General features: G+C 43.6%; 2 protein-coding genes and 1 pseudogene across 4 annotated transcripts; 1 reads left to right on the top strand and 2 right to left on the bottom strand.

The window, feature by feature from the left end:
• Positions 1-4,570: 4,570 nt before the first annotated feature.
• Positions 4,571-59,429, bottom strand: LOC136847897 (gastrula zinc finger protein XlCGF57.1-like). 3 transcript variants are annotated; one of them, XM_067119939.1, is made up of 3 exons: positions 59,377-59,429; positions 25,548-25,684; positions 4,571-8,450 (listed from the first exon to the last, which is right to left on the bottom strand). In XM_067119939.1, exon 3 carries the CDS (start codon positions 8,391-8,393, stop codon positions 7,254-7,256), a length of 1,140 nt encoding a protein of 379 aa, XP_066976040.1. In that variant the 5' UTR covers positions 8,394-8,450; positions 25,548-25,684; positions 59,377-59,429; the 3' UTR covers positions 4,571-7,253. The 3 variants fall into 3 exon arrangements, with proteins under 3 accessions (XP_066976040.1, XP_066976038.1, XP_066976039.1); XM_067119937.1 differs by lacking the exon at positions 59,377-59,429 and adding an exon at positions 27,092-27,313; XM_067119938.1 differs by lacking the exon at positions 59,377-59,429 and adding an exon at positions 25,929-27,077.
• Positions 30,230-32,182, top strand: LOC136847634 (trichohyalin-like). The gene has a single exon (XM_067119348.1). The coding sequence runs from the start codon at positions 30,230-30,232 to the stop codon at positions 32,180-32,182; it is 1,953 nt and encodes a 650-aa protein (XP_066975449.1).
• Positions 43,434-44,311, bottom strand: LOC136847633 (gastrula zinc finger protein XlCGF57.1-like; annotated as a pseudogene).
• Positions 59,430-64,902: the final 5,473 nt, after the last annotated feature.

Genomic DNA, 64,902 nt, shown 5'->3' with positions numbered 1-64,902 from the left:
TGCTTTCTTCCTGCAGTGTCCTACTGCCTTGTTTTTCAGTTGTGTGAGTGAGGGGGCGATTTTGATGCCAATGTTGCTGTGTAGCAACCCACTTTTTGCTAAAGAATCTGCTTCTTCGTTTCCTTGGATTCCCACGTGGCTCGGAATCCAGTTTAGTGTTATTTGCCTGTTTCTGTTTTGATGGAGGGCTTGCGATTGCCCATATGCTTGATAGAAGTCTGGTGTTTTCTTTTGCCTTTTCTTTTGTCGTAGTCTGTATTGCTCCTTTTGAGTCAGTATGAATTGTTGCGTTTCCCTGCCTGTGCTGAGAGTCTTCCAGAGCTTTTGCAATGGCAATTAGTTCAGTTTGTAGAGTGGAGGCATTGTCAGAGAGCCTCCAGCATCCTTTGAGGGTTGCTGAGTGGACCCCAGCTGCTGCTGCTGGGATGCCGAGATCTACTGATCCATCCGTGAAATATTCATTTGTGGCTGCAGTTTTCCTGATTGCCTCTTGGGCTGCTAGCCTGAGCTGTTGAGCAGTGCATGCTTCTTTGCTTGCAGGGAAGATCATAAAGTTTATTTTGAATAGTTCAGGCTCCCAGGGTGCTTGTTCTTTGTACTCTGTGATTAGCATGTCTTCCTTGATTGCGGCAGCGTGATTTTGCATTTCTACTCTCCTTAAAGCTGCTAGGAAGTCACCAGCATATGTCTTGGGGGGGTCTAGTTCCTCGTGAAGCTCAATGTTTTTCTTGATTTCTCTTTTGAGTGGGCAGTTCCTGTTACCTTTCAAGGTTTTTAGCAGTATGGATATGTTTCTCTGATCTATTCTATAAGTTAGAGACTGTAAATTTGTCTCGTTTCTCAAGACACACAAGTTAGTCCACATGGGTGCACCTGTGATGAGTCCTCGGGCGTTGTTCTGCATTACCTTGAAGCTTTTTTGTTCTGTGTTTGTGAGGCGAGTAAGGACAGGTGCCGCATACTCAACCGTTAACCTTATTGTCTGTACGTAGAAAGTTCTGAGGGCATGGTATACTGCTCCTTGTTTTAGAGAGGCGATTCTTCTCATGGCATTGTGATTGCATTTGATTTTTTGCTTGAGTATTTCTATTTCTTTACGTGGAGAGTTGTTTGTTGATATTTACTCCTAGGTCCACAAAGTTTTCTACCCATTCAGTGGGTTCACCCATGAGTTGTATTTCGTTTGGGTTTAGATCACGTTTAATCGCCATTGCTTTGGTTTTTGCTGTATCGATTTTTAGACCTAGATCTGTACAGATATTTTCAACTTGTGTTACTGCATTTTGCATATTTTGGTAGGATCTGTATCTGTCTATGCTCACTAAGCACACATCGTCTGCATATACGAAAATTTCAACTCCCTCTGGGAGGGTGATTGTGGCTACATTTTCCATCAGTACATTGAAGAGGAAGGGGCTAAGTATTCCCCCCTGCAGGGTTCCATTTTCTAAACTGAGAAAATCTGAGCTTGCTCCTTGGAAGGTGACTCTGGCTTGTCTGTTTTGCATGTATCCTTTGGCCCATGCTAACAGGTTACCCTTAACTCTTTTGTCCACCAAGGTTGCGAGGATGACGGCTGCGCTGGCTAGTTCACAGGCTCTTTCTAAACCGAGAAAAACTACAATTGATTTTCTGTTGTTAATTGTTGACGTTACATCTGCTAGGCATTCTTGTGTGCCTGTTCCTTCTTTGTAACTTCCATAGGAGTCTGTTTAGTACCATTCTCTCTGTGGTCTTCTCTGTGCAGCTGATGAGAGAGATGGGCCTTCAGGAGTTTGGTTCCTTGGGTTTGGGAACTGGCTGTGTGTTTTGTTGATTCCACTGTGTGGGTCTGACTTGCTCAGTGTATGTTCTGTTGATTATGTGAAGATGTACTTCCTAGGCTGCTGTGCCCATATTTTTCAGCATGCTGTATGTGATCATGTCTGATCCTGGGGCTTGTCCTTTCCTTTTTGGAGGGCCTTGTTGAGCTCATTCATTGTGAATGGGGTGTCAGTGTCGTCTGGCTCATTGCGCGCTGTGTTGATAACTAGCCCTCTCCCTGGATCTAGTGTCACCTGCCTTTCCCTTGTGGCTGGTGTCAGATGTGCCGTTTTGGTCCTGTCTGCAAAATGTTGCGCAGGTCTGTTCACTTCTGCCTGTGGGTTGGGATGATGTGCTTGTGGTGGTCTGATCTTTCCTGATACCTTGTTGAACCACCACCATATTTTCGCAGTTGGGGTTAGACGGGTCGTCTGAGCGCACCACATCAGCCAGGTTTCCTGCTTTACTTCTCTGGCTGTTTGGGTTGCATGGTTCATTACATCTCTTAAGACAGCTTGTAGTTCAATCCAGTTTAATCCAGTCCATTGTTGATGACAGTTTGGAGACTGATCATCCTCTTGCATCAAACTTACTATTCCAACATTCACCCAGTTACCTGCATTCAGCACAAGTACATTTTTAACCTCATTATTTAGTTTAGGAATATGTTCTGCGCTATAATTCGTATCACACAGCATATACATTCCATAGCTGCTACGGGATCTTGTGGAACTCTGTCACTACCTGCGCCAAAAAGTGCTTGAAGTTCCTGACCAACCATTTCTCTCTCTCTCTCTAAATCTTCAGCTGAAGAAAATGAGAAGACCCTCACAGACAGAGTCAACAGACCACAATAAACCCAAGAGGACTCCAAAGGGAAATCGGCCGGCAGAAATAAGTTTTAGGAAAAGGTGAGAATAAAATAAACATGAGGGAATAGAAAATAAAACCAATTACCTGAAATTCAGGAGACATCAGTAGAGAGCAGGAATGAATTACTCCTTGCCTGAATATCCGGTGATCACAAGATTCCACAACTGCACTAGGCAAACTATTCCACATTTCAGTTGTAGCTAAAATAAAACTCCTAGAAAACTGAGTCACAGGCAGTAAGCAACACCTGCTTTGTCCGGTACAAACTTCAAAGAGTCAGCTATGTGTGGCAAGCCTTGTAGAGTATTGGTGTTCAGGCGTCGTTCAAAAAAACAATCCTTTTGTCTCACCAAAGCAAAGGGAACCAATTTTTAAAGAGGATTTGCTTTTCGTTACTGTTTCAACTTCTTGGGCCAAAAGGTGAACACTGAACACCCTATGAAAATCAATTCCTGCAAGATTAACTGCACAAAATAATCTTTCAGAGACCTGAATGTAAAACAGTATTACGATAAGTCTGTTTTACATTATTATTATTATTATTATTATTATTATTAAAAAAATGAACCCTATTCATATGGAACAAGCCCACAAAAGAGGCCACTGACTTGAAATTCGAGAAGCTTCCAAAGAATATTAGTGTTCGTTTGAGAGAAGTAACAGAAGGTAACTGGAAATACAGACAGAAAAGACTGGTTATTAGAAATGAAAAATATAAATTAACAAATCAGTGAATAGATATAATACAAGTTGAATCGTATTAGGGCAGTAATGCATTGCATCTTCGCCTGAACTTTTGAGCATCCATTTGCACAACACCCTCAGGAAGGCTGACCCTCAGTCCAACGGTGTGAGGAATAAAGGGCCTCTGGAACTCAGAAGTTCGACAGCAAAGCACATTTACTGCATACTGGTGCTGCTATTCTGCAAATCCAGTAGCTCTTGGCAGGAGAAGAAGATCAGGGATCAGTTGTGAATGTGAAAGATCTCTGTTAAAACACAACTTATGAAAACTGACAAACAAGACCATCCATCGGTGGTCTGTCGCCCAGAGACGATGTTGTTGACTCTGAGAGCCGACAGAAAGTACTTTGAATATCACTGGCCATTACAAAAGACTTTTGTAGATATTCATGAGATCAATCATATTCCTAAAAGTAGTTTTCCTGCTGAATCTTAATTTGATTTAAGAGAATTTTATGTTAATTTCTCCCGGAAATAATCCATTACAATGGTCCCACTTAACTAACAATAATAGAGGAGCCACAGTGGGAACCTGGGGCTTTTAAATTAGGGTGAGTTTCAAGGATGAAAAATGACCTCACATAGGACTCTGGCTTCTAACCAGACCATCAGGGGTGGATTCCCTCAAACCTTACAGGTCATGATGGGAAATAGGTCATCACTGAGAACTAATCAGGACAAAAGAAATGTTACGACTGACCACAAATAATGACAAAAGAATCAGTCCAGCTACAAAAAACTGGTAAGAGAGAATTTCCAAAGCAGCCCCAATATGTTCCAAGACTAACAAAAGACACTTCAAGTACTATATGTACCTAGGGACCACTAAAGTACCTTCAGAAACTCCCGGGAAAACCAGGGAAACCCCAGCACCACAGGAGGAGTGACAGGTGCAAGCGATTGGTCGATGACTGTGTAGGGGATGACCATCAGACATATACCAGTCCCATTATGAGCAGAGGGCCCACCTTAGTTGTCCACAAGTGTCATGGCAGAGTTGGTGCCACAAGGAGACAAGAGTGAAGGAGGACGGAGTATTACCTCCCGATAGTCTTTGTGTTCTTCCTCTGTTTGACCGTCACAAAGAACTTTGGTTCGCGTACAATATTATTCAGATATTATTCAAGTTTTAATGAGGTCAAATGAAAGATTTTATTCTTATATAAACTATTTTTATACATTCATACATATTTTTCAAGTTTATACATTGAAATAAACTAAAAAAGAGGTTTAATCTAACCAGAATGATACAGTACTTTAGTCGTTTACAAAACAAGTCCGGGCTCCACACTTCTGACTGGTTAGCTTACAACAGAAAACAGTCACTCTACTGTGTCCAGGATCTACTAAAGCTTTATCTCATTCTTTGTAGAATAATAAAACCAAGAACACATCAAAAATAATCAAAATAAAACTGCACCTAATTTTCATTGATATTTAATGAAGAAATCAATCTTTTTACTTCCACTAAGACTAACATTTCATGGAAATATTCAAGCTTACAACTACATATACAAAAGCATACGCATAATGTCTAACAACAAAAGGAAGGAAAATTCATGTCAGCCAATGACAAAACTAATTCTTAATTTAGAAATCATACAAAAAGAGCAATGATAATGATTTTTCATCTCCCACTTTCACAGGAGGTTCTACGCACAATACTCAATTCTAGCTAGGTTCTGATAAAATGTTCCTCTGCTTGGAATACTCAGAAATAAAATATATGAAAAAAGGAGTAAACAAACGCTCTCAGTAGCACAGTCTACAATACAGAATCAGAAAAACTTCCATGTAAAAATTAATTGGATCCTAAAAATGTAAATAAAGATTTTACGTTTCATAGTCCCTTATGTTGCCGTTGCTTTTTTTTATAGATTTTGCAGATAAGTTCACAATAATTATTTCTATACCCAGTGCAACTTAGTTTGGGATGCAAAACTTAATAAATCTGTTAGTATAACTGAACATCACCTTTGATGAATAGCTTTGCTTGTGCATTTTGACACTTGAAAACACTATTTTGGCATTTACAACCAGACTGTGATTTGGAGATTAACAATGACTGTGATTTGGAGATTACAAGGCAAAAATATAACATGCAGTTTAAAAGAACAATGTCTGTCCTCCTTGACTTCTCGCGTATGTTATGAATCTACAAGAGAAAAATTGCTTGAACATCATGTGGAAGAATGACTGACATCTTTCTTCCAAGTTAACACATTCATTCTAAGACAGACCTGATGACAAAAAACTCTTGGGAACCAAGTGCATATAGTGTATATGACTTCTTTCTAGTATGAGTTTTCACACACCTTTTCAGACACCTTGATTCACAATATCTCCTTTAGCACTCATGAGACGTGAATGGCTTCCCTCCAATATGGGTTCACGTAAGGTTTTTGAGAGCAGAGGAATTCTAAAAATCTTTTTGGCATTCAGTACATTAAACTGCCCTCTAAATATTACGAATTTTCATGAGTAATCTCAAAGCACCTGAAATTGTCCAACATTTTTGACATTAGGACTGGAGAATGTCCTCTCTCTACAATGATTTCCAGTGTGTACTCTGAGAATTTCAGAATTAGAAAAACTACCTGGACAAAGATCAAGTATACAGTTTCTGTCTAGTGTGAATTCTCGTGTGTTTTGAGATTACTTGAATGAGAAAATCTTCTTCGACGTATAGACCACGTATATGGTTTCTCTTCTGTATGAGTTCTCATGTGTGTTTTGAGAGTATAGGGAAAAATTAGATAGGAAAGCATAAAGAGAAAGAGAGAGAATAGAGAGAGAGACAGAGAGAAAAAAAGAATAAAGAAGAGAGAGAGAGAAGAGAGAGAGAGAACAACAATTAAGCCTTGGTTGTTATGTATTGCGGGACTAAAAGTGTTGAGTAAGCAAACTGCGAGAAACTGCCTTGCACGAACTCAAAACAGTGAGCGAGTATATCACTCCTAGGGCCATAAAACCGATCATAAAATCTGGAAACTGTGCCCTCACGATTTAAATGAATAAGGATCACTCAGCACCTCGTCAGAAGCTTAACATTCCAGCCATATCAATAACCCCGCCTTCAACAGGAGGCGTTTACATGGAAATTCCATAGAAAAGGGGCTGGACAAAGTGATGTAGTTCAACACCTTTCCAATCAAACATCTAGGGAGAAGTCCGTTACACCTCCTCCTGAGGTCATTTCCAATCAAATCCTCTAAGGAGAGATTTTAACAACACCCACCACCGTCCTTAACCAATCAAGCTGTTCGAGGGGAGGCCTTACGGATAAAATCTTCCAATGGGGAACTGAAAAGGAGGAGTTGGAAGACAACAAGAACAAGGGGTTCCAGAGAAGCCAGAAGCCAGAAGAGGAGCATTCGAGTCTCAGTCAACCCATAAGAGAAAAACGCAGCTTCCCCTTGCTTTCGTGGTCCCAAACAGACTTAACTGAACTGTCTAGCAAGAGTGATTTCAAGATAGTAACTGTAACCGGAAATTGTACTTGAGTTTGTAGTTAACTTTCATCATTAAAGTAATAAGCTACCAATTCGCCTCCATTACGCCTTTCTGAGAGATATAATTACCTTAATCTAATTCCCTTCGAAATAACAGACTCGTAAGTGGCTGACTACGGAAGAGACGCTGTGGACGACTGCTTCGTCAACTTAGAAGAAATACGCAGGTAAGAAGGGAAACTAATATGTCAGGCACGACAGGACAAGAAAAACTACTATGGCATATAGAACAAGTGAATGGTCTCTCCTGTATGAGTTCTCATGTGTTTTGAGAGTACTTTGACGAGAAAATCTTCTTTGACATATAAAGCAAGTACACGGTTACTCACCTGTATGAGTTCTCATGTGTCTTCTGAGGTGACTTTTAAGAGAAAAACTTCTTTGACATAAAGAGCAAGTATAAGGTTTCTCTCCTGTATGAGTTCTCATGTGTGTTTTGAGAGTACTTTGCTGAGAAAATCTTCTTTGACATATAGAGCAACTATAAGGTTTCTCTCCTGTATGAGCTATCATGTGTGTTTTGAGATGACTATGACAAGAAAATCTTCTCTGACATATAGAGCAAGTATAAGGTTTCTCTCCTGTATGAGTTCTTATGTGTATTTTGAGAGTACTTTGATAAGAAAATCTTCTTTGACATATGGAACAAGTAAAAAGTTTCTCTCCTTTATGAGCTGCCATGTGTATTCTGAGATGACTTTGATGAGAAAAACTTCTTTGACATAAAGAGCAAGAATAAGGTTTCTCTCCTGTATGAGTTCTCATGTGTGTTTTGAGAGTACTTTGCTGAGAATATCTTCTTTGACATATAGAGCAAGTATAAGGTTTCTCTCCAGTATGAGTTCTCATGTGTATTTTGAGAGGACGTGAATGAGAAAATCTTCTTTGACATATAGAGCAAGTATAAGGTTTCTCTCCTGTATGAGTTGTCACGTGTGTTCTGAGACTACTTTGATCAGAAAAACTTCTTTGACATATAGAACAAGTATAAGGTTTCTCTCCTGTATGAGTTCTCATGTGTACTTTGAGATTACTTTGACGAGAAAAACTCCTTTGACATATAGAGCAAGTATATGGTTTCTCACCTGTGTGAGTTCTCATGTGGTATTTCAGGAGGGACATCTTTGAAAATGTCCTTTGGCATTCAGCACAAGTTATTTGCTTCCCTGCTGTGTTGCTTCTCTTTGAAAATTCTTTTGTTTTAACCAAATGTCTATTTTCTTCTGCAATACATAACTTCTTTCCACTTTCACCATCACAGCTTGGAGAGCTGTCCTCGTACTTAATAGATTGGGATGAACAGTTCACATCAAATATACCATGGTCAAATAATTTTGGTTCTGCCTTGACTTCTGAGAAGGGATCTGCAAATAAAGGGTCTTCATCTGTGTTTTCAGGAAGATCCTCCTCCAAATTCTCCATCTCTTCTTTGATTAATGACATTTCCACAGGATGTTCCATTTACAACACTCAAATCCTAGTTATGATCTCTTGAAATTTTCCTCTGTTTGGAATACTCTGAAATAAAATAAAAAATCTGAGAAAAACTTGTTCTGAATAGCACCATTCATAACAAAATCAGAATTTGAAATTCAAAATAATTTCATGTTTTACAGTATGTGCTCATTTCAACTCTAAAATAAGCATCCTTTGGGAAAACATAAGCATCCTTTGGGAAAACAAATATCACATTGCAATGACCATCTGGACACAATTTGTCTCAAAAGAAATAAAATGGCACCCTTGGATTCTGTTTGGAATCAATTTTATTCGGGCCAGCAGCTTTTGCCTTTACCACAAATTCCCAAGTTACTCTAATTTTGACAAACAAACGAACAGCATCTTTCCTTCATGAGTTGGGGATATTATAAATCTTGACAAACAAATGAACAGCATCTTTCCTTCATAAGTTGGGAATATTATATATCTATCTACAGAAGAATGACCTTTTGCTTATACAAATTGCATGTGCATTTTGAGGTGGTTCTAATGAAAAGGCTACTTGGACACCCAGTGCATATACATAAATCATTTCTATCTAGTATGAGTTTCCATGTGCCTTTTAAGAACATAGGATAGAGAAAAACTCCTTTGGCTAGGTGAATGGCTGCTTCTCTCCAGTATGGGTTCTCATTTGTACTTTGAGAGCAGAGGAATGATAAAATCACAGTTTTTGAAAGTAAATTGTATATTTCCTAACTATACACACCTGAGGTTCTTTACATCAGGAATTACTTTCAGTGTAGGCTGGAAACGGCCGTTAAACTCTTGAGCAAGGTGGTTAGGCAGTAACTACCGCCAAGTAGGCGGGAATACCCACCTGCCCGCATGTAAACAATCCAGTTTGCCTTTTGGTCCAGGTTCAGATTGAGAGGTGGCATGAGGCGGGCATAATATGCAATGTAAAGGACCTCAGGTTTGTATAGTTAGGAAAAATACAATTTACTTTCAAAAATTGTGATTTGTTCCGACACATTATACAAACCATCGGTCTTTTACATTAGGAAGACTCACTGCTTGGAGGGAGGAATCTGAGTGAGTCTCCTGAACTGACTGGAGTTCTGCACACCTGGGTTACTCCTCCTGGTCGAAAGAGCGAGGAGGAGTACCCGAGCCTCTGACATATTGATTGGAGTGTAGGAACTGCAAGATCAAATGTCAGATACCTGACTTTTTCGCATGTGTGAGGAAACTTGACTCATACGCAATAGGCTGGAAGAATCTTCAAGTCAGAGGCAGTAAGGAAAAGCCGAGATAGGGTTCCCTTATTGCCAGTCTCTCCTTCCTCCCCTTGCTAGAGGAAGAAGCAGAATTGCTTCTATGATTCTAGGAGAAAAATAGAACGGGTGCTCGATGTGTCCAGCACATATTGGTTCGAGTCCTATTCTCATCCCGAAGGAGGAGAAGTAGAAGGATGGGGAAGGGGGAGGAAGAGAGGTCAATCACTCTCACAATCCTTCTTACTTCCAGAACCAACACCTTAGGCGAGATGCTACTCGTCCTCTTGAAGGAGCCGGGTACGAAAGCACTTGTTGAGCAGCCACCACAGAGCCAAGGAAAAAAGGTTCCAAGGGCCTGTGGGCAAGACCATAGGAAGACAAGAGTGTGGTCTATGACACCACATCTTGCTTCCAGACTGACAGAAACTTCCGGAATGTGAGGGATGGACCCAGCCATCGGCTTCATGAGCTCTTGGGTGGCAGGTACTAGTATTGTTGTCGTCAGCTGCCAAGTACGTCCTTCGATTGCTTCACAAAGTCAGGAGGAAGATGTGTCCTTAGGCACTTCTTCCTTGGGAGAGAGTACTAGCGAAAATGTTGCTGACATCCAGGTTAGGAGTGTCGAGCCTTTTCGGAAAGTACCACAGCTCCCTAAAGGACAAAGTAACGAATGATGGGGATCATCGATGCAAAGTCCAAGGAGGAGGGGGACAAAGACAACTCAAACCCGACAATAGCTGTCGAAGGATTCCGAGTCCACCTACGACATCCAACGAGTCGAGGTATTGATCCCTTTCACCTATTCTTCCATCTACGCCAAGGCCGGAGCAACATGAGAGATGGTCCTACGAGGGCACATCTCTATCCAACGACTCTCGTAAGGGCGCATGCAGCATGGGACAGGGACCCTAAACGAGAGTCACATGCCACCCAGGGAACAGTTCCCTAGGACAGCAAGAGATATCCAGCTATACCCACTGCCGCCCGGCAAGAACGCCTATGTTTGCAAAGGAAGCTGGAAGGTCTCCCAGTCCCAAACACACAGGGATGTACTGCCCAAAGAACTGCTTCTTGTGTAGCTGCTACAGGAGGCTGGGTCAAGCAGAACTCTTCTCGATGCCTCGGCTATCAGGTCCAGCGTGAGGCGAAGTCTTCCGGCATTTGTCTGTAACTCGGGGTGAGCAATGCTTGAGAACCCCTGACAAAACAGACAAATACAGAGGGAAAAAAATAGATATCAAGTTTCCCAGAAAGACAGCATGCCTCGCCGTAGCGGCCCCTGGGTCTGGTATGAAGGAGCAAGAGTAAACTACCGACTTGTGCAGGGAGGCAACAGAAAGATGGTAGGGATTTCTCAGTCGAGCAATCTCTTCATGAATCTTCGAGTGAGCAGCACGTTCCGTCCCGATCACTCAAACCCGAGGCCAAGCTTGCCTGCCAATACATCCCCACCAGGAATGCATCTGGCTAACTGAGATGTCGAGTGCGCTATAGAACACTCGAGTACCTGCAAATGTCGACAGGTGGAACAGGAGGAAAAAATGATTCCCTCTTGTCTGTCGACAAATGCCACTACTGTGGCTTGTTGTTCAACAAACCACTGAGTGTCACAAAACTCATCCTGAAATCTTGGAAGGCCAGAAGGCTGCCTTGAGCCCAGGATGGTGATGAGAAGGTACTAATCGTCTCCGTCCCACACCTTCAGGACAAAGTCTTACAGGTGTGTGCCTATTCGTCGATCAGTGAATCCGTAAGTAGACACACGATGTGAGGGGAATATGCAAGCATATTCGAAGGTTCCTTCAATCAAGCATTAACCTAACTCCTTCCTCATACTTCGAAGAGGAAAGAAGGACGGAGGAATGGAAGCAGACTTCCATTCTCTACCATGGGGAACCTTCTTCAAGATGACAGGATACTGAGACAATTAGCTCTAGCCGGGCTGGCATTTCCTGAATCGTGAGCACGGGAAAGGAAGCAGGATGAAAAAAATTCCCGAGACTTAAGGGAAATAAGATACTTCTCCTGAAGGAAACCATTCCCAGGTCTCGGCAATATCACTGCCAGCTCCAGAGACTTGATAAGTATCATTTCATCCAGGAATCTGCAGTAGAACTTCTTCCCAGTCAATACTTCTTTCTCTCTTCCCTTCTTCCCTCCACAATAAGCTGTAGGTCCCGTTGCTAAGTAACCAAATGGTTCTTAGCCACGTAAAATAAGTCTAATCCTTCGGGCCAGCCCTAGGAGAGCTGTTAATCAACTCAATGGTCTGGTAAAACTAAGGTATACTTAACTTTTCTTCCCTTATGGGAAAGAGGGTGGAAAGAGACGTAGTAAAGTGCATTTTCCTAGAGGGGTAGGAGAGGCTATGTTCCGCAATCTTCTTAGTTGGGAATGGGTTTATATCCGAAGCTAAATAGTGAGAGCTGCGGTGGGATCATCAACTGCCCAATAATGTTCGGACCTGAGAGTTATCAGATTGATAGCTCAAAGGCGGAACTATTCTTTAGGGCTAGACCAAGGATTCCAGAGGGGTCTGGTTCTGGAGACAGAACTCTCGGCATTCTATCTGGTTTGCCCATAATATGATTAGGGTGGGGATGATTGTATTCTTGTAATAATCTCGGTCCTAGCAAGCAGGTTTGGCTTACACTTGGGCCACTCTAATCGTATTGTGCCATCCCCTGTGGGGTAGGGTAGGGGTCGGACATTTGGGAGTCGGCTCTCACTTGTGCCATTAGTGGAAGAATAAACCCCATGAAAGGCTAATGATATCTTTTTAAAGTTTCAGGTTTATTATTTTTTTTTTCTTTCTATTCGATCTTTATGAATCGTAACGATAAAGAATCGAGTACCTCTGGGCCCTCTGATGATACTGTTTTGGCACAGATGACGACCTCTGCACCCACCTTGGATATTGAAAATTCTCAAAATGTTGATGACCCCTGTGAGAAAAAGGAACCATTCTCCTTTGAACCAGATGTTTCTGTGCCTTTGTCCCTATCAAAAAAAGGAACAAAAAATATAGTTCAAACTTTTCAACTGTAGGCCCTTTGGAGCCTAAAAGAATAAATACAAGAAAATATAGACCAGACTCAACCTTGGGTCACTTTGATTCCATTTTTGGAGAATCAAACTGGTCAAGGTTTTTGAATTTACAAGCCGACCAAGACATATCCCTACTAAAATTGGAAAATTACTTGTTGAACCGAAGACATATCCCTACTAAAATTGGAAAATTACTTGTTGAACCGATGCCCATCGCAAGAGATGAGCATAAGACAAATTAAAAAAGGGGTTGCAACAACAACCAGAATCCAGACAGAAAATTATCAAAATATTAACAACACAGAGAACATAAATATAAGTGTCACAAGGCATGATACCATGAACAGTGTACAAGGCACAGTGATATTACCAAATCTAGAAGAAGAAATACAAAACAAATCAATGTTTCTAGATTCACTACAGAAAAGATACAGCAGTGTTGAAGACTGCGAACTATATGAGGTCCCAAGCAGGAGAGAAAAATAAATCTATCAAAATAGCAAAAATAAATTTCAGTGGCCAAACCTTGCCCTTGAAAATTAAAATACTTGGACTAAACAGGGAACTAAGACCTTATGTTCCCAAACCCATGCAATGCAAGAACTGTTGCAAATATGGCCATACAGTCATCAAATGCAGAAGTTTTCCCAGATGTGCCTATTGCAGTTCACAAGAACATAAAACACGCTGGGACTGTGGCCAACCAAAATGCATAAATTGTGGCCTAGAACATCATGCCTGATCTTAAACATGTGCCTTCTATATTTACAATACCGAACTTGAATTACTACAAGACGAACTGGAATGTCGTTAGGGAAGCAAAGTTAGAATTAAAGTGAGAGGATTGAATGACCCTGCTAAGAAATTTAGGTATGCAGATACTTCAAAATCAAACAATACCCAAACTGAAGTGAACAGCAATAAAAATCAAGAAATATCACTAAAAAAAATACATGATCAAAAGAGCTCTTCTATGGAAATTTCATACAACAATGACACTATCACAGTTGACAATAGATTTACCTCCTTGCCAGAAATGGATACGAATACTGACATAGAGAAAGATGAGAAGAATTAAAATCACAAGAATGTAACAAATTGGATGACACAACTCGGAAAAGGCAACTAGATAAGACCCAACCTAATTCCACCAAACAAAGCTGTAAAAAGATAAATAATCCACTGATCTCACCAAAAGCTAAAGTTCAGAAACAGAACACTAAACCAAACATTCCACTGTCTCCCATTGTAACAATAATACCTCTGGGAGCAGAATCACATAATTCAGGTGAAATGGAAAACCAACACACAGATAACTACGATGAAAGCAAAGAAATTCACCCGTCACCAATTACAGGCACCGCAAGAAAAACCAAGAAGGAACAACAAACTAATGAACATGACGACACATGTGGTTGTAGTAAATGCTTTGTAGCAATGTGCCACAAAAATAAAACTATAACCAAAGAAAACCTAGCCAACACCATAAGAAATTTCATGAAGTATAGGAATAAGGAAAAAACAAACATCAAATCTCATGAAGAAGGTTGCATGTGTATTGAACATTTAGAATATTACAAAGAAAATCGTATCAGTGTTGTAGATAATATTCTAAAAAAAATCAAAATGGAAAAATTAAATCAAGATAGTAAAAATGTAACAGCCAACGAAAGTCAAAATGAAACAGCAACAAAAAATGAATCAAGACCTACAAAAATACAAATTAACTTATAACAAATTAAAAAAAATAATCAACTTAAATAATTCAGAGTAATTTGACCACTCTCATATTACACCATTCAATCGTTATACAATTCAATGGAACATAAATGGATTATTAACAAGAATGCACTTAGGAGAAGTCCAACAACTCATAAGTGAATACAAACCAATGATTATATGTATACAACACGTTGGAAAATTTGTTCCAAATACAGGTAAATATTTACTAGCCACAACATCAAAGGAAAATGAAAATAATTTAGGAACAGCAATATATGTCCATAATAAAGTGATATACAACAAAGTAGATATAGATTATGCTGAATTACAAATTTCAGCAATAACAGTGAAAATAGAAAATAATTTATTTGATATTATGAACTTATACAACCAGCCTAATAAAAGATACGATTTAAACATATTACAGAAAATAATAAAAGATTTTAAGAATCCCATATTAATTGTAGGAGATTTCAATGCACATAACCCAACATGGGACTATAACAACATTACACCGGATAAAGATGGAGAAAAAATAGAAAACTTGATGAACACATAATCTCTGTTGTCTGAATGACAACGAAGTAAATACATACTGCTCAAAAACCCATGGAACATTTTCCTCTAGATGTCACCCTTTGTTCAACAAATATAGTTGACAAACTAGACTGGAATACTTGTGATGACTCCTACTCAAGTGATCATTTTCCCATAATAACATCCTTATTAAATAATAAACCAAAACCATACTCTTCACATTATAACATGCAAAAAGCAGATTGGGACATTTTTAACTTGCACACCAGAAATATACTGCCAAATGATTATTTGAGAAATCCCAATGAGACAAACGAATTCTTTGTATCTTTCATTAAAAAGGCAGCAGACAAAGCTATTCCTCATTCAAAACCCCATAATAAAAAACATAATAAAGTTCCCTCGTGGTCAGATGATCTCTCTGAATTAGTACGAGAAAAACACTTTAGCAAGAAGGTTAGATACTCTAAACAGATGATTCAATAAAATAAATAAATCAAAGCCATTCTTGGAAGAAAATATATTAAAAATGACAATTGTACTATTAGAAATAGATACATTAAAAACTTTATATAATAAAATATCAGCTAAATTCAGAAAAGAAGTCATAAAAGGTAAAATAATATCTTGGAGGTCCTATGTATTGGAAATAACAAGCAAAACATCCATTCAAAAAGTATGGGAAAAATTCCAAAAAATAAATGGAACAAACATTAGACTACCCAGACAAGCTATATTAGACAATGGCAAATATGTTTTAGATCCCTTCGAAATTAGTAACATACTTGGGGAAAGTTTTGCCAAAATAAGTAGTGACCAAAATTTGGACAAACATTTCAGAAAAATAAAGAATAAAGCAGAATCAATAATACTTAATTTTGAAACAAAGGAAGATATATAATATGAAATTCAATATGGAAGAGCTGGAATATGCTCTCTTGAACAGCAATAAATCTGCTCCTGGAGGTGATGATATTTGCTTTGAAATGATTTGCCACCTAGCACCTTTGGCAAAATATAACAATTTTTAAAGTAAATTGTGTTTTTCCTAACTATACAAACCTGAGGTCCTTTACATTAGGAATTACTTTCAGGCGTAGGTTGGAAACAGCCGTTAAACTCTTGAGCAAGGTGGTTAGGCAGTAACTACCGCCAAGTAGGCGGGGATACCCGCCTGCCCGGATGTAAACATTCCAGTTTGCCTTTCGGTCCAGGTTCAGATTGAGGGGTGGCATGAGGTGGGCATAAAGTGTAAAGGACCTCAGGTTTGTATAGTTAGGAAAAATACAATTTACTTTAAAAATTGTTATTTGTTCCGACACAATATACAAACCCTCAGTCCTTTACATTAGGAAGACTCACTGGTCAAAAGAGCGAGGAGGAGTACCGTGCCTCTGATATATTGATCGGAGTGTAGGAACTGCAAGATCAAATGTCAGATACTGGACCTTTTCGCATGAGTGAGGAAACGTAACTCCTACGAAATAGGCTGGAAGGATCTAGAGTCGGAGGCAGTAAGGAAAAGCCGAGATAGGGTTCACTTATTGCCAGTCTCTCCTTCCTCCCCTTGCTAGAGGAAGGAGCGGAATTGCTTCTATGATTCTATAAGAAAAATAGAACGGGTGCTCAATGTGTAGTCTTACCGCATCAGTGCCAGTTCCAGCAGCTATTGGTTCGAGTCCTATTCTCATCCCTAAGGAGGAGAAGTTGGAGAACGGGGAAGGAGGAGGAAGAGAGGCCAGTCACTCTTGGAATCTTCTCACTTCCAGAACCAACGCCTTGGGCGAGATGCTACTCGTCCTCTTGAAGGAGTTGGGTAAGACAACACAACTTGTTGAGCAGCCACCACAGAGCCAAGGAAAAAGGGTTCCAAGGGCCTGTGGGCAAGACCGAAGGAAGAAGACAAAGAGACCACGTCTTGCTTCCAGACCGACAGAAACTTCCGGAATGCGAGGGATGGACCACGCCATCGACTTCGTGAGCTCTCAGGTGAAAGGTACCGGTATCGTCGTCGTCAGCTGCCAAGTACCTCTTTTCATCGCTTCACGAAGTCAGGAGGAAGATGTGTCCTTAGACACTTCTTCCTTGGGAGAGACAGTACTAGCGAAAACGTTGACAACATCCACGTTAGGAATGTCGAGCCTTTCAGAAAGTACCACAGCTCCCAATAGGGCAAAGTAATGAATAATCTGGATCATCGTCACAAAGTCCAAGGAGGAGGGGAACAAGAAGGACTCGAACCCAACAGTAGATGCCAATGGATTCGGAGTCAACCTACGACATCCCAGAAGGAGTCGAGGTATGATCCCCATCCCTGTTCTTCCATCTTCTATGCCAAGGCCAGGGTAAGATGAGAGATGGTCCTAAGAGAGCATATCTCTATCCGACGACTCTCGTAAGGCACGTGCAGAACACGGACAGGAACCATAAACAAGAGTCATATGCCAACCAGGAAACAGTTCCCTAGGAGAGCACGACTGAAGAAGCTTCTCGTCTGTAGCTAACTCTCGACTGAGGAGACGAAGGCTACTTCAGATAGAAGACTAGGTCGCAAGGGCCTACGTTCTTCACAAATGAAAGGGAGAGAAGCAACCCTCGGCGGAGAAGATGAGGAAGTCCAGACTTGACGAGCAACTCTGACCCGAGAAGAACTTCCGACAACGACACCACCAGCGAAGACGGATCCAGTCCCTGGGACAGTGTTGCAGAGGACTTCAAGGGATATCCAGCTATATCCGTTGCAGCTCGGCGAGAAAGCCTGTGCTTGCAAGGAAAGCTGGAAAGTCTCCCAGTCCTGAACACACAGGGATGTACTGCCTCAAGAACCGCTTCTTGTGTAGCTGCACAGGAGGATGGGTCAAGCAGAATTCTTCTCGATGCCTCGGCAATCACGTCGGATGAAGGCGAAGGCTTAAGTATTTGTCTGTAACTCGGGGTGAGCAATGTTTGTGAACCCCTAGCGAAATGGACAAATACGGAGGGAAAAAAACGTCGATATCGGGTTTTCACCAAAAAGACAGCATGCCTCAACGGAGCAGCCCCTGGTCTGGTATGAAGGAGGGAGGAAAAACTACCGACTTGTGTGCAGGGAGGCAACAGAAGGATGGTAGGGATTTCTCAGTCCAGCAGTCTCTGCATGAATCTTCGTGAAGAAAGAGTGAGCAGCATGTTCCGTCCCGATCACTCAAACCCGAGGCCAGGCTTGCCTACCAATACATCCCCACCAGGAATGCATCTGGTTAATTCAGCTGTCGAGTGTGCAATAGAACAACACTCAAGTACCTGCAAATGTCGAGGTGAAACAGGAGGAAAAAACGATTGCCTCTTGTTTGTCGACAAATGCCACTACTGTGGTTTTGTTGTTCAACGAAACCAGTGAGTGCCACAAAACCCATCCTGAATTCTCGGACAGCCAAAAGGCTACCCTGAGCCCAGGACGGTGATGAGAAGGTACTAATCGTCTCGGTCACACAACTTCAAGACAAGGTCTTACCAGTGTGCGCCTATTCCTCAATCTGTGAATCTGTAAGTAGACACAAGATGTGAGGGGAATATGCAAGCATATTCGAAGGTTCCTTCAATCAAGCATTAGCCTAACTCTTTCCTCATACATTGAAGAGGAAAGAACAGAGGAAAGGAAGCAGACTTCCATTCTCCACCATGGGGAAGCTTTTGCAAGATGACAGGGTACCGAGGCAATTAGCTCTAGCCGGCTGGCATTTCCCGAATCGGGAGCACGGGAGAGGTGGTGGGATGGAAGTTCGATGGAAAGAATTGCAGAGACCTAAGGGAAATAGATACTTCTCCTCAAGGAATCCATTCCCAGGTCTCGGCAATGTTGCTGCCAGTTCCAGAGACTCGATAAGTATCATTTCGTCCAGGCATCAGCAGTTGCAATCTTCTTCTGAAGCCTAGGATTTATTAGCTAAGGAGTTGAGGGGGGCTGGCTTGAACTCAAGGCCAAGTTGAGATGACTAAGACCCAAAGTTCTTGGCCATTGTCCAAAGGACAAGTCAGTCCCCTGGTGCGAACCTTGATTACCAAGGAATCTGGCAAATCTCTGAAAGAGAAAGGCAGAACCAAGTAATGGTCCGTTCCCAAGGGTCGAGCCAACTCGGGACTTACGAAACCAGAGATCCGAATTGGGACAAAGTCCTTCTGCTTAGCACCAGAATTGTCCAAAAAACTGTAGTCGGCAAGACCCTCCGAGGCAAGAAGAATTCATATTCTGTCGAGGCAGGGGTGGAAGCTTGGTGTCTCGACCTGAATTAACTCCGAAGAATAGAATTCATCAGGTCGAGAACGCTCTCGGAAGCCAGGACCGCGGCAGTCCACGACACTCTCGGTCCCTCGGGAACTGCAAGGGTTGCGAGTGATGAAGGTTATTCATTGGGGGAGCTGCGTTCCTGTCCAAGGGATCCTCGCACCGATTCGTCGGCGCGAAGTTCTCCGAGAACACAGGGGCGATCGTAACTTGAAGAGGAAGACCCTCGCTGTTTCCGATGCGTGAAACTCATGTACCTCTCCCCTTGGAGGGAGACCTTGACAGATCCCATGAAACCCTCCTCGGCTACCTGGTTATAATACGAGAGAATCGGGGGACCGATACCCAAAGCACGCCAGGCAGCCGAACTCCGAATGAAAATTTCATCGGAGCTCTCTCTGTCCGTCTCGCGCCTCTCAGAACAACCGAAAGGAGAAGAGAACAGGTGAGGAGAAAAGAGTATCCCTACCTGTCCTGCCAGATAAGCAGGAGAGGCGGACCGTGAGCAATAATCAACCGAAGGAGATTACTGCTACACGGGGAAAGAGAACTTGTGCCGTGGCAAAGCGCTTTCCTGGGAAGAGCAAAAAGTTCGCTCGAACATAACCGAGGACCCGAATCGGAAAAAACCGAGTAGGGCTGAGCCGATCACGCGAACGCGATCCAGCTGGTTGGTATGCGGCGGACTAGGAGGTAGGCGGGGCGAGCCGAGTCGAGCCAGTCTGGCGAGCTGAGCCGAGCCAGTCTGGCAAGCCGAGCCGAGCCGAGCCAGTCTGGCAAGCCAAGTCAAGCCGAGCCAGTCTCGTAAGTGCGACCGGGGGCTGAGCCGAGCCAATTGCGTGAACACAATCGTAACTGGGCAGGCCGGACTCGTCTGCTGTGAACAATTGCTAGTTTCCCGAACTCTAAACTCCTTTGAGGCCGAGGCCCCTCGAGAAGAAGGTTCAAAGGGGAATTCTGTGCCTGCTATCTTGCATGCTCGAACCCTAAAGTTCGAGACACAAGAATGAAGCCCACCCGAGCAACCGAAGCAGCTGGCGGGCAGTATCGAGACACCGCGTCTCGGCACCCAGACACCCGGGCGTCTCGGCACCCAGACACCTGGGTGTCCCGGCAACCAGACACCTGGGTGTCTCGGCACTTTCTCTCGTAGTGTGCCTCTCATAAGGAGAGCGCTCGTGATTCATAGAATTCGAGCTACCCACGAGACTTCCAAAAATCAGGAGCGGCTGCATTGTTTCCTAATAGATCGAAAGAGCCAAGCACAGAACCAGTCTTAGATGCAGACTTCCAAGACTGGCAACAAGGGCGTGGCCTCAAGAGGCCGCGCTCTCGCGGCCCCCGAAACGCAAGATCCCACAGGAGAATGCGAATCAGTTCCCGCCCGAGGGCGGGAAGAGCCAACGAGAGAAACTTGTCTCCCGGAAGAGAGTCAGTCCCTTAGAAGTCCCGCAGGACTTCCAAAGTGAATCTCTTCCCTGCTTCTTCTGATGTTCGAACCTACAGGATCGAGACACCAGGCTGGGAACCCAACCGAGCGCTGGCAAACACTCGGGGAGCGCTTGCAGTGCTGGCAGGAAGAGGAGCCGAGACACCTGGGTGCCTCGGCCCTTTCTCTCGCACTGCTCCCGAACTGGGCCCAGGAAAATCTCTCCAGACCAGATCGGGATACTTGATATTCCACAGAATCTCAAGCACTCGGAGCGGCTCGCGAACAAGCGCCCGAAGCAGCCCCCATCTTAGAGGCGGAACCTCTAAGACTCAGGAACGGGATCGCAAACTGAGGTCTGCGCGTCCGCGGCTTCCGGAACACAAAACCCAGGGCTATGCGAAGACGTATCCCGTGCGAGTGGGCCCAAGCTGACACGAGGGAGAAGACTCTCGTGAACACCTGGGGAGCAGTCGAGAGCCCGAAACAAAGTGCCCTGAATTGGAAGACCGACTCCCGAGGACAAAGCGGAGGTACTTGCGAGAGGACGGATGAATGGGTATTTGGAAATACGCATCCTTCAGGTCCACCGTAAGCATGAAGTCGTTCTCCCTGATGGAGGCCAGCACGGTTTGCGCTGTTTCCATCATGAACCAAGTCTGGCGAACGAGCTAAAACGGTTCAGGGAGAGAGGTCTATGACTGGTCTCCATCCCCTGAGGCTTTCTCTGGCAGAAAGACATGGCTGTAAAAGCCTGGAGACTGGTCCGACACGACTTCTACAGCACCCTTTGCTCAGCATGGCTTGCACTTCTTGCTGTAGTGCGGTGTCCTTCGAAGATCCTGGAACATAAGTCTGGAGATGGACCGAGAGTAGGTGAGGGGAGGCCGAGACTCGAGCGTGAGTAGATATCCCTCCCCGAAGGGCGTCCACTATCCAGGTCTCGGCTCCATGTCGCTGCCAAGTTGCCCAATGGCTCGACAGGCACCCCCCCACCTTCGGCAGTTTTCGGGGGGGAACGCCGCCCCTAGCGTTTCCCCTTCTTCTTCTTACCCTTGCCCCCTTTACCGGTTTGGAAAATGGGCTGAAAAGGCCGGGAGGGACCCCCCCCCCCCTTCTCAAGGATGAAGAAGGCTGGGTGTTTCCTCGGGACCCCTTCGAAGACTGGTACTTCTTAGGGGCCGAGGAAGTGCCAGCCTGGCCCAAAGACCTGGCTGCAGTGGAATGCGAAGACCCGGAGGTCTTGGCCACTGCCTGGTGGACAAGCCGGTCGCTGTCATCGGCACGGCACTTGTCCAGCGCGGCATCCACCAGCTCTCTGGGGAAGAGAGAGGAGGAACCCAGCAACGGTCCATTCCGCAGGGCGATAGCTGACTCGGGACCTACAGACCTGGCAAAGCGAGAGAGAACGGCATCCCTTCGCTTTAGCAGCAGGTTCGCCCACAGGATCGCAGTCTGGTGGGCAAGGTAGGAGATAGCCCTACCCCCAGACTAGCACAGTCTCCCAAAGGCAGAGTCCTCCCCAGCTACAATAGCACCTGAGGAACCAGCTACCTTCGATACTGTGTAGGACCACAGATCGAGCCAGGAGACTGCTTGGAAGGCCGCCATGGCGGTGGCTTCCAGGGTTGCAGCTTCTTGCTGAGAGAGGGAGATACTCTCCGCAGTCAATTGCTGCAACGACAGACCCGGATCCAGACGAGTCAGGTCCGGGTCAACCTGCTTAGTCAGTAACGCCCCTTCAACTGGAGTGTAGAGGCGCTTCTGTCGAGGCAGAGGAGGAGGAAGGAGCTTGTCCGAGCAGCTCGAACGAAGTGAATTGTCTTACCCAGACACAAGACCGTTCACCTGGTCGAGTACCCCCTCGGCAAGCGTGGATCACGGCAGCCCCACAGAAGCCTCAGGTTCCTTCTTGCGTCCCCAGAGGGATTCGAGGTGCGACGGACGATCCACAGACGAGGCCATGGTCCCTTCCCCAAGGTCATTGTGCTGACGAATCAGCGCGATAACCTCCGCAAAAGTCCTCTGTATTTCGGGGGAGTCTGCATCCTGGGGCAGAGGACCCTCGAGTCCCTCCAGAGTGCGGTCCTCCCGAACTACTCTCCCCACAGGAGGGAGAACCTTGGCAGACCACCGTGAACCTTACTGAACCACGCGGGCGTAAGACCTGGTCTAGCCGAGGACCGAGCCAGGTTTGTACCCCACGCGGTAGAACCCTGAGGAGAACACTCCCCAAAGTTCTTCCTCTCCGACTCACGCCCCCTGGAAGAAACCGAAGGGGCAGAGGGGATAGGCAGGCAAGGAAGATCGGGCGCTCCCACTGGCTTTACTGGCAGAACCAGCAGAGGCAGTAGGCCGAGAGCGGTCACCAACCCGCGGTGATGATGAGCTCTCGGGTCAAGGAGACTGCTTTAGCCCAGGCAAAGCAATCTCCTGAGGAGAGCGGAGCGGCTCGCGGGAGCCGAGCCGCGCACTCGCCTCCCCCGAGCCAGGCTGGCCGCATGGACGTGGCCAGGGACTGGGAGGAGTCGAGCGTGCGGCTGGCTGGGGCAAGCTTGCGCTGTCCTCTGGACGCACCCCAGTCTTCTTCGAGGCCGTAGCCTCTCGGGAAGACTGAGCAGGGGACCTCTTCTCCACCTCTCCTTGCGTTTGGCCCCGCAGGGCCGAAGCGCTATCCCGGGAACCTGACTTGGCACTTAAAGGAGTGCCAGCAGGAAGAGCCGGAGCACCTGCATGCCCAGGCTCTTTCTCTCGCCCCATGCCCTGGTCTGTACGGCGAGAAGTTTCTCCCGTATCAGACTGGGGTACCCAGGTCTCCTTGGGGACCCAGGTACTCGGAGCAACTCGTGAACGAGTGTCCGACGCGGACTCACTGGCCTTCGAAGCAGGAATTTTCTTAGGCACAGCGGGGTGGAGTGCAGGCCTTGGTCTGCACGCCCTTGGCTCCCGATGCCACTGACCTGGAGGCCAGGGCAGCAGTTCCCTGATCCGAGGATCGGGAAGAGCCGACAAGAGATCGCACTGCCTTCCCTATGGAAGGAGGCAGACCCTTAGATGCCTCGGTGCAAGACTTCTTGGGGGGGGAGAGACAGGCTTCTTCTTCTTTGGCTCCGAAGCCTCGGAAGGAGAAGCAGAAGAGGCAGTAGACGAAGACGACGATGATGACGAAGACGAAGATAAAGACGATGACACCTTTCTAGACCTCTTCTTCTTCTTCACCATCTGCTTCAGGAACGCTGTCAGATCCCAAAGCCAGGAGGGTGTGAACGAAGACTCAGAAACAGCAGGAGGGGCTGCAGCAGGAGGTACATTCCGGGCAGAGACCGCAGAGCTCGAGCCAGAATTTGCCTGGGTGGAAGCAACCATGTGTCGGCCAGCAACAAAAGTGGGCGGGGCCGGGAATGCAGGCGCCGCCCCTCCCGCGTGGATAGTCATGTCAGGCCGCGCCAGGGTCAATGGGATGGGGACAGGAACAGACGAAGGGCCGGGCTGGAACATAAGGCGAGGAACAGTGGTTGTAGACAAGCCAGGGTCAGCAACGGGGGCAGCGACAGTCACTTTCAGGTATGATGACGTCACCATGTAGGCGGGGCCAGCTCACGTGAACGGGGCCAGGAAGCCAGGCGGCAGCAGTACAGCATGTTGCAACGCAGGGGAAGCCGAAACCTGGGTGTCGAGGTGTGAGGCTACCGACACCGGGAGCTGCGCAAACCTGGACATGGTGATGGTCGTAGTAGTGGCTGTCGTTGCCGAGTGAGTGGTAACTGGAGCGGAGGACAGCGGAGCCAATCCCTCCAATGATGTGCCAGGTAGGCCCAGGTGTAGCCAAGTTGAGGTTGGGTTCGAAGCCTGGCTATCCAGCCCGAGACCTGAAGCAAGAGTCGGGTTAGTACGGGAAGCCTCCATCCGCTCTGGAGGAAAAAACTCCCCTTCAGAACGGGAAGAGACCTCCAAGAGGATGTCCCGGTCCAACTCTCCCCCGTGCCCTTCCACAAATGATGAAACGAAAGAGGAAGGGGAGGGGGAGTCCTCACTCGAGGGAGAGGGAGCAAGCAGGGGAAGTTCGCCGGGAGGGAGAAACGAGCCTGACACATTCGCCACCACTGGAGTCGTCGGGGGGCTGTTTCCCTCGGACGACTCCTTGGTAGGCTTACGACGGTAATGTCTCCTCCCCTCAAACTTCTTCCATTGCTCGGGGGACCAAGAGCAACACTCACTACAAGGGTCGTCGCGTGAAAACACACGTCCCCTGCAAGATGTACAGAGGACGTTTGGGTCCACGTCGACTCTAGACCGAAAAGAGTTACATTTTTTACCTCCCACCCCAGGACATACACGCTGGGGATAGGAAGGCTTGGTTGATTTATCCATAACAAAAAAGGTAAGATTTCCCACCAAATTATGAAGAAAGAAAGCTGTCAGGCAGAGAGCGGCGAAGAACAACGTCTGTGCGCTACAACGGCCGAAAGCAAATTGGAATGTTTACATCCGGGCAGGCGGTACTCCCGCCTCCCGGACAGTAGTTAACTGCCTAACCACCTTGTTTGAAGTTCAACGGCCGTTTCCAGCCTATGCCTGAAAGTAATCCCTAATGTAAAGGACCGAGGGTTTGTATATTGTGTCGGAACAAACTACTTTGACATAAAGAGCAAGTAATTGGTTTATTTCCTGTATGAGTTCTCAAATTCACTATGGTAAAAAATTTCTGGTTCTGCCTGTACTCCCACATAACATACGAAGGTTCGTATCCTTGGGAACAAATGATTTCCCTTTTTCAATTCTGATGCCGAGCTAAGCCTAAACAATTAGAATGTTCCTAACCTCATGAGTTAAACTTTAAACCATACATGAACGACAATACTCATAAACATACAAATAATCTTTTAAATACTTACGGAAAAATAAAATGGAAAGCAGTCCTAACCCGTTCCCAACTAAACCAAGAGACACACTTCCTTCTTGATGATCAAGTACTTCAACTTCACTTTCTGAGGACCTCTGACCAGTCTGCATTTGGTGCATCACAAATTATCTGCAAGATAAAGAAACTGATCATTATAAATATACAGGAAGTGTATTCGGCTTAAATTAGTATACAGGCATTAAAGTTTTCCACAGTAACAATCAATATACAATGCCCTACAGACTAAAGCAAATACACTATATCCATTAGTAAAATAATTGATGTTTCATGTGACTACAGGTCTCCTTCAAACCTGTTTCAATGTCCTTCTATTTCAGACCATCTTTGAGGACAAATGAACAGTCCAACTGACCTGACTGCATACCCTACTTCCTATAACAGGATGCTGCATAGAGCACTGTCGTCACCAAGAAGTCTGTCGTATGGGCAGCGAAGTGTGGTGTTGGCCCAAAGAGAAACATTTGTCAGGGACATTTGGTCAAAAAACTGAAAGAAGGCATTTTAATACCAGGGCTGCTGAAGGGATACCATTTTCCTTTTCCCTTCCATTCAACCTTCGGCTGAAAACCCTCATTACAGACAGAGTCAACAGATGTTAATAAACCCAACAGGGCGCCAAAAGGGAAGTCAACCTGCACAGAGCGAGATACAAGCTACAGGAAAGCATGCCAAATACATAAACACGAGGGAACAGAAACTAAACCAAAACTTCCCGCAGATACAATATCATGCAAAACTCTCCCACAACCTTAGCCTAGCCTAGGCTTTATAAGGTAGCCTAGCCTAGGCTATATAAGGCAGCCTAGCCTAGGTTATATAGGGCAGCCTAGCTTAGCCTAGGATATATAGGGTAGCGCAGCCTTGCCTAGGATATATAGGGTAGCCTAGCCTACGCTATACAGAGTAGCCTAGCCTTGGCTACATAGGGTAACCTAGCCTAGCCTATATAAGGTATCCTAGCCCAAGCTACAGTGGCAGGCAATCATAGCCAATCTGGCACTCCTTGAGGTGACCAGGGGATCCTCTCCTCTGCAGAAAATGGTGACAATACTCAATCTAGGCCGACAAATGCCACTGGAGGATAGAGAAGAACAACTAACGTCTTTAGGGGTCACCCTCAGTTAGGTTAGGCTGGGACGTCTCCCCTGTGGCCTAACTTAGCCTAACCAGCCTATGATAGAATTAAGGCAAATTTAATAATATTCAAGGGGGTATCCGGCCCCCTGATGACCATGATATCTATCTAGTTCCCTAAAACACCTAAATTGGTGTTAAATCGGGCACCTACATCGATCCCCTGAGGGCGGCTTCGTACATCAACAGGTCAAGACCACGTATGACGGAATTAGGGCGATTTCAGTTATATAAGAGGGGTATCCGCCCCCTTGGACCCTTGATACCTATCCATTTCCCTAAAACACCTAAATTGGGATTAAATAACCCCCTCTACATCGATCCCCTGAGGGAGGCTTCTTCGTACATCACGAGGTCGATACCACGAGCGCCGTCACTTACGTCTGAAAGTCCCTTATTTATTTCCGTCCCGCGACGCAAAACCGACGTCTTTTGTTTCAGAGACGTCAAGGGATAATTATAGATGGTCAAAATGCGTCACTGCGACGCATTTCCGGCGTCGTTGCGACGAAAACGAGGCGGAAATGAGACGTTTTGCCTCTAATAAGGGAGAAGAAGTGTCACGTCCCTCAATTTAGGGAGAAGAAGAAACGTAAACAAACCGAGGGTGAAGTTGTAGTAGTAGTATTAAGAGGCTGGATCTTCCTTTGTAACGGCTCCTCCTCCTCCTCCTTCTTTATTCCTCCTTTCTTTGTGTCTATTTAAGTCTTTCTGTCTCTGTAAAGCCATAATTCTTTCATTGTAAACTCTTTCTTGTTTCCAGTTTCCCATTTCATCAGCAGATCTGTAAATAAAAGGATATTAAGTATATATCAGTTCCTCTTCATAGTCGAAGCAGACTCTCTCTCGTATGGTATATAGTAAGAGTAGTATTAATAGGCTGGATCTCTCTTTGAAACGGCTCATCCTCATCCTCCTTTTATCCCTTCTCAGGTCAGGATAAGGGACAAAAAAATGGGCTGATGAAAGTCATGAAGTATATATATATATATATATATATATATATATATATATATATATATATATATATATATATATATATATATATATATATATATATATATATATATATATATATATATATATATATATATATATATATATATATATATATATATATATATATATATATATATATATATATATATATATATATATATATATATATATATATATATATATATATATATATATATATATATATATATATATATATATATATATATATATATATATATATATATATATATATATATATATATATATATATATATATATATATATATATATATATATATATATATATAGATTTTATATATATATATATATATATATATAATATATATCATTATATATATATCTATATATATATAATATATATAATATATATTTATTATATATATATATATATATATATATATATATATTCCCTGAAATGTTTCATTTTAAATTTACTGTGCATATTCAGTCATAGTGTGATGAAGCGAAAGAGGTGCTACAAAGTGGAAGTAGAAGTCGCACAGTTGCAAAATCACTGCAGTCAGCAGATAGTTCAATTGCTTCAGCTGTTTTGGCTCGATGAACACACAATATTGACGCTGATATGTGAGGCAACCGACTGAGTTGGTATGCAAGTACATAAGTTCGTGCGTTAGAAAAATGGAGATTGTGTCTAATTGTGCCCAAAAGTTAGGTCTGATTGATTATTAACTAAGCGAGAGCGATATCGTCCAGACGTGGCTTTGTGTGTTTCCAATTTCTTAGAAACCGGCAGTTAAGGTAAATCCAGACTTCCCTTTTTTTTCCTGTGTGGACTGTGAACTCGTGAATTTACCATATCCAAGACACTTATGAATTTGTGGGGAGAACTGGACATAGTCATTTATGTCACTTTAATATTATATTTTATTGTGTTCTGATTTGACATTGGTTAACCATACATTTTAGATTTCCATTATTATGTCATATGCTTGTATACTGTATTTGTGGGAGATTACTATTTGTTTGATTTTCAACAGATGTCTGTAGGGGTGCTGTGGTGATAGAGAAAGGACACTGCAATCTTTGCAGTTTAGTGGTTGTTTCAATGTGGTTGACTTTAAGACTAGACGTATAATGTCTAAGATGGAATGTGGGGGAGTTTTGAGTGTAAAGGCTTTTAACCAGAGTAAGGTTAAATCTTGAATTAGACTGTTTTGACTTGATAATTCATTTACTATGCATTTTAATCTTTTCTTTGTTAATTCATTATTTGTTGGGTTTGTTTGATAATAAATCTATTTATGTAGGAAAGATTGTGTTTCCTTAGAGTATTCATTTTGAGGATGGTGTTGAGTGCTGAGTACCAGAGAGAGAGAGAGAGAGAGAGAGAGAGGGTTGCGGGTTACCACGTTTTCTGAGATAGACCGCAAAAACACGTTACGTAGCATTTCTTAAGAAATGTTGAATCTGTAGTGTGTAACATATATATATATATATATATATATATATATATATATATATATATATATATATATATATATATATATATATATATATATATATATATATATATATATATATATTATGCATTTCTTATATGCTTAGATTCCTATGTTAATGCAGTTGTTCAATAGGCTATACTAGATTTGGGTTGTGTTACTCTCATGGGAATATGGTTCTCCCAAGTGTGTAAGTCTATAATAATAATAATAATAATAATAATAATAATAATAATAATAATAATAATAATAATAATAATAATAATAATAATAATAATTAGTAAAAATAACAAAAATTCTTCTTCTTCGTTTTAACATGCTTTTTCCCATTTTTATATGGGGTAAGCATGATGCCTTCTTTTCGAAGGACTTTGATTTGGCGTTGAGGTAAGCCGTAGCCTCGGTAATAATAATAATAACTAGCAGATGCTCGCTATTGCTCGCATTTGCTAGTTCCCATACCCATAACCATACCCATACCTATACCTGTATCCATACCATACCCATATCCATACCCATACTTGTATCCATACCATATCCATACCCATAATAATTAGTCTTACGATTTCAGCTGAGGGGAGGGTTGGGGATGACTGTTTCTGAGGATTCCTTGGACAAGGTTTTGATTCTCTGAGGAACTTCTTCAGCGGCGGCGCCTCCAGGAGCACCCGGAGACTGCCTGTCTTCAGAGCTCCCCAACAAAGGAGAAGAAGAAGAGAAAAGAAGGCGGAAGACTGAGAAAACCAAGAAGAAGATGAATTCTCCAGAGACAAGCCAAGAATGATGAGGACTCCGAAGGAATCCCGTGGACGCTGGAGTCTTCTTAGGAGCAGATCCTTCTTCTTCTTCTTCTTCGCTTCCGGAAGCTCGCTCGCTCACTCCTTCCCTTCTTCAGATAAGGATCAGGGGGACGTGGCAGATTCTAAAACTAGTCTTGGTGAAAGCCAGAGTAAACGGTTAACATTACAGAATGTTTCCCTTACAAGTATTTGCGTTGAATGTGCTCGTACTAGTACTCATCGCCTGTGAATTGTGCAAGATGCCTTGTGCTCGAGGAATAAATGGACACTTTTGGGAAAATCATCATCACATCGTCATCGCCGAGTCTTGGACTCCTCCAGAGGTTGTGGAAACACAACCACCGAACAGCGTAGGCGTTGATACGTCGTTGTCGGCCCTTGCCGGTGCCTTCCCTTGGGTGGCCTTGATGGCAGGGCTCTTGGCGTTGTCTGTTGCTGCTGTTTTTTGCTGGAGGCAGAAACTCTTTGGAAGCGATGCTCTCGATTGTGAAGAGGACGACCTGGAAGTGGCCCCCTCAGTGGATGCAAGTCTTATATTTGAAGGTCTGGAAAGCTCTGAGGAGGAGGAACTTGACAGCCCTGATTATGATTATGGTGGTGAGGAGGAGGAGGAGGAGGAGGAGGAGGAAGAAGAAGAAATTCTGGAAACAGAAACAGAAGAGCTCGAAACCACCGAGGAGGAGGAGGAAGAAGAAGAAATTCCGGAAACAAAAGAGCTCTACAGCACTGAGGAGGAGGAGGAGGAGGAGGAGATAGAACTGGAAGACACCTACCACGTACCCGAGTTGCTGAGACAAAATCGAGGACAACTGGATGAGGAAAAAGAGAGGTTAGCAGAGGAACTGGAAATCAGGAAAGTTCACGGAACTCAACTGGAACTGCTGTTGAACGAAGCGAAGGAAGAGATAGCGTGGCTTCGAAACCAAATCTTGGACAAGGATCTTCTGCTAGAAAAGAAAGCAGCTGAGAGAATACAACTGAAAAGAGAAATCGAAATTTTGAACATTGAAAAAGGAAAGTTGGAAGATGACTGTGAACTGGCTTTAAGTCGAGGTGATGTCTTGGAATCTCGATTGGTCTCGGCAACAGAAGCCCTAAACACCGAAAGAGCGAAGACTGAGATCACTGGTGCAGAACTTGAAATCATTAAGAACTGGGTCTCAGAATTAGGAGGAGAAAATGCCCTAATTAAGGAAGAATTGGGAGACAAACGCCTGGACATTACTTTCCTCAGGAAAAAGTTAGGAGACGAACAAGAGAAGACCCAGGTTCTGAAAGAAGAAGTCCAGGTCATGAAGGACTGGGTCTCGGAATTAGGAGCCGAAAATATCAAGCTGAAGGAAAGCTTAGAAGAAGCACTCCCGGAAGTGGCCACACTCAAGGACTCGTTACTAAATGAGAAAAGGGAAGCTCTTCATCGCAGGGACCAGCAGATAGCAAATTTCGTCAACGCAGAACGAAAATTAATAAGTGAGAAACAAGATCTGGAAGACAAATTAGATGCTGCCCTCAATCGTGGAAAGGAGCTGGAGAGAGAGAGGAGTGAGATGAGAGTGCATCACCAGGAGAGGCTCCAGGAAGAGGACAAGGAGAAAGAGAAGCTAAGGGAACGGGAGGAACAGCTGCAGGACAACTTGGAGAGAGCTTTGCACCAACAGCAGAACTTGGAGCGCTCCTTAAAACGTGCAGAAGAAGAGACCTGCTCTTTGAAGAGGGCAGAAAGCATGAACCTTCGTGAGCTGGAACAAATTAGGAAAGAATGCGAAGGCTTGAGAGAAAAGTGTAGGATGCAGGAGGAGAATACAATTAAAGAACGAAGACGTGCCAGGGAGCACCTAAGGATGCAAGAAGAAGAACTGAGAAATCAGGATAGGTACATGTTAATGGCACTCCTCCATGGGACTGCTCAGAGGAACTTCCACCTGGAACACATTGAACTGGACCGTGGAAGCAAAAGACTGGACAACAACAGCGAAGAAGCGAAGCCACACAGTTGTGTCGAAACAACTGAGGGAAGAAAAGACCGGGGCCAGGTTGAGGACCTACTTGACCAACTGTGCAAGTTAGAAGAGGAACAGTCCTGGAAGTACCGCAATGCCCAACGAGAGAAGGATGACTACGGGAAGCAGTGGGAGGACCTGACGCAGATGGTAGAGGATCTGATTCAGGGAGACGAACGAAAGGATTGTTAAAGAAGCCCAATCTGAGGCAGCAGGAAGGACGCAGGGCTTGAGACTTCCGAAGGGCAGTGTGGATGAGTCACAGGTTGATTTGACAACTGCGGGGTCGAAGACGCACCTCTGGCGGCATGGGAGGGACTCCAAGACCCTTCCTAGGTTCCTTTGAAGGCGTCCCCCAACGCCTTCCCAGGTTCCTCTGAAGTAGTTTTACCCCACAACTTCCGAGATTCCTGTGAAGGTGTTCCCCCACACCTTCTGAGGTTCCTCTGAAGGGGTGTCTGGGGTTCCTCCCTAGCTGCCTTTGGTGTGCGTTCGACAACGCAGTTGTCAAGCCAGTCTGTGGCCCATTCATTTGGAGTTGTCTGGATGTCATCGGTCGAGCTCTTCTCCTAAAGGAAATCAGTAGCTATCAGGTCCACTTAAGGTTGGGTATACCATTTCGAGACATAGGCAACTTTGCCTCTGTCATCGAAACTGGATTTCTACCCACCTTTTGCATGGTGGCCTGTCTCCTAAACGGTTACGACAAGGTGACAAGGAGATCAGTAGCTGTCAGGGCCACTAAAAGTTGGGTACCCAGTTCCAGACATAGGCAACTTTGTCTCTGTCATCGAAACTGGATATCTGCCCACTTTTTGCATGGTGGCCTGTCTCAAGGAGATCAGTAACTGTCAGGGCCACTTAAGGTTGGGTATACCAGTTTGGGACATAGGCAACTTTGCCTCTGTCATCGAAACTGGATTTCTGCCCACTTTTTGCATGGTGGCCTGTCTCCTTAAGGAGATCAGTAGCTGTCAGGGCCACTTAAGGTTGGGTATACCAGTTCCAGACATAGGCAACTTTGCCTCTGTCATCAAAACTGGATTTCTGCCCACCTTTTGCATGGTGGCCTGTCTCCTTAAGGAGATCAGTAACTGTCAGGGCCACTTGTGGTTGGGTATACCAGTTTGAGACATAGGCAACTTTGCCTCTGTCGTCGAAACTGGATTTCTTTCACCTTTTGCATGGTGGCCTGTCTCCTTAAGGAGATCAGTAGCTGTCAGGGCCACTTAAGGTTGGGTATACCAGTTTGAGACATAGGCAACTTTGCCTCTGTCATCAAAACTGTTTTCTGCCCACCTTTTGCATGGTGGCCTGTCTCCTTAAGGAGATCAGTAGCTGTCAGGGCCACTTAAGGTTGGGTATACCAGTTCCAGACATAGGCAACTTTGCCTCTGTCATCGAAACTGGATTTCTGCCCACCTTTTGCATGGTGGCCTGTCTCCTTAAGGAGATCAGTAACTGTCAGGGCCACTTAAGGTTGGGTATACCAGTTTGAGACATAGCAACTTTGCCTCTGTCATCGAAACTGGATTTCTGCCCACCTTTGCATGGTGGCCTGTCTCCTTAAGGAGATCAGTAGCTGTCAGGGCCACTTGAAGGTTGGGTATACCAGTTCCAGACATAGGCAACTTTGCCTCTGTCATCGAAACTGGATTTCTGCCCACCTTTTGCATGGTGGCCTGTCTCCTTAAGGAGATCAGTAACTGTCAGGGCCACTTAAGGTTGGGTATACCAGTTTGAGACATAGGCAACTTTGCCTCTGTCATCGAAAACTGGATTTCTGCCCACCTTTTGCATGGTGGCCTGTCTCCTTAAGGAGATCAGTAGCTGTCAGGGCCACTTGTTGGTTGGGTATACAGTTTGAGACATAGGCAACTTTGCCTCTGTCATCGAAACTGGATTTCTGCCCACCTTTTGCATGGTGGCCTGTCTCCTTAAGGAGATCAGTAGCTGTCAGGGCCACTTAAGGTTGGGTATACCAGTTCCAGACATAGGCAACTTTGCCTCTGTCATCGAAACTGGATTTCTGCCCACCTTTGCATGGTGGCCTGTCTCCAAGGAGATCAGTAACTGTCAGGGCCACTTGGTTGGGTATACCAGTTTGAGACATAGGCAACTTTGCCTCTGTCATCGAAACTGGATTTCTGCCCACCTTTTGCATGGTGGCCTGTCTCCTTAAGGAGATCAGTAGCTGTCAGGGCCACTTAAGGTTGTTGGTATACCAGTTTGAGACATAGGCAACTTTGCCTCTGTCATCAAACTGGATTTCTGCCCACCTTTGCATGGTGGCCTGTCTCCCTCAAAGGAGATCAGTAGCTGTCAGGGCCACTTAAGGTTGGGTATACCAGTTCCAGACATAGGCAACTTTGCCTCTGTCATCGAAACTGGATTTCTGCCCACCTTTTGCATGGTGGCCTGTCTCCTTAAGGAGATCAGTAACTGTCAGGGCCACTTAAGGTTGGGTATACCAGTTTGAGACATAGGCAACTTTGCCTCTGTCATCGAAACTGGATTTCTGCCCACCTTTTGCATGGTGGCCTTTCTCCTTAAGGAGATCAGTAGCTGTCAGGGCCACTTAAGGTTGGGTATACCAGTTTGAGACATAGGCAACTTTGTCTCTGTCATCGAAACTGGATTTCTGCCCACCTTTTGCATGGTGGCCTTTCTCCTTAAGGAGATCAGTAGCTGTCAGGGCCACTTAAGGTTGGGTATACCAGTTCGAGACATAGGCAACTTTGTCTCTGTCATCGAAACTGGATTTCTGCCCACCTTTTGCATGGTGGCCTTTCTCCTTAAGGAGATCAGTAGCTGTCAGGGCCACTTAAGGTTGGGTATACCAGTTCGAGACATAGGCAACTTTGTCTCTGTCATCGAAACTGGATTTCTGCCCACCTTTTGCATGGTGGCCTGTCTCTTTAAGAAGATCAATAGCTGTCAGGGCCACTTAAGTTGGGTATACCAGTTTGAGGCACAGGCAACTTCGCTTCTGTCATCGAAACTGGATTTCTGCCCACCTTTTGGATGGTGGCCTGTCTCCTTAAGGTCCATAACATCAGCTAGGATTTGTAGCCACTGTATGCCCATAAACTTAGCTAGGTTCTAAGTCAAGGATGAGGTTTAAGTCTCAAGGTTTAGGTCAAGATTCTTCAAGGTTACTGTTAGTGCCTCAGAGTATTGAAATGAGTATTTCCCTTCATCTGATCTCACAATGGACTGCGACTTTAGTGAAATGCTCTGAACTGGGGCATTCAATGAGAGGCCAGTCAAGAAATACCCAGAACTTTCTGATCCCTAAAGCAAGGAATTGATTTCGTCCATAATCAGCAGTTCAGTGGTGCAGCATCTGTTGAGGACTGCCGAAAGGCATTTGCAAATATGGTGCCAGAAGTTCTAAGAATGTTCCCACAGGATGACATTGATTTTCTGGGATGAAATCTCCCTCACTCTCGTCAAAATTTCTTGTATCGAACAGCTTCACTTTTCCCTTAATTTCAAATTATTTCGATGCTGTAAAAGCTTCAAAGGCTTTTTTTTTTTTTTTGCACAAAACGCTTCTTCATATGCAAAGTATGCATAAAAAGATCCTCTGAGTTGAGTTTAATCTGATTATTAATAATAAGCCAAAAGGCTTCATATAGTCATACACTTTCATCATCACCTTGAGTTGTCACCATGCCTGTATTTGGTCGAGGAGAGCTTTTTGGTATGTGAAAAAAGGTACTATGTCCTCCCAGTGCCTTGGGAGGCAACAGGAAGAGCCCCTTAGGGTCAGGAATACCCAGAATATGATCACTGACACACTCAGGGCCTCGAAACTGAGCTGCCATGGACTTTGACGACCCGGTCATTTGTCCACCTGAGTTTTGTCCCATCGAGAATGGACGTGAGGTGCACTGTAGGCATTACTTTAAGGTTCTTTGCAGTGTCCCTTCCATGGCTCCTAGCTGCAACCTCCATTCATATTCTCTTCTTCCATCTGACTTTCCACCCTCTCCTAAAACTTGTTTCATCGTGCTTCAACTGCTTTGAGGTTTCCTTCCTGTTACACCTTTCTAACCTCTTACTGACTATTTCCCTTTCAGTGCTGAATGACTTCTTAGGTCCCAGTGCTTGGCCATTGGCCTTAAATTCAGTATTCCATCAAGAATGGGGCTGGCATAGTCACCCTTGCGGTATATCTCCGACTGGGATGGTTTCGAATGCGGCGCTAAAAGGCACAAAGCCACCAGACCTCCCTAGGAAGCGAAAGAGAAAGTTGGGAGGTGTAGATTAGCATAGGTCATGAGGAAGCGGAGTACAGCATAGTAAATCGATGCAGGAAGAGGGAAGCAGGAAGACTTATATAGGAAGGGAAGTGAATGGGAGAAGGCATCCCAGCAATTAGCCGAGTCAACTACAGAGATCGAAGGCACAGATAATGCATTCAAAAAGGGTTTAAGGGCTGCTTGCAGCATCCCTTTGATCCCTAGCTGTACCCATATTTTTATCCATTTTTTTTATGTAGCCTTTTACTTGACCTCCGATCCTGCTTCCTTCTTCTGTCTTGCTGTCCAGCCACTCTAATTCCCTTTTTTAAACTGTCTTAAGTCCTGAGTGGCTGGCTGGAAGTGCTGGGCTTTATGTAGCCAGATCTTCATGAAGTAACCGTAACCTACCCTAACCCTGACCTAGGACATGGGGTCTTACTGATCAGATCCCCAAATTGATCTTGTGAATTGTCTTCCTTAGTTTTGCATTGAGTTTGAATCACTGAGGATAGTATAAAGTTCTAAATTTTTTACAATAACTTTATATCCTAGATGGGACATTCACTGTTGCACTGAACGTTGGCGAGGCAGGAAAAATCGGACGGGGCTGGAAATATGAGTAAAACTGTAGAAGAAATATAAAAGTTTTTCTTGGATAAGAAAATGATGGACATATTAATTAAGACATTTATTCATTCCTACGAGAGTACAAACTGGAAATCTTTCATTTGCTTTTGGTTATTGAAATTTGGCAACCAGGTAGTCAGTCAGCGGCAGGTAGGCAAAGGGTTAGGATTCCCACCCTCTTAGGTGACCTGACTATTAACACTCACTCTTTCTTCGACCCCACCAGGGTGAAGATGCCTACGCTGCTGGAATTTTCACTTGAATATCATCGTTGAAGATCTTTTACTCCTTTGGCACTGGATGAGTATCAAGTGCCTTTCAGGGATTTCCTTCAATAACTCCTGCTTCGACTGTTCCTGGATGTTCCCTTCTGTGGCTAACCCGTGCTTGGATTGTTCCTGGGTGTTCCCCCCTTCTGGCTGTCCAGTCCGTTAGGGAGGAAAAATCTGCTGTGCTCTTGACAAGGCGGGAACTTCCGATGGAGGTTCCCATATGGTGGCTTCCCCATGGTGTCTGACAAAGACTACGGAGTTAATAAAGGCCCCGTGGCCTTCTTGGGTCCCTTGGCCACAGAATCATTTGCTATTGCTGTTTCTGCCTTCTTAGTCACGATTCCTGCCTCAACTCCACATTTGATGGTCAAGAAAGAAAAAGGTCAAAGCAGTGCAAGCAGGCTCAGAAGACTGTCCTTCGCAAGAAGGCCCACAGAGTCTCATAGAATTCTCTCTTCTTCCTCGAAGAGGAAAGACAGTCCATTCTTTACAGATGTGATGAATTTCAGGATCTGCCTTGTGACCAAAAATAGCACAGTATAGTTTCAAGGTACACAGCCCCGTGCCATGCAGTATACACCCCATCGGGGTATAGATAGCTAAAATCACTGTTGGCTGCACATACTAGTTTTTGAGGATTAAGTAAAATAAGAGATTTGTATGTATGGAACATTAAAAATGCTTCAATATTTTGCACTATTCATCTAAAATCACTGACTCGTGGAGTTGTTTCAATAACCTTTGTTAGTTCTTATGTCACACGAGTCGAAAACTTTTGGGAATCGAGCTCTTTGATTTAATGTTTAACGTCTGGTTTTTGCATGAATGTCCCTCTCGCATTCTGTCGTGCAGTTTCCTCTAATTGTGGGTTTGATTCTGTACTTGCAGAGGTCTCCTGCCCGCAGAAGTCTAAGCGATGAATTCTCTAATCATCAAGTATGTAGGAAAGGGAAGACGGTGGATTTCTGCTGCTGAAATAGGGTGTTTGGCCATCAGGGAATTCTCCAGCTCTTCCAGTTGAATTTGCGAATATGTTGAATTATTTGTCTATAGTTTTATAAATTCTCTGTTGAAATTCAGTTTTAGATATAAGGTGTTGCTGTGTTGTACACCCAAGATAAAGCAGTTATTGCAAGTTCAGTTATTGCATTCAGGATTATATTCCAAGTCTCCCCATTTTAAAATTATATACAGAAATGAAAGCTTGTTTTGGGTGACTAATGGTAATTCATTAAAAAGTCGCAATCTCTTTGTATTAATGATTAGATTCTTGGCAGAAATATTTTGTAATGGTGATAGACATTGATAGGAATGATACCAGTCTAAAGGGAACACTTGTATGTGAAAAAAGTGTAGTATGTTTTAAGAATCCTTCCTGAAATGTGGAACTTGACGTCTCCCTTCTCTGTGGCCCTGAATGCAATGTAGATTGCAACAGAGGAACCGGGAGGGTTAACTTGGCGTCAGAACTTGCGTCAGTATTGCCTTGGAAGAGCGAGATGCAAGATCTGTTATCACAATTCCTTGTCTTTAGGTCAGATTGTGGAATTCAAGGAGGAGCCAGAAACGAGCGAGGTCTTTGACATTCTCAGCCACTGTGTGGAGGAGGAGGAGGAGGGACTTCCTAGCGAAGAACTTGAAGGTCCTCCCATAACTCGGGCAGAAGTCCCAGAGAAAAAGAAGCTGTACGTCTGCGGGTATTGCGAAGAGGACTTCGGCGACAGGAACTCCCTCAAACTGCATGCCGTAACTCACGCTTGGGAGAAGAGGTACAAATGCCCTGAGTGTGGGAAAGCCTTCTTCAGGAAGAACGACCTGACGAACCACATGAGAATCCACACTGGCGAGAAGCCTTACGCCTGCGGGGAGTGTGGCTCGGCCTTTGCCGTGAAGTGCCACCTCATCAACCACGTGAGGATCCACTCGGGGGAGAAGGCGTTTGTCTGCGGTCAGTGCGGGAAAGCCTTCGCCGTCAGGAGCTACCTCACCAGTCACTTGAAAGGCCACAGTGGGGTCAGACCATTCAGCTGCAACTTGTGCGGCAAGGCATGTACCCACAAGAGCGAACTGACCAAGCACATTAGGGGCACACCAGCGACAAGCAGCCCTTCTCCTGCGGCACCTGCAGGAAGGTTTCTCCACAAGGGCAGCATCACCAGACACATCATGCACACCGGAGAGAAGCCTTCGTGTGCAAGGAATAAGGGAAAGCTTTCACCTTAAGAACGAGCTCACACGCACACAGGAGAGAAGCCGTTTGCCTGCATGAAGGCTTTTCCGCGGAAGGTCGACCTCGCGACTCACATCAAGGTTCACACCGGGGAAAGTCCATACGAGTGCAGCCTCTGCGGGAAGGCGTTTGCACAGAGGAGTCACGTAACAAAGCACGTGCGTTCACACCAGGGAGTGTTCGAGAGGAAGGAGAGAGAGAGAGAGAGAGAGAGAGAGAGAGAGAGAGAGAGAGAGAGAGAATGTCCTCAGGGAAACGGTCTTAGAGCAATCTTTCAATGCTATGAGTGTCTGTTCAAGTCGAGGTGCTACTCCCGAACTGTTACTTTAGGCTTGAATCCTGGTATGGGTGTAAGGAACCGAGCAGGGTAACAGCCAGTAACTGCTACTTTGCCAGTCAGTACTGGCAATAATGCCCATGAATACCCAGTGCCCAAAAGCTGGGGTAAATTAGCCTCAGGATTTTATGAATATTAATATTTTGTAACTTTTTCCATTTTATCGAGCAGCTTTATTATTATTATTATTATTATTATATTATTTACTGTTATCATAAATCTTGAAAACATTCAAGTGCTGTCTGTAATATAATGTTTCTGTTATTTAACAGACTCTGTGACTTATCATAAATCTTGAAAACATTCAAGGATTTCACAGCCACAAAGATTAGGCTACTTAGTCTTTGCAACTTATCTCTGTGCTCAACAGATGCTCATATATATATATATATATATATATATATATCGTATATATATATATATATATATTAATCATTATATATATGTCTATTAAACAGACTGATTTATATATATATATATATATATATATATATATATATATATATATATATATATATATTTTTTTTTAATCATTAAACTTTCCATTTTCTGTATTGGTTTTATGTAATAAGAAGTCTGTGAAGTCTTTGAATAAATACTGTATTGATCTCTCTTTCTCTCTCTCTCTCTCTCTTTTCTCTTCTCTGATCTCTCTCTCTCTCTTGTCTCTACTGATCTCTTCTTCTTCTTCTCTCTTTGTTATTATTCTTATTATGAAGAAGAAATGATAAAAATCTGCTAATATAAGATTATGGAGTGTGCGAGAGAAATTATAATAGTTGTAGATTGGAATCTCAATGGCATACAGTATATTATGAAATATAATGATTTCAATTGTATATTACGTAATATAATGATTTCAGTTATATATTATGTAATATAATGATTCCAATTATACAACAAATTGCTGTACAGGATCTTTTGTATCATTGTATAAACAATACATTAAAATTCAGTAATATTTATAATGAAAATAAAATATGTACAGTAATTGTATATTTACAATGTATAGAACATTAAAAGTGAATATTTATAATGAACATACAATATATTGTATATTTATAATATATACTGATATCTTGTATGTTTAAGGAGACTACAACGAATAAAAACATATTACAAAAATGCTTTTTTTTCCCCCAACGAACTAATCGGTAAAATCAAATTATTATATATAAAAACAATTTACACCTCATTTCATTTTATTTTTTATAATAAGGCTATGTGGTATTCATATATATAGGTCTACATAGTTAGCCTACATGGTATTCATATACATAGAAGGCCTACATAGTAAGCCTATGTGGTATTCATACAACCGAAGGCCTACTAGTAAGCCTATTAAGGTATCATAGTCTGTTTGTAAAGTTTGTCTAAATAATGAGCCTAAAAAAGTGGTATTCCATACATAGAAGGTCTGACATAAAAAGCCTATGTGAAAGTTTCATATACAGTATAACAAAGGTCTTTTTCTATTAAGCCTAACAAGAGGTATTGTCATATATATAGAAGGTCTACATATTAAGCCTATGTGGTATGCATACATATAGAAGGTTACATATTAAGCCTATGTGGTTTTCATATATATAGAAGGTCTACATATTAAGCCTATGTTATGACTGATAAGATCTCTCAGATACATCGCAAGACATCGTTCGTTTGCTTAACGTTACCAGAAATAATCTCTAAAAAAGCTTGATGTATATCCAGAGGATTGAATCTGACACAAAAAGGCCTTGAGAGAAAGTTCTCGAATCTTACTCATAACTGAACTCTGTTTCTCAAAGTTCACTAACAAGAAAGCAAAATTGCCTTGTGAAATGATGACCGAAGGAACTGACTGACGACTTTCTATCTCTATCTAACTCATTCAGAGATCAAAGACCATCTTTGGCAAGCGTTTCATTGACCCTGATATTACATTATGACTGATAAGATGTCTCAAATGCATCGCAAGACTAGAGTTCTTTGGTAACATTACCAGAGAGCCGATATACGCAAAAAAAGAGGTTTAATCTAATCAGAATGATACAGTACTTTATTCATTTACAAAGCAAGTCCTGGCTCCACACTTCTGAATGGTTAGCTTAAAACAGTCAGTCTACTGTGTCCAGGATCTACTAAAGCTTTACCTCATTCTTTGTAGAGTAATAAAACCAAAAACATATAAAAAATAATCAAATAAAACTGTACCTAATTTTCATTGATGTTCAATGAAGAAATCAATCTTTTTATTTCCACTAAGACTGACATTTCATGGAAATATTCAAGCTTACAACTACTATACATATACAAGTGCATACGCATAATGTCTAACAACAAAATGAAGAAAAATTCATGTCAGCCAATGACAAAACTAATTCTTAATTTAGAAATCATACAAAAAGTACACATGAACAAGAAAAGTGAAGTATGCACCAGAAAATTTCTTCACCTGGCATGTACATTGTTCAATGAGTACAGTGTCACATCAAATTCGCCATGGTCAAAATATTCTGGTTCTGCCTTGACTTCTACGAAAGCATCTGCAAACAAAGAGCCCTCATCTGTGTTTTCAGTAAGATCCTCCTCCGAATTCTCCTTCTCTTCTTTGATTAAGAGCAATGGTAATGATTTTTCAGCTTCCACTTTCACAGGGGGTTCTACTTACAACACTCAATCCTAGTTAGGATCTGATCAAATTTTCCTCTGTTTGGAATACTCAGAAATAAAATATATAAAAAAGGAGTAAACAAATGCTCCTCTCAATAGCACTGTCGACAACACAGAATCAGAAAAACTTTGAGTAAAAATTAATTGGAGCCTAAAAATATAAATAAGGATTTTACTTTTTATAGTCCCTTAGGTTGCTGTTGCTTTTTTTTTTTTTTTTTTAAGATTTTGCAGATAAGTTCACAATAATTATTTCCATACCCAGTGCAACTTACTTTGGGATGCAAACCTTAATAAATCTGTCAGTACAACTGAACATCACCTCTGATGAATAGCTTTGCTTGTGCATTTTGACACTTTAAAACACTATTTTGGCATTCAGAACCAATGGCTGTGATTTGGAGATCAACAATGACTGTGATTTGGAGATTACAAGACAAAAATATAACACGCAGTGTAAAAGAACAATTTCTACCCTTCGTGACTTCTCACATATGTTATGAATCTACAGAGAAAAACTTCTTGAACATTGTGTGGATGAATGACATCTTTCTTCCGAGTTAACACATTCGTTCTAAGATGGACCTAATGAAAAAAATTCCTGGGAACCAAGTGCATATAGTGTATATGACTTCTTTCTAGTATGAGTTTTCACACACCTTTTCAGACACCTTCATTCACAATATCTCCTTTAGCATTCATGAGACATGAATGGCTTCTCTCCAATATGGGTTCACATAAGGCTTTTGAGAGCCGAGGAATACTAAAAACCTTTTTGGCATTCAGTAAATTGCCCTCTAAATATTATGAATTTTCATGAGTAATCTCAAAGCACTTGAAATTGTCCAACATTTTTGACATTAGGACTGGAGAATGTCCTCTCTAAAAAGGAATAAACAATGATTTCAAGTGTACTCTGAGAATTTCAGAATTAGAAAAACTACCTGGACAAAGATCAAGTATACAGTTTCTGTCTAGTGTGAATTCTCGTGTTGCTTTTTAGAGATATTTAAATTTTTTTTTAAATCTTCTTTGACATATAGAGCAAGTATAAGGTTTTCTCCTGTATGAGTTCTCATGTGTGCAAACCTGAGAGGACTTTGACAAGAAAAACTTCTTTGACATATAGAGCAAGTATAAACAATATAATGGTTTCTCTCCTGTATGAGTTCTTGTGTTTGTGTTTTGAGAGTACTTTGAAAAGAAAAAAGCTTCTTTGACATATAGAGCAGGTATAAGGTTTCTCTCCTGTATGAGTTACCATGTGTATTTTGAGATGTGACATTGACAGAAAAACTTTTTGACATAAAGAACAATTATAAGGTTTCTCTCCTGTATGAGTTCTCATGTGTGTTTTGAGATCTTTTTGAGAGTACTTTGACAAGAAAATCTTCTTTGACATACAGAGCAAGTATAAGGTTTCTCTCCTGTATGAGTTTTCACATGTTTTTTTAGATGACTTTGATCAGAAAATCTTCTTTGACATATAGAACAACTGAATGGTTTCTCTCCTGTATGAATTGTCATGTGTGTTCTGAGGTGACTTTGACGAGAAAAACTTCTTTGACATACAGAGCAGGTATAAGGTTTCTCTCCTGTATGAGTTCTCATGTGTGTTTTGAGATAAATTTGAAGAGAAAAACTTCTTTGACATGTAGAGCAAGTATATGGTTTCTCACCTGTATGAGTTTTCATGTGTGTTCTGAGATGACTTTGATCAGAAAATCTTCTTTGACATATAGAGCAAATATAAGGTTTCTCTCCTGTATGAGTTCTCATGTGTATTTTGAGACAACTTTGATCAGAAAAATTTCTTTGACATATAGAGCAAGTATAAGGCTTCTCTCCCGTATGAGTTCTCATGTGTCTTTTGAGATGACCTTTGACAAGAAAATCTTCTTTGACATATAGAGCAAGTATAATGGTTTCTCTCAGTCCTGTATGAGTTCTCATGTGCATTTGGAGATTACTTTGACAAGAAAACCTCTTTGACATATAGAGCAACTATAAGGTTTCTCTCCTGTATGATCTCTCATGTGTCTTGTGAGATACTTTTGAAGAGAAAAACTTCTTTGACATGTAGAGCAAGTATATGGTTTCTCACCTGTATGAGTTATCATGTGTGTTTTGAGAGTACTTTGAAGAGAAAAACTTCTTTGACATATAGAGCAAGTATATGGTTTCTCTCCTGTATGAGTTCTCATGTGGGATTTCAAATGGCCCATCTGTTGAAAATGTCCTTTGGCATTCAGCACAAGTTATTTGCTTCCCTGCTGTGTTGCTTCTCTCTGAAAATTCTTTTGTTCTAACCAAATGTCTATTTTCTTCTGCAATACAGATGTTCTTTCCACTTTCACCATCACAGCTTGGAGAGCTGTCCTCATACTTAATAGATTGGGATGAACAGTTCACATCAAATACACTATGGTTAAAAAATTCTGGTTCTGCCTTGACTCCTAAGAAGGGATCTGCAAATAAAGGGTCTTCATCTGTGTTTTCAGGAAGATCCTCCTCCAAATTCTCCATCTCTTCTTTGATTAATGACATTTCCACAGGGTGTTCCATTTACAACACTCAAATCCTAGTTGGGATCTCTTGAAATTTTCCTCTGCTTGGAATACTCTGAAATAAAATAAAAAATCTGAGTAAAACTTGTTCTGAATAGCACCATTAATAACAAAAACAGAATTTGAAATTGAAAATAATTTCATGTTTTTGAGTATGTGCCTATTTCAGTTCTAAAACTAAAATAAGCATCCTCTGGGAAAACATATATCACAATGCAATGATCATCTAGACACAATTTGTCTCAAAAGAAATAAAACGGCATCCTTGGATTCTGTTTGGAATCAATTTTATTTAGGCCAAAGTTGGTTGACAATCAACCAACAGCTTCTGCCTTTACCACATATTCCCGACTTACTCTAATTTTGACAATCAAATGAACAGCATCTTTCCTTCATGAGTTGGGAGTATTATAAATCTATCTACAGAAGAATGACCTTTTGCTTATATGAATTGCATGTGCATTTTGAGGTGGTTCTAATGAAAAGGCTACTTGGACACCCAGTGAATATAAATCAATTCTATCTAGTATGAGTTTCCATGCGCCTTTTAAGAACATGGGATAGAGAAAAACTCCTTCAGCTAGGTGAATGGCTGCTTCTCTCCAGTATGGGTTCTCATTTGTACTTTGAGAGGAGAGGAATGATAAAACCCTTTTTGGCATTCAGTGCTTGTGAAAGGCCAGAGTCTCTCCAGTATGAATTTTCATGTGTAATTTCAGGCTATTCAAACGTGTTTAACTTTTTGGACATTCAGAACAAGTGAATGGCTTGTCTCCATTATGATTTCTGATGCGTATTTTGAGACTTTCAGAATGAGAAAAACTACTCTGACATACAAAGCAAGTGAACGGTTTCTCCAGTTCAATTCTCACGCCTGTGTTTTGATGATTCAGGTGATTAAAAGTACTCTGGCATTCATTGCAAGGATATGGTCTCTCTCCAGTATGGATTCTGATGTGGATTCTGTGATGACTTAATGTGAGAAAAAGTACTTTGACATTCTGCACAAGTTGTTGGTTTTCCCACCATTTGGTTTTCCATAAAAAAAATATCCACATTTTTGTCATTACTTTCATCAATATTACAAGCTGATTTCTAGTGAAATACTTTTCTGCAAGATGTAAGTTATATGTGAGAATCACCAGCAATTGCAGTAGGCAGAGGTATATTTTCGGTCTTTTGCAAGTTCAAAATAATCCTAGCTCATTTCAGCCTGCTTTCAATGATACTGCATATCAAATATTCTTATACAAAACAAGACTCCTCACACCACAAAGAATCAGTCTGGCACAGACCAAACATAATTATATCAGTTAAAAACCTAAACATTTTATGAGACCAACTACACTTCTTAGCATGAAAAATTATTTCTAAAATGACAAATTTTTAATCAATTTTTACTTTTCATAACTTACAAATCTGAGGTCTCTACATAGGGGGAAATCTCAAAGCACTTGCTGGATCCGGTTTAAAAACAGAAGCAAGGTTTGGTGGCATGGGAGTGACAGCCAATGGGAAGAGAGTAGGTGAAGCTTGCATATGCCATGACGCACCAGTTATCTTCCAGCCCAGGTAACAGTACAAGGGGTGGCTTGAGGTGGGCCTTTTACATAAAGACCTCAGGTTCAGGTTTGCATGTTATGAAAAATACAAATTGATTCAAAATTTGTCATTTGTTCACACAATGAACAAACCTGTTGGTCTTTACGTAGGGGAGACTTACTTTTGGTGGGAGGATAAAGTAAGCTTTAGAACTGACTGGTGGTTTGGCTCACCTGGGCTCACTTCTTGGTCAATTGTTAGAGCATAGGAAGGAGTCATATGCCTCTGATCTGTTAAGCGAAAGATTACTCAACAGCCAGACATCCGGGCTTCAACACAATGGGAACTCCAGTCTACACTGTGAAGGTCTTTACATAGGATTTAGCTTGTGAACTTTCACACATGGTAGTTAGCTACCGATGGTAGGGGTGGAAGCCCCGCCCACTCATCGGTCTGCACTCCACTTTGCCTTTCGACCCAGGTATCAAAATGAGGGGTGGCTGAGGTGGGCCATAAATGTAAAAACCTTCAAGTTTGTATGTTAGGAAAAATACAAATTACTTTAAAAATTTATAGCTTGTTCCAACACAAATAAAAACCTTTGATGTTTACATAGGAGACTTACCCTTTGGTGGGTGAATTCTGGGTAAATCTCTGAACCGACTGGTAGTTCGGCTCACCTGAGCCTCTCTTCCTGGTCTCGAAGAGCTGAGGAAGGAGTCCCATGCCTCAGATCTGTTGAACATATGGGATGTTCAACTGTCAAGACTTCTGGGCTTTCGAATTAATGAGTTTGTGTCATTATTTCAAAAAGAGACTGACGGATTTTGAGTCTTTGCTACGATTTCCGTGACAAACTCGACCGTAACAGATATTCATCTCAAATTGAAGTTTCCCATGCTTTGCTGATAGAATGTCACCAGCTGCAAATATTACCTGTTTGTGGACCAACTTCCCACGTCTGCTAATTAGCATCAGGGTAGAACACTTCTGAATTGGTCTTCATTATATTCAGAAGACATGAAGTCTAAAATCAAATGCAAGCGCACTATTGGTCTGTTAGTTACTATGTAAATTTCCTGGCCACTGATTGGTCAGTAATCCATATAAAAGCCACTGCCATTTGTTAATAAAGTTAGAACTCTAAGATCTCTCGTCTTAATTACTCCCGCTAAAGTCATAGAGCCCGCCAACTGTCCTCGCTGATGTCAGGTGAGAAAGTCCGTTGCCTGCTGAAGAGTATAGCTCCTACAGGAGAGAAACCCTGTCAATGACACTAACCACAAGAGACAGTCCATTTCCCCTGGTACCCAGCCGCAGAGGATATAAAGGTATCCAGATATCTCTGTCAAGTGTGGCAAGAAAAACTCTCCTTTCAAGAGATGCTGGATAGTCTCCAGGCATGAAGGGACAGACCTTCCATCGCCTGGTGATACCTTCCTACGTGCGGCGGGCTTAACAGGTTGTGCCAAAGGGGAATCTCTCTCCTTTGGAAAGCAGAGCTAGCTGGTCATGGAAGCAGCAGTCACTGGAGGGGCACTAGAGGCCCTCAAGTGTGAAATCCAAGCCCTCCACGGAATGCTACCCCAGGAGGGTTAGGGAGGGCCTCCCATGTGGCTAATCTAAGCCCCTTGGGCTCCACCTCACCTGCAAGACAAGTTGGGCTAAGGGGGGCACTCTCCCTTTGCCCCGAGGGGGAATTCCAACCCCGCCCCCCGAGCAAACGGAGACCACCGGCGAAGAGTTGTACTGGATCATCGCCCCACACCGACTCTCTACTGACGAAACAGTAGGAGATGGTGAAGGGGAGACAATAGGAGGTAGTTTGGCTGGGGGCAGGAAGGACTCAGAGAGAACCCTCAGCATCACAGGAGCGTATTGCAATCTGAAGATGCTGGGGAAGCCCTCTTCTCTCTCCTCCTTCCCCAGGCAAATTGCACCCACTGTTCTGATTGGTTACACACATTTTCTGCATTCACTGCAGAGGGTGTGGGGATCTACCTCAAGAGAGGAGAGGAAGTGATGCAGGGTTTGTCAGTGCCAGGCCAATGCCTCAAGAGAGTAGCTGAGGAGAATTCCAAAAACATCCACCAGGGAGAGTTACGTCTCTCCTTGCTTTCGTGCTCCCCAAATAGACTGAGGTGAACTGTTTTAACAAGAGTGATTTCGTTTGCATAAATGTAACATGTTAAATTGTACTGAGTTTTTATAAGTAATTTTCGTCACTAAAAGTAAGGAAATTACAGAACTCGTCTCTATTACGCCTTTCTGAGAGATATTAATACTTTGAGAATACATTCCCTTCAACAATAACAGGTACGAGAAGCAGTAAGGCGGAATCTACACTCGGCAAAGCTCGCAGGTGAGATTAAACATACTTTCAAAGGGAAAAAACCAACTACTGTATTATTAAAGTAACATCAGTTAGACCAAAATAAAAAGAAAGACCAAAAAAAAAAACAAGCTTAAGAATATATCTTTATCTCCTGAAATAATAATAAAACCTATGGATGCAGATATCCAAAACACTGAAGAAGTAGAAGAGAACTATACCATAAATAACAATGATTATGTCAAGGGAGAAGAGCATCCCCAATAATTGGTACAAGAGGAAATGAAACAAGAAATGTACATGAAAACACATGTGGATGTGATGATTTTGTTGAATTATGCAATAATAAAAAAATTATAACAAAAGATGGTTTAACAAAAATTATAGGTTTTATGAAGTATAGGGAAAACGAAATCATGGATTTGAGTACCCATGAAAAAGGTTGCATGTGCATTGAGCACTTTGTATATTATAAAGAAAAACAAATGAATGTCACGAGTAAATTATTAGAAAAAATCCAAGTTGATGATACAAAAAAGAAAGTGAAACTCGACCGCTATAACATTTTCAATATCACAATTTTTGAAAGTAAATTGTATTTTTCCTAACTATACAAACCTGAGGTCCTTTACATTAGGAATTACTTTCAGGCGTAGGCTGGAAACCAATTAAACTCTTGAGCAAGGTGGTTAGGCAAAAAAATACCAAAGGTAGGGGGATACCCACCTGCCCACATGTAAACATTCCAGTTTGCCTTTTGGTCCAGGTTCAGATTGAGGGGTGGCATGAGGTGGGCATAGTATCATTTTCAAAGGACCTCAGGTTTGTGTATAGTTAGGAAAAATACAATTACTTTAAAAATTGTGATTTGTTCCGACACATTATACAAACTCTCGGTCCTTTACATTATGAAGACTCACTGGTTGGAGGGAGGAATCTGAGTGAGTCTCCTGAACTGACTGGAGTTCTGCCACCTTTATACTCTCCTCCTGGTCGAAAGAGCGAGGAGGAGTAAAAAGTGTCTGACATATTGATCGGAGTGTAGGAACTGCAAGATCAAATGTCAGATACTGGACCTTTTTGCATGAGTGAGGGAACGTAACTCCTACTGAAATAGGCTGGAAGGATCTAGAGTCGGAGGCAGTAAAAAACCAAAAGCGAGATAGGGTTCACTTATTGCCAGTCTCTCCTTCCTCCCCTTGCTAGAAAATAATAAGGAGCGAATTGCTTCTATGATTCTATAATAAAAAATAGAACGGCTGCTCGATGTGTGGATCTTATCTGCATCAGTGCCAGTTCCAGCAGCTATTGGTTCATAAAACATCCTAACCAATCATCCCTAAGGAGGAGAAGTTAGAGAACAGGGAAGGAGGAGGAAGAGAGGCCAGTCACTCTCGGAATCCTTCTCACTTCCAGAACCAACATCTTAGGCGAGGTGCTACTTGTCCTCTTGAAGGAGCTGGGTAAGACAACACAACTTGTTGAGCAAGCCACCACAGAGCCAAGGAAAAAGGGTTCCAAGGGCCTGTGGGCAAGACCGAAGGAAGAAGACAAAGAGACCACGTCTTGCTTCCAGACCAACAGAAACTTCCGAATGCGAGGGATGGAACAAGCCATTGACTTCAAATGAGCTCTCAGGTGAAAGGTACCGGAATCGTCGTTGTCAGCTGCCAAGTACCTCTTTTCATCGTCGCAACAAGTCAGGAGGAAGATGTTTCCTTAGACACTTCTTCCTTGGGAGAGACAGTACTGTACTAGCGAAACGACGACATCCAAGGTTAGGAATGTCAAACCTTCGGAAAGTACCACAGATCCCTAATAGGACAAAGTAACGAATGATCTGGATCATCGACACAAAGTCCAAGGAGGAGGGGAACAAGGACTCGAACCCAACAGTAGATGCCAATGGATTCGAGTCCACCTCTGACAACATCCGAGAAGGAGTCGAGGTATGATCCCCATCCCTGTTCTTCCATTTTCTTCAGCCAAGGCCAGGGTAAGATGAGAGATGGTCCTAAGAGGGCATATCTCTATCCAACGACTCTTGTCATTGGCTGAGCACGGACAGGAACCCTAAATCCTCTCGCATGCCACCCAGGAAACAGTTCCTGGGAAGCATGACTGAAGAAGCTTTGTCAGAGCTGGTCTCCACTGAGGAGAAAAAGGCTACTTCAGATAGAAGACTAGGTCGCAAGGGCCTACATTCTTCACAAAATGAAAGGGAGAGAAGCAACCTCAGGTGGAGAAGATGAGGAAGTCCAGACTTGAAGAGCGACTCTGACCCGAGAAGAAGTTCCGACAACGACACCATCAGCGAAGACGGATCCAGCCCCTGGGACAGTGTTGCAGAGGACTTCAAGGGATATCCAGCTATATCCGTTGCAGCTCGGCGAGAAAGCCTGTGCTTGCAAGGAAAGCTGGAAAGTCTCCCAGTCCTGAACACACAGGAATGTACTGCCTCAAGAACCGCTTCTTGTGTAGCTGCACAGGAGGATGGGTCAAGCGGAATTCTTCTCGATGCCTCGGCAATCAGGTCGGATGAAGGCGAAGTCTTCAAGTATTTGTCTGTAACTCGGGGTGAGCCATGTTTGTGAACCCCTAGCGAAACGGACAAATACGGAGGGAAAAAACATTGATATCGAGTTTTCACCAAAACACAGCATGCCTCAACAGAGTGGCCCCTGGTCTGGTATGAGGGAGTGAGAAAACACTACCGACTTGTGTGCAGGGAGGCAACAGAAGGACGGTAAGGATTTCTCAGTCCAGCAGTCTCTGCATGAATCTTCGTGAAGAAAGAGTGAGCAGCATGTTCCGTCCCGATCACTCAAATCCGAGGCCAGGCTTACCTACCAATATATCCCCACCAGGAATGCATCTGGTTAATTCAGCTGTCAAGTGTGCAATAGAACAATACTCGAGTACCTTCAAGTGTCGAGATGAAACAGGGGGAAAAACGATTGCCTCCTGTTTGTTGACAAATGCCACTACTGTGGTTTTGTTGTTCAACGAAACCAGTGTGCCACAAAACCCATCCTGAATTCACGGACGGCCAAAAAGCTGCCCTGAGCCCAGGACGGTGATGAGAAGGTACTAATCGTCTCGGTCACACAAATTCAAGACAAGGTCTTACCAGGTGCGCCTATTCCAATCTGTGAATCCGTAACCCCACACAAGATGTGAGGGGAATATGCAAAATTCGAAGGTTCCTACAATCAAGCATTAGCCTAACTCTTTCCTCATACATCGAAGAGGAAAGAACAAGAAAAGGAAGCAGACTTCCATTTTCCACCATGGGGAAGCTTCTGCAAGATGACAGGGTACCGAGGCAATTAGCTCTAGCCGGCTGGCATTTCCCAATCGGGAACGGGAGAGGTGGTGGGATGAAAGTTCGATGGAAAGAATTGCCAAGACCTAAGGGAAATAGATACTTCTCCTCAAAATCCATTCCCAGGTCTCGGCAATGTCGCTGCCAGTTCCAGAGAATCTGATAAGCATCATTTTGTCCAGGCATCAGCAGTTGCAATCTTCTTCTGAAAAACTAGGACTTCTTAACTAAGGAGTTGAGGGGGCTGGCTTGAACTCAAGCAAGAGTTGAGATGACTAAGACCCAAAGTTCTTGGCCATTGTCCAAAGGACAAGTCAAAAATTCCCTGAACCAGAACCTTGATTACCAGGGTATCTGGCAAATCTCTGAAAGAGAAAGGCAGAACCAAGTAACCTTTGTTCCCAAGGGTCAAGCCAACTCGGGACTTACAAAACCGAGATCCGATTGGACAAAGTCCTTCTTCTTAGCACCAGAATTGCCCAAAAACTGCAGTCAACAAGACCCTCCCAGGCAAGAAGAATTCATATTCTGTTGAGGCAGGAGTGGAAGTTTGGTGTCTCGACCTGAATTAACTCCAAAGAAAAGAATTCATCAGGTCGAAACGCTTTCGGAAGCCAGGACCTGGCAGTCCGACACTCTCGCCCTCACGGAAACTGCAAGCGTTGCAAGTGATGAAGGTTATTCATTGGGGGTTTGCCGTCCTCTCCTGTCCCCGGGGATCCAAAATTAGCCTGGTTCCCCAAGAACACGGGGCTGAAAAGAAAGATTAGTATCTTGAAGAGGAAGACCCTCGCTGTTTCTTTAGATAAAGCTAGAAAAACTCCTGTACCTCTCCCTTGGAGGGAGACCTTGACAGATCCCATGAAACCCTCCTCAGCTACCTGGTTATAATACCAAGACTCGGGGACCGTTCCCAAAGCACTGGCAGCCGAACTTCCGAAAGAAAATTTCGTCAGGAATGCTCTCTCTGTCCGTTTGACATGATCGGAACAACAGAGAGGAGAAGAGAACAGGTGAGGAGAAAAGAGTATCCCTACCTGTCCTGCCAGAATGATAAGCAGGAGAGGTGGACCGTGAGCGATAATCAACCGAAGGAGATTACTGCCACACGGGGAAAGAAGAGCACTTGTGTCGTGGCAAAGCGCTTTCCTGGGAAGAGCAAAAAAAATTTCACTCGAACATAGCCGAGAACCGAATCGGAAAAAACCAAGTAGGGCCGAGGCGAAACCCCGATTACCAATCACGCTTGCGATCCAGCTGTTCGGTATGTGGCAGACTGGGAGGCAGGCAGGGCATTTTGAGCTGAGCCGAGCCAGTCTGGCAAGCTGACTCGAGTTGAGCCGAATGTCTGGGAAGCCGAGTCAGATGCTGAGCCAGTCTTGTAAGTGCGACCAGGGGCGAGCCGTTCAATTCCAACACAATCATAACTGGGCAGGCTGGACTCGTCTGCTGTGAACAATTGCTAGTTTCCCAAACTCTAAACTCCTTACTGGTTCAGGCCAAGGCCCTCGAAAGAAGGTTCAAAGGGGAATTCTGTGTCTGCTATCTTGCATGCTCCGAACCCTAAAGTTCGATTTACAAGAACAGCCATTTTGTGTTAAGCAGCTGGCGGGCAGTGTCGAGACACCTGGCATCGCGCTCACACCGACAACTGGGTGTCCCGCAACCAGACACCTGGGTGTCTCGGCACTTTCTCTCTTTCCTGTGCCTCTCGTGTAATTGAGAGTCAAGAGTTGATGATTCATAGAATTCGAGCTACCCATGGACTTCCAGAAAATCGGGAGTGGCTGCTTTGTTTCCTAATAGATTGAAAGAGCCAAGCACAGAACCAGTCTTAGACATGTTGACTTCCAAGACTGGCATAACAACTGGCCTCGAGAATTTGCTCTTACATTAATCTCAAAACGCAAGATCCCACAGGAGAATGCGAAGTGTTATGGCAAGAAAACTTGTCTTCTGAAGAGAGTCAGTCCCTTTTAGAAGTCGAGAAGGACTCCCAAAGAGAATCTCTTCCCTGCTTCTTCTGGTGTTCGAACCGAGAGGATCGAGACACCAGGCTGGGAACCCGACCGAGCACTGGCAAACACTTGGAGCGCTTGCGGTGCTGGCAGGAAGAGGAACCAAGACACCTGACAATCTCAATTTCGGCCCTTTCTCTTTACTGCTCCTGAACTGGGCCCAGGAAAATTTCTCCAGACCAGATCGGGGGTATACTCATTATTTTCCATAGAATCTCGAGCACTCAGGACGTGCTCTCGCGAATCAGCGCCAGCAGTCCCCCATCTTAGAGGCGGAACCTCTAAGACTGGGAACGGATTGCAAACTGAGGTCTGCAGATGGCGACGTCTTCTTGTTTGACAAAACCCAACGGCTATCAAAGTCAAAATCGGTTTCCTAACCTGAAGGTCGGGAAGAGCCAATAAAGACCCACTGCCTCAGGAAGGAATGCAGTCCCTAGACGTCCAAGGGCATCAAGGGAAGAAGCAGCATTCCTTTCCTTGAATGGAGGTCTGTCCGATTCTCGGGACCCCCTTGGACCTCGGGAGAGGAAGGGAAGACGCAGCAGAAGACGCAAATCGAAGATAAGATGAAGAAGACGGCGGCTACTTCCACAGGGTCAGGACTTCCTTCACCTCTTGCCGACCATCTTCTACAGGATGGTGGACACGAAACATCGATTTTCCAGGGTAGTCCGGCAGGAACACAACGGATGCAGCCAGGACACCACCACCAGGAGAAGCATGGGGATGGGACAGCCTGATGCAGGAGCAGGGCAGCAATTCGGAAGGCAGGAGCTACTGCAACGGCCAGGAACATCACCTCAACAGGACCACTTCCTAGCATCTTCACACAAATACATCTTCTGATGGATGGCGGAAATCGACTTACCCTGGGGCAGCTGGCAGAATTCGCACGGAAGCGGCCCTGGGCAACCGCCAGAAGCGGCAGTGATCTGGACACCTGCAGGAGCTCTCTTCAAAGGTTCAGCGGAGGAGCTGAGGACGGCCAGGAACGTCACTTCCACAAGGCCTTCTTCCCTTTTGCCAACATCTGGGATGGCTGACATGTCAACCTCCACGGCAGCTGGCAGGAACACAATGAAGCGGCCCCGGGTCATCACTTCAGAAGAAGCGGGCACGATCAGGACATTCGATTCAGGAGCTTCCCACGCTTAGCGGTTCGGAAGGCAGGAGCTGTGCAACGAACCTGTCATTTGAAAGTCACCAGCAGCAACAGGAATGATCAGGGCGGCAGGGCAACAGGAGACCAGGAAGAGCACCCCAGAGACTGTCGTCAGTTGACAAGAGTCATAAAAGGGAACAGCAGGAGTAGATGGACCACAGATTCTGAGGCAGTTAACAGCATGTAAATGTCCAGCAATGACAACGATTGGTCCACAATCCAGAGTCAGAAATCCCAACTGGAAATATGTCATCTAACCAGGTATTGTGGTCTCCAGAAGCAATACTAAATGAATGTCGGGACTGCTTCATACGGATATCCTTTGATATATCCAGCCAACTACTGCTGTGTCAGGTGAGAAAGCCCGATGCCACTGTCAACCTGAAAGAAAATAAAGATCATTAGTAGAGGAGACTCCTCTCCCTACAAGGGAACCCTGTCAATGACAGGAACCTACAAGAGGTTGCCCGATCGCTCCATTTCCCCTGGTCTTCCCAGGCAACAGAGGATATAGAGGTATCCAGACATCTGTGTCTACTAAAGTGGGAATGAAGAACCTCAGGAAGAGAAAAAGGACAGGAGGGGAGGCCACCAGGGCGCCATGGAAGCGACAGACCCTCCGACAACGCCTGGTGAACCTCCCACCCGGTCCAGCAGGCTTCTCAGGTTGTGGCAAAAACACTCAGCATAAGTAGGAAGGAATTAGTGATGCCTGGTCACACGGAGGCAGCAGTCACTGGAGGGCACTAGAGGCCATCCTGATGAATGTGAGGGAGTCAATATTACGTCCCAAACTATATCTCAGGAATGCTTAGGGGGGCCTTCAACTATACGTAAGGGCTGCTGGAAGAGAAGCACCTACAAGACAAGTTGGGCTAAGAGAGGCACAAACAAGACAGCCCTTGGGGGAATTCAAACCCAAGAGACAGTGCAGGAAATGGAGACTGGCTTTTGTAAGTACTTATCACAAATGCCGACTCTCTACTGTTTGTATTAATAAATATCAAACACAGGTAAATATAAACAAAAAGGCAGAAAGATCCCAGGAAGGAAGGAAATAAGAGAGAACCTCAGCATCACAGAACAGTCAATCCAAGATGCTGAAAAACACTTCTCTCTCTCTGATGGCCTTCCCAAACTGCAATGTTTACATCCAGGTTCTAATGGGTTCTAGCAACATTTTCTGCATACACCTTGCTCAAGAGTTTAACAGCCGTTTCCAGCCTCCTGAGAGTAATTCCTAATGAAAGTGATGCAGGGTTGTGTCATGTACTGAACAAAGCAATGTTATACAATGGAACGTAAATGGTCTACAAACCAATTACACCTAGAAGTACAAAGATTACTAAAAGAATATGAACCAATGATATGTTTACATGTCAACAAAACAATATCAACAATAGGTAAATATACATATACAGTATACGCATTATTCACTGAAAATCCCCCCATTCACAGTATTTTTCACTGAGAAATATTCACTAATTACTGTATTTTCATCTCATTTTCATGACTAAATGCACTTTTTGTGATAAAACTATTAAAATACTCAGGTAGTGCTTGAGTTACGATCATTCACCTTATAATACTTCAATTTTGCAATGGGGTTAGCAATTAATATCGATACGACAATATTTATAAAATATTTTTAAATTTCGAGCGGGCACGGGCAGCAGCGTACAATCAGGCAGCGAGAGAGACCAACTTACAATAGACCAACTTCTTTTCCTCCATCTCTTTATCCCATCTTCTAGTTAAAAAGTGAAAGAGAATGATAAAAGTATTGTTAGTAACGTTATACTCTTGCGTAAATGCATACAGCCATAAACAACCGATCAAGAAACTGTTGTTTTGCTTCACCGAATCGGATAACAACAGCCGTTTTGCTTGTATTCCAACCATCGTACGGTAATACACAATTACCGTAGGTTATAGTACAAATGACGTTAAGTAGAATAGGACTGATGTACTTTTACATTATACCCTTATTCAATATGGATAAAAGATTGGCAAGGAAATATACTGCTAAATTTAAGCTGCAAGTTGTAGCTGAAACTGAGAAAGCAATGTTCAAGCTGCTAATGACTATAAATTATTATGCATCGGCAACATGGATGAAACTCGACCGCAATCAAAATTGGAGAGGAAGTTTTTTAATCAAAACTACTGGGCATCAAAGAACACATACTGCTATTTTTACGCCGATAAACGATAAATACATAAAGCTCATATTATGATGAAATCAAGTGAAAATAGCGAACGGAATCTTGATTTTCTTTATACAAAACAAACACCCCCAAACAGCCAACGTCATCTATTAATGAAAAAATAGTTAAATTAATTTCACAACAATATGTATTCAAGGTGTATTTAGACTTAAAAACACTTTGTACAGTATAATGAAAAATAACCTTGCCCCATATAAATAAAGTATCCAGAAACTCATTTACGCTAACTAGAAGCAAGAAAAGTGCTCTGAGCTGAGTTAAAATGGCGAAATAAACACAGAGTAAACGATTCCCAAACCAAAACAATGATCGCACTTTATAATACAAAAGCAATATAAGAATACTGTACTGTAAATACAATATTATTGGATACAGTGAATTAAGGTATAACATTTTGAAAGATCCATGGAAAAGACGCATAATCGTTATATTGATGTTTGTATAATACAATATGTGAATACAGAGTAGGTTATAATGTAGGCTATGCTACCGTGTATGTATACGATATACCATAGTGTAGGCTAAGCTAATTCTTGCTTGTTATTCAATTTCTCTTTGTACTGAATTATCATAAGTCGCTATGCATGAACCTCCAGAATTAGCTGATATTAATAATTACTACAGTATACTGTGTAGGCAGTCCCGGTTTATAAACCCGGTTCCCTTTACATTAGGAGTTAGGCGTACATTTTGGAAACGCTTTTAAATATATTCATCAAGAAATTATTTCCTAACTTATGACGCATGTTCGGGGGCTGAAACGGCCGCTCTGAACAAGGTGGTTAGGCGAACTCCAGGTAGGAAGAAATTTGGCCCAAAACAGCAGAATAATCATAAGATTGAAGGTTTTTTGAGGTAAAACTCAATAATAACCTGCAGTTTACATAGTTAGGAAAATACAAGAGCATTAAAAGTGGTTATTTATGATTTTTGATTTTTTACGAACCCTCGGTCCTTTACATTAGGAGACTCACTTATTGGAGGGAGGAATCGGAACCCCGTCGTCTCTCTGAACTGGTACTGGATTTTATAGTGTTGGCTTCCCCAAATAATTCTGGTAAGCGAAGGAAGGGCTAGGCTATGACAAAAGATCGGGTTTTAACAAAAGATGGGTTTTCAGAAACTAACCCCTTTGCAAAAGAGGATAAACCTGTTCATGCCTCTTTAGGCTGATTTTTTGTATCTGAACTGATCAAAATAGGCAGTTCTACTAAGTTTGTAGGGTTCTAAGTATTCATGGTTTTAGCTATTCTGCAAGAGGAAGGAGGGTGGTTGCATCCCCCCAAATATGGGGGTTTACTGTATATCAGAATAAGCAAAACAACAACTATACTCATATATCACAAGTATTCCAAACAAAAACAAAAATATGGTAAGTCAAGAGAGCCAGTCGGGCAGAGGAGAGGCGTCTACAACTTGATTCTCCCCAAAAGCAAAGTGAGTGCATACTGACACGCGGATGGGACTCCTGTCCCTACCGTCGGCTGGATAACTACAGTACCTTGTTTAAAAGTTCAACGGTTCCCAGCTCACACTGCAAGTAATATCTTTAACATCCCAAGACCAAAGGTTTGTATTCTGTTGCAAAACACAACTCACGCTTTCTCTGCCGATTACATATTATTCTGACTTATGCCAGATTTCGACCTACAACAAACCGTAGCAACAGGTCTCTGTAATGACTCAGGGACTGCCTGTACTCCCATACAACAGACGAAGGTTTGTATCCTCGTGGGAACAAATGAATTTGTTTTTTCTATTCCTAACCTCAAGAGTTAAACTTTAAACCATACGTGAGCAACAGTACTCATTAATGTACAAATAATCTTTGAAATACTTACAGAAAAATTGAACAGACAGCAGTCTAACACGTTCCCAACAAGACCAAGAAACCAGGAACAGTTATATACTTCAACTTCACTTTCCGATGACCTCTGACCACGTCTGCATTTGGTGCATCATGAATTATCTGCAAGATGAAGAAACTGATCATTATAAATATACAGGAAGTGTATTAGGCTTACATTAGTTAAGTATACCTTAGTTTAACCAGACCACATTAATGTTTTCCTCAGTAACAATCATTGTACGTACAATGTCCTGGAGACTAAAGCAAGCAGCATACCGCTTTTTTTCCCCCAGAAATCATGATTTCAGCCAATACCCCTTGTAATGTTTGAGTCTTGATTCTTGTCCAGGCTAAGCTAAGTTATGTAGGCCCAGGCTAGTTTTGGAATCAAAACACTACGAATGGTTATGCTAGCCTTAATCCTAGTTAGCCTAAGATTCTCTCATTTCAAGATCAATTTGGCATAGAATTATAAATTTGTAAACCTTCAGAATACATAAAATGACAAATTTTAAAGTAATTTGTATTTTTCCTAACATACAAACCCTCGGTCTTTACATAACAAAATACCTTTGATGCAGCTGGGAACCTGCAAATCATCAATATTACCGATAATTAAAGTAAAGAAAAGTTTTGCTGGTTTGAGTCATGTAACTTTCTTTATTGGCACCCATATCCTCCTCCAATATTCTAATTACTGTACATACTTAATGTTAAAAATAAATGTTTGTAATGTAATAAAGTTTCATATCTCCTTTTCGAAAACCTTCTCACAATCCTTGCAATGTACAATAACAGGTGCTGATGAAAATCACAATTTTTTAAAGTAAACTGTATTTTTCCAACTATACAAACCATCAACAGAGCTTAACATTAGGTCTTACTTATAGAGAGCTGGAAACACTACTGACTGTTGAACTTTCAAACAAGGTGGTTAGGCAGTTAACTACAGTCCAGTAGGCTCTGGAGTCCCACCTGCCCGGATGTAAACATTCCAATTTGCCTTGTTCTGTCCCAGGTATCAGATTGAGGGGTGGCATGAGGTGGGCATGAAATGTGATGTAAAGGACCTCTGGCTTGTATAGTTAGGAAAATACAATTTACTTTCAAAAATGTGATTTGATAAAACATGATGTACAAACCATCGGTCCTCTACATTAGGAAGAAGTCACTGGCTGGAGGGAGGAATCTGAGTGAGTCTCTTGAACTGACTGGAGTTCGCCACACCTGGGATTCTCTTCCTGGTCGATTCTCAAGGAGGAGAAAAACTGCCTCTGACAAACTGATCAGGTGTAGTACTGCATGATCAGTTGCCAGACTTCAAGGGTCTTTTTCGCATGAGGCAGGAGAACGTAACCTCATACAAAATAGGCTGGATGAACCTTAATAGTCAGAGACAGTAAGGCAAATACAAGTATCAGGTTTGTCTTATCGTCAGGGTTCCTCCTTCTTGCCCTTGCTAGAGGAAGGAGCTTTGCTTCATAATCCTGGAAGGGAAAATAGAACGGAAGATTGATGTACAGACTTACCTTTGACTGCCAGTTCCAGTATGACAGGGAACAGACAATTAGTCCACACTCTGCCCAAAGGAAGAGAGGAAGGATGAAAAGGAAGAGGAGAAGGAAGAGATAGAGTCACTCCCTGAAGGATTCCATTCCACAACCAAACATCTTGTTGAGCAGCCACTACAGGTCCCAAGGAAAAAGTGTCCAAGGACTTGTGGGCAATGTCCTGAAGGTAGAAAGAGGTGAAAGTGGTCTCTTGAGATCCACACCCCCGCTTTCAGTACCTGAGGAACCAACAGGTTCCTCTGGAATGCTCTCAGCAGGAGGGTACCAGTGTCATCTTCACCAGCAGCGGAGTATGCTCTCCTGACTGTCTCACGAAGCCAAAAAGAAATCGTGTTCTTTGACACTTCTTTCTTGGACAAACCAGTACTAACGAAGAGTCACTGACACTCAGGCCGGAGATGATGAGTCCTCTTCAGATAGCTCCGCAGCACTCTGACAGGACAAAGTAGCATCTTGTCTACAAAGTCCTTTAGGGAGGGGATCGTGAAGGACTCAAACCTAGTGTCACGGACCGATGGGTTCTTAGTCTTTGCTACGAAATCCGGGATGAAATCGAGCGTAACTGATCCCCATCCCCTCCAGTGTTTAACAAAGAAGGCAAGTCCATGCAGTTCTCCTACTCTCTTCGCCAATGCCAGGGCAAGAAGGAGGACGGTCTTGAGGGTCTGACAACCCTCATAAAGGCTTGTGCGGTGCAAGAGTCAGGCTCCTCAAAACAAGAGTCACATCCTAAGCAGGGGGCCTGAGGTTGCTGGGTAGGCAAGACCTTTCAAAGCTTCTCATCAATAGCAAAATCTCCAATGAGGAGATGTCTACATCTTTCAAATCTTTCATTGGTTATAATACCAAGAGAATCGGGGGACAAAGACTAGACCAAGTGTGGCCCTATAGCCTTTCATGGCAGAAACGGAGAGAAGCTTCTCTTGTAGAAGGAAGATGAGGAAGTCCGCGACCTGCTGAATAGTAGCTCTGACTGGAGAGAGACCCCGTCCATGACACCAACCACAGAAGACGGCTCACTTTCCCTGGCATACAGCTGCAGAGGGCTGTCTGAGGTATCCAGCCATCTCTGTTGCTGCGCGGTGCAAAAAGCCTCTTGCTTGCGAGAAATGCTGGATAACCGCAAGCCGTGAAGACACAGGGACTGCACTGCCTAGTGGTACCTCTACGTGGGATTGACACAGACTGTTGGGCCAGGGAGGAATCCCTCTTGGTGCCTCAGAGAGCAGAACTAGCAGGTTGGGACGCCAAACGGCCTGCAGCCATTTGGGAGCCACCAGTATCATCCTGAGATTCGGGTGATCAACACTTGGCTGATCACCCTGTGAATCAGACAAAACCAAGGGAAGGCGTAGATGTCGAGGTTGTCCCATGGGTGCTGAAAAGCGTCCTCCGCCTTCGCCCATGGGTCAAGGCCCGGAACAGAAGGCCTGAAGTTTTCTGTTATGCCACTTGTCCCTTGGCAAGTGAGGGCCACAGCAGCCCCACCAAAACCTTTGGTTCCTTCTTAGGGGCCCAAAATCGTTTTGAGGGCATGAAGGATGACCCACAGAAGAGGCCTGGCCCCTTCTCCCAAATCATTGTGTTGGTGAATCAGTGCGATGATCTCTGCAAAGGTCCTCTGTATTTTAGGGGTGTCCGCATCTTGAGGAAGAGGTTCCTCGCAACCAGACACCTGCTGTCTTCCTGATATACTCTTCCGGCAGGAAGGAGAACCTCGGCAGACCCCTTAGATCCATCCTGAGACACCTGGGCATCTACCCGTCGATCCTAGGACTAAGCCAGTAACGTAGGCCTTCATAGCCAAACTCTGAGGAGACGACTCTTCAGAGTTCCTCCTGTCCGTCTCGCACCAGGAGGTTGAGGGGACAGGTGAGGAGGATCGGGCATTCCCACCTGTCCTGCCAGCAGAACCAGCAGGAGGGACGGGCTGCGTGTGGTCATCAACCCATGGTGATGGCGGCAACATGAGTCCAGTAGAGTGCCTACACCTTCGCGAAGCACTGTCCTGTGAAGAGCATAAAGGATGGCACAAGCTGAACCAAGCCGATCGCATTCAGGCAGGGTCGAATGCGCTGGCTGGCAAGAACTTGTGCTGTCCTCTTGACGTGCCCGAGTCTTCTTCGAGGCTGAAACCTCGTGAGAAGAAGACTGGACAGGGGACCTTCCTCTTCTCTGTCTCTCCAGGTGTTTGGACCCTCGGGACCGAGACACCAGGTTGGGAACCTGACTGAGCACGGGAGGCAGTGCCAGCAGGAAGAACCGAGACACCTGCATGTCTTGGCTCTTTCTCTCACCCTGTGCCTGAACTGGGATGGTGAGAGGTCTCTCAGGCACTGGTTCGGGATGCTTGTGACTCCTTAGAGACTTAGAGACTTGAGCACTCAGAGTGACTCGACTCCGTCGAGCAACCGACACAGCACCAGTCCTAGAAGCAGACTTCTTAGGACTGGTGATGGGAGCGCAAACCGAGGTCTGCACACCCACAGGTCCCGAAACACAAACTTTGGTGAGGTAAGTGCGGTTCCCTAAGCCCAAAGGCCAGGAAGAGCCACAAGAGATCCCACTGCTTCCCGTGGAAGGAGGCAGTCCCTAAATGTCCAAGGGCCCATGGCAGGACTTCCTTGGGCGGGGGGGAGGTCTGCCTTCCTCTTCTTCCAGGACGAGCCTCGGAACAGGAAGAGGAGGCAGCAGAAGACGAAAGATAAAATGAAGACAACGAAACTACTTCACAGGACCTCTTCCTCAATCTCCACTCCCATCACTTCTACAGGATGGTCGGTCAAGTCCCCAATTCAAGAGGTAGCAGCAGAACACATCACAGGAGAAGCATGGCTGGGACAGCCAGGTAGGTGGAGCAGCAACAGCAGCCCCAGACAGCAGAGATCGGCCAGGAAAATCACCTCAACAGGAACCATCATAAATGGGGCACAGAGGATCTTCTACCATCATGGCGGACAGTACAGCGGGGCAGCAGCAGGGCCACAGCGGAACCTGGACCCGCAGGGGCACCACGTGCTGGGATGCCAGGACAGCCGAGTCAGGAGCTAGGAAAGGTTCGCGAGGAGACAGTCACGGCCAGGAACGTCTTCCATCAAGCGAACACTGTCATCGCCACGTCTTCTACAGGATGGTAGGCAGAACACAGCATGGGTTACCCACTGGAGAAGAAGCGCTCACCAGCTGAGACAAGAGCTACGTAGCTGGGATGGAGGGCCCAACAGACAGAGGTCATTGAAAGTCACCAGCATCCAAATCAGTCGCCTGCAGGAGACCAGGAGAGCAGCTCGAGACTGTCAAATTGGTGAAGAAAACAAAGGAGAGTCCTCAGGAAAGAGACAGTCAGAAGGGGAAGCATTGCAACAGGAGAGAAAAACCAGGAAGACAGCGTTAGCCACTACATCAGCGGGAACAGAGTCAGGGAGCATATAACCCATCTAATCAGGTATTGTGGTCCTTCCCGAAGCTCCTGAATGAAAATTTCCTCCCTTCAAAGATCACCCACTGCTCAGCCGATATCCAGCCAACAACACTCAGCAATGTAAAATCAACCTGAAAGAAAAACAAATATGTATGATGAACAGAGGGCATGAGGGATCAACCTCAACATAAGATCAGAAGCTACCACATTTCTTGCCACCAACCCCAGGACACATGCTGATGGAAGGCAGCCTTGCAAATGTGGCCTTGCAAACAGGCTTGCCAGATTCATGGGTTTGTATAATTATACTCACCAACACACATATACCTCAAGCAAAAACAAAGACAGAAAGGTCCCATCGGAAAAAACAGCTCAATGACAATCAGGGCAGAAATTAGAATGCCCCTGCACTGCACGGAGGGCGGAAAGCAAATTGGAATGTTTACGTCCCGATGGATGTGCTGAAGGACTCCCACCTACTGGGCGCCTGGCTAAGTGCCTAACTACCTTGCTGGAGAGAGTTCCA

This window comes from Macrobrachium rosenbergii, chromosome 17 (assembly GCF_040412425.1).
Source record: "Macrobrachium rosenbergii isolate ZJJX-2024 chromosome 17, ASM4041242v1, whole genome shotgun sequence".
Lineage (NCBI taxonomy): Eukaryota > Metazoa > Arthropoda > Malacostraca > Decapoda > Palaemonidae > Macrobrachium > Macrobrachium rosenbergii.
The sequence above is the reverse complement of the archived record's forward strand: the minus strand, read 5'-3'. Positions and strand labels throughout refer to the sequence as shown.

Excerpts from the sequence above, each read along its gene's own strand:
- LOC136847634 (XM_067119348.1), top strand. The coding sequence starts at position 30,230 with ATGCCTTGTGCTCGAGGAATAAATGGACACTTTTGGGAAAATCATCAT.
- LOC136847897 (XM_067119939.1), bottom strand. The coding sequence starts at position 8,393 with ATGGAACATCCTGTGGAAATGTCATTAATCAAAGAAGAGATGGAGAAT.